The sequence below is a fragment of the Hypomesus transpacificus genome, chromosome 24 (genome assembly GCF_021917145.1).
Source record: "Hypomesus transpacificus isolate Combined female chromosome 24, fHypTra1, whole genome shotgun sequence".
Classification (NCBI taxonomy): domain Eukaryota; kingdom Metazoa; phylum Chordata; class Actinopteri; order Osmeriformes; family Osmeridae; genus Hypomesus; species Hypomesus transpacificus.
In genome coordinates, this window is record NC_061083.1 from 1,194,074 (window position 1) to 1,245,831 (window position 51,758).

The 51,758-nt window shown below is 40.9% G+C and overlaps 3 protein-coding genes across 4 annotated transcripts; 1 reads left to right on the forward strand and 2 right to left on the reverse strand.

Moving 5' to 3' along the window:
• Positions 1-22,641: 22,641 nt before the first annotated feature.
• On the reverse strand, positions 22,642-24,420 carry htr1aa (5-hydroxytryptamine (serotonin) receptor 1A a). Its single transcript, XM_047048477.1, has one exon. The coding sequence runs from the start codon at positions 24,228-24,230 to the stop codon at positions 22,950-22,952; it is 1,281 nt and encodes a 426-aa protein (XP_046904433.1). The 5' UTR covers positions 24,231-24,420; the 3' UTR covers positions 22,642-22,949.
• An 8,646-nt stretch (positions 24,421-33,066) lies between these two features.
• On the reverse strand, positions 33,067-36,550 carry LOC124486864 (trifunctional nucleotide phosphoesterase protein YfkN-like). The gene is made up of 9 exons (XM_047048742.1): positions 36,414-36,550; positions 35,914-36,065; positions 35,687-35,777; positions 35,014-35,506; positions 34,428-34,575; positions 34,090-34,255; positions 33,736-33,883; positions 33,399-33,582; positions 33,067-33,194 (listed from the first exon to the last, which is right to left on the reverse strand). The coding sequence occupies exons 1-9, from the start codon at positions 36,548-36,550 to the stop codon at positions 33,067-33,069; spliced, it is 1,647 nt and encodes a 548-aa protein (XP_046904698.1).
• On the forward strand, positions 36,420-43,494 carry rgs7bpa (regulator of G protein signaling 7 binding protein a). 2 transcript variants are annotated; one of them, XM_047048396.1, is made up of 6 exons: positions 36,420-36,482; positions 40,337-40,503; positions 41,814-41,944; positions 42,032-42,176; positions 42,288-42,358; positions 42,554-43,494. In XM_047048396.1, exons 2-6 carry the CDS (start codon positions 40,433-40,435, stop codon positions 42,643-42,645), a joined length of 510 nt encoding a protein of 169 aa, XP_046904352.1. In that variant the 5' UTR covers positions 36,420-36,482; positions 40,337-40,432; the 3' UTR covers positions 42,646-43,494. The 2 variants fall into 2 exon arrangements, with proteins under 2 accessions (XP_046904352.1, XP_046904350.1); XM_047048394.1 differs by lacking the exon at positions 36,420-36,482 and adding an exon at positions 38,474-39,432.
• Positions 43,495-51,758: the final 8,264 nt, after the last annotated feature.

Below are 51,758 nucleotides of genomic sequence, written 5' to 3' on the forward strand. Positions count from 1 at the left end.
TCCAGAGGGGTCCAGAACATCTGTGTTAACCCAGGACTGCTCTTCTCACTGGCAGCACACATCTAGTCCACCAGGTTATAGAGGGGCGGTGGCGGTGAGCAGAGAAGGGGCCCTGGAAGCACAGGGCTGTCCTCCCTTCAGGTGCAGAGGGGGAGGAGGAGATGCAGGACCAGGCGCAAGAGTAGAGGCCCTTCCAAATGAACCCTGCACTACAGGCTTTAACGGGATGACAGGGAACAAAGACGAGATCCAATAGACAATCGATCAGATGGTAAGTGACAGAAGTAATGTGTTTGACAATGGGAAAAGGGTCAATTTGTTGTGGACATTTTGGAAGCCCGAGGTTGATGTCCCTGCAGAAGAAGAACCGTTGTCAGTTAGTCCAGACCTTTTGGCAGTGAACCCACTCCTGGAGCCCAACATGGGCTACCATCTAAACCTCTTCACTGCACCGGAACCAATTGTAGACTGCTGGCACGTAATTCAGTAATCTCCCTGTCCACCGTAACAACAGGGGCTGGAATCCCCCTGAAGTAGTTGGTAAGCTAGTTCTGGTTTTATTCTGCCCAGGAGACGAAACCGGGTTCATTCACTTTGGGTCATGCTACAGGATGAGTGGAGAAACCTACGTATCTCCTATTTCAACTTTTCCTTTTGGCCTTTCGGGATGGTAGCCTGAAACAGAGTGACAGGGACGTTGTGTATACCCAAAGTGAACTGGGGGCCTCGTTCGACACTATCCTTTTCTTCTCTAGTCTCTTGTGCTAGATTAAGTCTGAAGTAATTCACTTTCGATGTAATTCACTTTCATTGTAATCCCCTCTCAATTCTGTCATTTTAAAACAAATACTATCTTATTCTTCTGTCCGTTTTGTCCATTGAAACGGAACACAAGGCATGTGCTTGCCTAAAGACAGGGATTATGATCGAGTAAAACAGTTAAAAAAATGTTGTTTTTCATTTCTTCATTTTGTTTGTGAATTTTGTTTTGGTTTTACCACATATTCTTGTGAAAATCAATCTCCTCATTTTAAGGTGTTAGTTATGTTCTTGAGTTTTGTATGTGTTTAGATATGGCTTTTCTTGCTTTGAGGCGGGAGATCAAAGCCTTTTGATTGCTGGAGAATGTTAATTCTTTGCTCATCCACCGCACACCCACTCCCTGGCTGTGTGATGTATGCTGAAGGATTACCAAACCTCCCACTGGGCGACACGGAGGAGAGCTAACTGTACACAAAATCACCTTTGAGCCCTTAGCCTGTTCAATTAGTGGGCGTACAAGTCACTGATTACACTGTCTATGGAACAATCAATCACACACTTTTCTGTCTCACCAACCCAAAATGGAGGAAAGAAGGGCGGGAGGGAGTTGTTTTGTCTACAAACCCTTGCGGGGGAAAACAAGACAACTTTGGAGATGTGAATTAAATGACAGTCATCTGGCTTCGATGGGAAGACAGAGGCGGAGTTGTCAGTTTGGGGAAATTAAGGAGAGAAACGCAAAGCTTAATACATCAAAAGTTTGAAACATTTGAAGTTCAACAAAAACATGATAATGAAGCATTATCATCAGCTTCTCAATGTTGTAAAACAGTAGAACTCTCAAATATCTGGATTGAAAATGACAAGAAAAGAGGGAGGGGGGGGGGGGGGTTGAGCAAAATCGATCCAAAGACTCGTACCCAGCAGATGAACGAATCATATACCTCCCAAACGTGTCTTCAGGTCAATGTTTCGTTCTTCTGCCAACCGAATCTTTGGATCAATGATTCTTTCATCTGCCGGGTATGAGTCTTTGGACCGTTTTTCACGTGACCTGCACAGGCTCAGTACTGCCTAGCTAGAGGAAACAGAAATGATTCGTTCATTTTGATTGGGTCTTTGGGTACGAGTCTTTGGATAATTTTTCACGTGACTTGCATAGGCTCAGAAGAGGAAACAAAGTATTTGTTTACTTCATTCACTTTCGCGTGACTAGGTTTAGTAAGATGTGAATGATATTCGTTCACGAGTGATGATTATAGGTTTTGTTAGTTATTTAACTTTTTTTTTCTCGGCCACGAGAAAATGAAAGAATCGCTCTCTGAGACTACTCGTTACTCCCGAGTCATACTAATGATACGTTCAAAATGAACAAATTGTTCACGAACGACACATTACTAATTTAAATATATTAGTAACTCATAGTAAATGGACATTTATTACGTTTACTTCTTGAAGTACTTACATTAATTGAAAGTACTTTAGGAATTATACTTTATGGACTGAAAGTGCACAACACAGGCTACTTTACTAGCCTGGTCCTAGCCAGACTATTGTACATTTCATTTGTACAGAGAGTCTGGGCTCGATTCATTGACAAGCGTTGACTTCCTTGGAGGCGGGTACTCTGTTGAAGTTAACTATTGGATCTGCCTAGAGCCACTCTGATTTGCCATAACCAATCGCTACGTTCGCCTTAGCCAATTCCTTCACCACTATTCCTTCACCACTACTGTAAGAGAGCTAGCTGCCATAGCTGGAAAATCAAACTGTTCCCGAACCCCGTGGGGAGGAGGGCCACAACATCATGGCCACCAACAAAACCAGCAAAACCTTAGCAGACGCTCTTATCCAGAGCGTCTGCTAAATGACGTATCCAAAACACGCAACAATGTTACTGTATTTGTTTATTTCATTTCTTATTTTCGTTTATTCATATAACAGGGAGATACAGTGTAAGGTGGACATAAAGAGCAGAAACACACACACTTCATACCATCTTACACAGCAGCCACAGATGCAAACAACTACTTTAGACACATGGAACCTAATCATTGTCATCAGCCAGATCCAGTCTTTTTACTGGAACACTCCAGGCCGACTACAAAGTCATCAGTCTGTTAAACCTGATTGATCCAAAGTAATCAGTGAAGAGGAGAGAAAGACAAAATAAGAGAGTGTGGTGAGAGCCAAAGTACAGAAAGACAAATGCAGGAAGTAGGTAGATGAAGTGAGTGCATGGAACAACCCAGTCCTGTATTGATTTCTGGAGCTGTGGTACATCAATACACTGATGAGAATAACTAAGGCCTGTGTTTCCCCAAATGGTGTGTCAGGAAATGCAGATGAGACGAGGAAAGTCATCTGATGGTCAGGCGTGGTCATTGTTACCTTCCTCTTCTCCCTTTCCCCCGGCAGGAAAAGAACACAGCAAGATGTTTAAGTAGAAGAGAACGATGAGGGACATGAACACCTTCCAGAAGGAGCCTCTACAAGCTAATCGTTCACAGAGCAGACGCTCGCTGACATCATCTGATACATGCAAAAGAAAGCAAAAGCGTTTCCTTGCAAACTCACGCGAAGGCACATGCATACAAAAACCACAGACACATGCACACGTGCAAAAATAGAGCATCACATACCACGCAGCATACTGTGCATTTGTGCAAGCATGCATGTGTGTGTATATCAGAGGAGCCAGTGATATTGTTCCCTAGAGGCTTGCTAGAAAAAATGTGTAGGGTTGATAACCTTAACCCATGACAGTCAGTGGGCTGGTTTGTAATATTTGCACACAAATCTGAACATAGACACGGAGCAAAAGAAGACACATCTAAATGAAATGATTTGAACGCGTAGATGTTAATACGAACGCTTATACTATTGTGCCCACAGGTTGTGGATTTTCTAACGTGGTAAGTGGTTAGGTCATTTGTGATTATCTACGCTATAATACATAACAACTCTTGCTCTATCTCAAATTGATGGGAGAGAGATCATTTGGAAATATAGAAAATCTAAGAGGTTGTGAGTAACTACCCTGAGGAACTCCACCCTGAAGCTCCTTGCCCTTGGATAGCTACCATTCATGAATACTCTTTAGCTTCTCCTGGACAGGTAACTCTCCATCCAGGACAAAGTAGTCACATTAAAACCATAGCATTTGAGTTTTTTAAGCAACAAACAATGATCAATAACATCAGAATCAGCGCTAAAATGCGACATCGCCACCCCCGCCGACCTCCTGTCATCCATGCTCTTCAGCCAATCATCATCATTTGTGCTAATGCTGTGCCTGCAGAAGTCCCTACTCTATAAGTGTGCTGGTAGCTCGTAATCAAACCGTTACCTAAAAAATTATCATGGATTTGAACATACATCATTTCCTTTAATAATTTACTCAGTTCTAGGAGAGTTCTAATTTGACCTGTGTGTGTGTGTGTGTGATGGAGTTGGGCTTGATGAATCTGACCGCACGCGAGCAAGAGAGTGAGAAGCACTTCTGCTGAGTGGAAAAGGGACACACACCACAAGCCACAGACCCGTCTTGAGAACACCATCCCACAACCAGCATGATCACCTGCACTTTGTCTCAACCCAGTGGTTTTCTCTCAAGCCACTCTAATACTCTTGTTCACATGCATGATGGATAGAACATGAGGGAGAACACTGAGAACAAGGGAGACAGAGAAAGAGGAAAAGAGAAACAAAGAGAAAGAATGATGCGCAGGAATACGCTATGCTTGAATGTGTGTCTCTCTGTCAGATATGAATTTGCATGTTTACTTGCCTGTGGCTTTTCCATGGACAGTGGTGACAGTATGTGTACAGTACATCTGCGTCACGACACTGAAACATATAGCCAGATGGAGATAGTGACATCTGCCCCATTCTCCGGAGAGACACAGTTTTCAGTTCACTGAACAAGTCACTAGCCTCTTCCTAGTCTTGCCCCCCTGGGTGATAGCTTGGACTCTGATTAAGAAGCTTCCATTATCTCACAGGATTAATTTGCTGCTCAATTTAGTTTAATATCAAATATGTGTAGGGTCATTTAATTTGCGAGGATCACATTGTTTAAATAGTTTACCCTGGGGGTGGGTAGGGGGTCGGAAAACCTTGGTTGACCCCAACCCCTCATAATGGACTGTGAACAGTTGTTTTCAAGCAGATATATCTTGCAGGCATACTGTTAATGGGTGTGCAGTTATTCACATACTGAGGGTATGTGGATATGTTTCAAAAGGTTATGTACCATTGAGAGCTGTGCGTTTGTGTGTGTTTGTCCATGCTGATGTGTGTTCACGTGTGCTTGCAGACACGTGCATGTCTCTTCCTGTGTTTTGAGCCACTGACTGACAGAGTATTGTGATGAAATTGCCTTTGACCACCTTCTTCAGGTCCACTTCCACTTTGTCCCCCTCATCAAAATCCTTCTATTGCTTCTCCTGCCTTTCCTCCTACACCAACTACAAATCATAACAAACAAACACTCCATCAGCCTCAGAAAAAGAATAGAAAATCCTGCTAGATGCTCTTTTTCAGATATTTTAATCCATAGCATTTACTGTTTGCTTTCATCACATTAGTGGAGAAACAGATGGTCACTGATGTAAGTGCAGAATGTCTAATATATTCAAACATAATTGCCAATGTTTGAGTACTGATTTTTTAAGAAATTATCATTAACACCAAAGTGATTCTTTATGTGTACTGGGCTCTGCAGTGCTAAATCACGCTTTATCTGCAGCCCTCAAGGTCAGAGCATTTTCTTGCCTTTCAAGCAGATTTAGGAGCTGGACAGTCCCCAAAAGTTGTTTATAAGATGAAGCATGTGTAAAAGTGCCCTGGCAGGTCGGCTAATCATTCAAGAAGTTTTATAAGCCTGCTGTACCACTCAAGGTAAATTCGATTTCTGATTGCCCATCAGCCGCAAAGCAATGTCTGCCACAATTTATGCTTTTCTGTCTAGCTTCCTCTCTCTCTGCTGGACACACATACACTGTTCCCTCTCTATTCATACCAGGGTCGGCCTGGCCGTCAGAAGAGTTGGGAGATTTCCCGAACGGCCGGTAAAATGGCAGCGGCATAATCCGAGAAAAAAAAGATATATAATAATATAAACGGTTGTGGGCCGGTCTGCGTTTCAACGTCCCGGGATGTTTTCTGTCCAAGTCCAGACTTGATTCATACTGTGCGACAGTACGAGCTTTGAACAAATCAAATGGGCAGGTACATATTGAGAAGAAGAAGACACACATGCTTTTTGTTAGTCTGATCATCTGAAAGGAAATTGGATTTGGCTAAGTGCTGAACATCATCCACACACTTCCTGCTGTATCAATGATAAGCATCATCCTCTTAGACATCTAAATGTTTTTCTTTGTGAATTGTACGCTTGCCTTTGAGAGGAGAGATACAGTGATGTAGAGACAGAAATACAATGGGCCTGGGCATTTTAAACCTGCTCCAAGTCTTAGTTCCTGGTTAAGGCAATGCAGCATGTTCACTTAATGTAGTATTATACAATTTCTTTTTTCCATCTCTTGTTCTATTTGATTTATGTTCTTGTAGTCATATAACTGCCCAGCCCACACTACACCACCATCCTTGTGGCCGAATGAACTCTACAAACAAAAGTAGGTAGGGTGTGCCGTCTGTCCATGTGACGTCAGACAGAAGAGTGCAGATGACCTACTTGGCGTGCAGGGACTGAGAGCAATGTAGAGGCCCAGTCCAGCCAGCACATTAGTGACGGGTTCAATGTAACTGCTATCAGGGATTACAGGGGAATGACATCAGGATCATTACAGATTATCAGATCAGAGGTTAATCCCCTGAGACCCGTTCTTCAGTGGAAAAACCTTTTCATATTACCATGGATCTTTCCTTGAGTAACATTTTGTCAATATAACCTATTACTTTCATTAGCTTATTAGTAAGTGTCAATAATGGATATGAAAATGGCCAATATAATTGGTGGCATCAGCACTTCTAAATAGACATAACAGTATCCTCAGACCGATGTAATTGCTGTGCACAGTAATTGTAGGTTGCAAATTAGTAAGGATAAGAATGGAATGGATTTAGCTGCATACATGTTAGAACCATTCAAGTGCTGCCTATGCTTTTTCTTTATGTAATATTATTTATTTATAACGCAATTAAATCTAAAAGTACACTTTGAATAAAAGCTCAAATTTGAGTTTTGTGAACTATACCTCACAGCCTATTATACATATCAAAACAAAAAAACGGTGACGTTTATTGCAGGAGAGTTTATAAATATAGCTTTTAATAAATGCTCTCAGGATTTGAGATTTTATCTGAAAAACAGAGAAAGAGAACTGTGAAAAAGGTATTTCCACCATGAATCCTTTGTGTTTGAGTGTCTGAGTATGTGTGCATTCATGTTTGTGTGCCTGACATTGATTGTCTCTTATTGATCACTGTCAGTAGCTCAGAAACAATACGGTATTCATCTGACGGAGAGATTGTCCTCGAGATCGTGAAGATGTTCAACTGGTGTTTTTAGCCCCTCAGCAATAATTGTTATTGATGTTACTGCAGAAAAACAAGGCCAAACAAGAATGACAGACGGGATATATTGAGCACTGATCTTCATACTGAAAGATTGCTTCCGTTAATTCATGCAAGCTAAATTAGCTCACATGGTCAAGATCAGCTTTGCTCATCATGGCTGATAATCACAGATTTATAGTAGATACCAGTAACAATGGATCTCATCATACTATAATACCAGGAATCTGTGGCTAAATTCTCTTGTGAACCAGGCATTGTGTGAAGTTGATATTTGGAAGGTGTATGGTTCTGGACCCAAAGACATGTTGTGCAGGTGGGCAGCATGAAAGGCACAGCTTTTCTAACAGGCATGTCAGCCCATAGCCTAAGGTAGATAAACTGCTGTATTAGCTTGCTAAGTTTGATGAACTTGCATGATTTCTGTAACATTCTTGAAGTTTAAATTGAAAGTCAAGGAAGGAAAAATAATATTTATTAAGTAACATGGGACTCAAATAACCTGCTAGCTGGCTGAAAAAAAGCATGTATTAATGTATTAATTTAGCTATATTTAATAACCATTCAACTTGGGCATCAAATGAACGGATATTCTGCTAGTCTACAAGAACTAGCAACCAGTCATTCAAATTGTAGTTTAAATTGTATCTGTACAGCGCTTTTTACAAGCAAGGTCTTCACATACTGTACATAAACATTTGCAAATGGATGTTGAAACACAGATGTCCAGGGTTCAACTCAGGGCTATAAGTTGGCGCATTTCAATGATAGCTTTAAGGCTGGGGGTGTAGGATCGGCACAGCAGGTAGATGGACAGTAAGGGACCAGGAACTGATGTCCACTTGGTGACTAAGTTTAATGTTGGCAGACCGCCCTAGACTGAATGCCCACTGGTGACCAACGTCGGCAGTCATAGTGTAATTGCATCAATGGTGTTGGGTTTAGAGAATGTTGTTACACATGTCTAAGTGATTAAGATTTTAATTCAGTGTTCATCTCTGTTGTCAATGATATATGAGAAATAAACTGTACAATAAATGCAACGCTCCTAAGGCCCTGATCGCAAGTTTTCAAACTGGGGTGTTTCTGTGCACATTAGCCAGCCCACTAACTGTGGTGATCATGGTATTGTAAAGAGAGCGAGATGAGCACTGTGCTATCATCGTCAACTAAGGTTAGCAACTAATATTTAATATGTCCATATTTTATGGACATTTTAAATGGCATTTGGTTATTTTCAAGCCCCCCCTTCAAATTGTAATCAGAACTCTGAGCCCTTAGTCTCAGAACTCATTAAAAAAAAAAACGTAAAATCCACTTACTATCTTCACCCCTCTTCTCCATTCTTTTTCTTCTCATTTCTTTTCCCTCTCATCCCCTTCCTTTACTCTCCTCTGCTCCTTTTCTCTCATCCTGCAGGAATGTTTTTCATGGTGGGAATCAGAGACAATCGGGAGATTGGTGCAATAGCATACCAAGAGACCAGACTGTGCCAAACCAGGCTTAAAATCCCTTTACTGTTCGTGGGAGACAAAAGCACCTCAGAATTTGAGTGATCACACAGATTTAAAGGCAAAGGGAAATTGCAAACTGCATTGCAAAATTAAACATAATTTTAGAATAGTACCGCTGTGTAAATAATTGAGGATACATTGTACTTTGTTGCTATGTGTTCACATTGGAAATCTATTTCAACTCTTTCTCTCTTCCCACCTGTCCCACGTCTTGAACCATAGATGTTTTTGCATTTTGCATTTGTTTTTCTACTGTGCATGCCTTATTATTTTATCTCTTCTATGTGTCTCTTTCATTTTTACTTTGCCCCTTATCTCTCTCTTAGAATGACCATTTTGAAGCTGGATGATGCTGTAGTTAAGGACTTCTAAGGTAATGGTAAGGTGTACTTAACCAGGTGCTGTTTGTTTCAACAGGAGAAGCATCCTATTCCCATTAACAAGTGTTCATTAACAGGTGTTCACAAAACATTACCCTGTGGTGACAGTGTATTTACTGTTATTTAATACATCCCTAAATATACACACAAAACATAAATGCAATAAATAAAACATTTTAATTGCAATAAATAGCCTCTTGGTCCCTCCCGGAATGTTGATACAGTATAGGTGTTCGTCCCCCCAGGGACCTTTTGGGCCAATACCTTGGAGCACACACAGGACAGCGTTCATCCAACAATTTACACAATGTTCGCCCAATAATACAGTTGCAGTCTCCCACAAAATACACAATACATCGATATCATTGGACAAACTCAACAGAACCTATTTTACTTGTTCGCCAATAATGAATAACTGTTGGAGCCTAATCTACTTTACCCGGAGCGTAATCTACTTTACCCGTTGTAATTATGAAATAGCGTACACACTAACAGCATTGTCAGGGCTTAATTTAACTCCTCTTTTAGAGGCAAAAACCAATACATCTCGGTCCAAAGCATGCACAACGTTAAGTCAACATGTATGTCAAAACATTAGACACAAAATAAGCAAATACACAATGTGCAAAATGTTCTGTGCAAATCTGGCTGCTAAAGGGCCTCTATTCAAGTGTAAAGTTACAGTAATTTGTTCAAATAAAATCAATACAAAACCCAATGTCATCAAACACCTTTAATGAAAGAAGACAAAGGAATAGGCATGAAGAAAAATTAGAGTAAGACACTTTAGCATTTTGTATGCATTTCCTTCATAATTGTTTATGATGTTCCGTCAAGGTGAACTGGACTGAGGACTGAGTGGGACTGAAAAACATAAGACTCCCTCTGTCATAACAACTGCATGTGATCTATATTTCATGGACATAATGGTCGGATGAAGTACTGAAGTTCTCAGTATTCATATGAGTATGGTATGCCTGTTCATATAATAAGGGTGCACGAATGTATGTTTGTGTGGGTGTCCACTTCTGTACAGCTTAATGAAGAGAATAGCACGACACTGGATTTTAGATTAATAACGTTCTTCTGCTTTTCCTCCAGGGGACAAGATAATGGGCCAGGATTAAGACTGTGTGTGGGCTGGTTCATGTTGGGTTGATACAGAGGGCACACAGTGGAGGGTAGTAGCAATAACAGATGGTTGTGTGCAACCAGTGTGTGTGTGCAACCAGTGTGTGTGTATGTGTGCGTGTGTGTGCGTGTGTGTGTGTGTGCGTGTGTGTGATGACAACCTTGACTGGTGTTAGGGACTGTATTGAGTTTGGCTTTGAATATTTTTTTTCCCCACAATACCTCCTATAAATGCACATACACACATACTGAAAGACACGGTTTACCACTTAGATACATCCATGTTTTTGGCAGGTTATGTCCATTATCCCCCTTTTAAGGCTTCCCTCATCTCCTCCCTCCACTGCACTTTTCTCTGACAATGTAAAGGCTAGGAGTTGGTACTCAACCCCGTGACACACCATGCCTCTGCCTATGTGAAATGGCGTTATCCTCTATCTTTGTTTAGTTGCTCACCCTTGCTTGTACAAATTGTTGCAAAATGTTCTATTTCCTACGCTGTGGGTAGCTATGTAGCTATGACAGTATGCTGGCAGGACCTTTACCTCATGGAAGCATGAACACACAGGAGCTGACAACTGGACTGCTGTTCATTTCAGGTCACTTTCTTAGACACACTTCTGTCTCTTTGCACAGTCTGTGTGGTTTCCAGGGTGAAAAAGAATCACAGGGCATGTACTGTGAAACACAAACGACGACACCTTCAAACATTTAAACAACCACTTACACAAAAACCAGGATAAGGATAACTGTAGGCAGGTATGACTAATGATTACAGTAACATGTTCTGCATGCGGAAATGATCTTTCATGTGATTTGGGATGTCTAGGCCTACATCGTTTGCATACAGTATGAATCTTTCTGTTTTCCTTATCTCTTTTCCACTTTATCTCTCTCACTCTCACCCTAACGCATACTCTCTGTGGACCCCCGAGACCCAGCTCTGGTCTAAAGTGTTTCCGCTTTCAAAAACAATAAACTGCTGCGTACAGCCGGGGCCCCCTCAAAGATGGTCACCATGGAAACTGCGCCTGTATTCCATCCTGCACACTGTCCAGTTCTAAAAGGGGGGCAATTATTGGATGAGATCAAAGACAGGCGACTACATGAATAGGCAGCAATAGAGTTGAAGCCCATTAATCAGACAGGTGGAGGAGGGTCACCTTATTTAGACATGTCGAATGGCCAATACTCTCTCACGAAAACAGGGATGGTTAGATGATTTACAGTCAGTATGACGTCCCGGTGTTGATCTTGTTGCCCTACCTCTACAACCACTGTCGTCACGCAGCTATTGTCAAATTACGTATGCTTGAAAGTGAGGAGATAATATATCCACTATTAACATCTGGCTCATTATGTATTGCGTGATATAATTATTCATTCGTTCTTGCTGAGAGACCACCATGCGCCAGTGGTATGCTATAATGATGTTAACAGGTCTGATAACTCTTAAGAAATAAGAAAAAGCAGTAGGGTACCAAAATGGACAGAAAGCATGATATAACACCATCTTGCAAAACTTGGCTCAACACATGTGCTGTACTACAGCCATCTAGCTTTCTACCCTGATAACTGGGCTTCACTGACAGTCCAGTCAATTTATGCAGTTATATAATGAGACCTTTTGATGATTCTAATTAACACCCTTTTGTTTACGGGGTATGTTTTAAAATATTTTTATTCATTTAGAAGACACTTTTATCACAGTTCCATGTCGGGAATGCGAGTCCCCATTTCTGCCTATTGTCTTCCCAACATTACTCTCACATAGCAGTATACTGAAATAATGTCTCCCTATTATCTGTCTTTCCTGTCTAATGTACTAAACCTGATGAGGATTCGGCCCAGACTCATTGTAAGACAATGAAGTTTGAATTACAGTCCTCTTCACACTCCAGCAGTCCAATGAAATTGACACATCTCAACCATCACATTACCATTGAGCAATACCAAAGTAATTACGGGAAAAAAGAATTGACTTTGTGCACAGTTGGACTTCCTTTGGAGAGCTTCATCAGTTTGTGAATACTGCATAATCTCCACACGTCATACTTAAATATTAATAGATGGCAACTTGTTGAATATGGCTGCCAAGTTGAGGTTTGCTTAATTTTGTCTTCTTCTACATGGATTTTCACCTGCATGGAATTGTTGTTTAACGCCTTATTACATTTACATTTAGTCATTTAGCAGACGTTCTTATCCAGAGTGACTTACAGTAAGTACAAGGAAATTCCCCCCTAGGAAAGTAGGGTGAAGTGCCTTGCCCAAGGACACAACGTCATTTTTCACAACCGGGAATCAAACCGGCAACCTTCTGATTAATAGCCCAATTCCCTAACCGCTCAGCCATCTGCCACTAAATACTACCAAACCTTTAACTCACTTTTTGGGGGCAGATTTACCATGTCTTCCAGGCCGTGATGGTGCCTTGTAAAGGTCGATCTTCGAGGATGGCAGTGGCACACTGTGGCAAAGGAGCTCAGTTTTCATGAAGTTCACAATATCTGCCAGCAATAAGCAGCCTTGTTCCACTACAGTGTCTCCATCAACACCCACATATTGAAAAGCAGAATGCATCATCCCTCCTTTTCTGAATAGGCTCAAAACCTTTTGGTATTGTGCCATTGCCTCTTCTGGTTTATGAACAACAGTTCAGAAAATATAAAATGAGTATTGGACACTTTATTGGAATGCTTTATCTCACCCACTCACTCACACACACAAACAAACACACACACACACACACACACACACACACACACAAACTGACAACATGGTTAATGTAAAAGTTTTAAAATGCTAAACAAGTTGTCTGTAAAGTATGACAATGCAGTTATCTTACACCTTATAAATGAACTTTTCTGTTCAAAAAACTAATATTTGTAACTGTCAATGCTTAACAAAGGGTTTATAATGATGTTTGGCTCAGCACAGCTTTACATGATAATAACATGATTTAATACTGTTTTGCTGATGTTTTATGAAGGATTAATTAACTAATATGTTGCAACTGCTTTAATGTTTAGTTATTAGAAAATGTTTTCCATCCTTTCAATAACTCCATCCCTTTAATCAGCAGATAAAGTTGACATGGCCCAAAATGATCAGAATATTACTATGGAAAAGATTAATCAAAGGCTGTAAAAACCCTAATAAACACCCAGGAGCTAAAGTTAGCAAACAACAACAGAATATAAGTAGCTTGATTGCTACACTAACAGCACTAGAACTGCACTCCTTGCATTCAGAACAGCACTTATTCATACCTTACATCCAATAATTAATTTCATATATTTCACCTCTTATTTCAAGAAATGCTTTGCTTTGAAACAAGATTCACAGATTGTGTATATTTACAGTATCTTATCGGTACCATGGACAAAAATATTGATGCTCTTATCAAATGTGAACAAGTTTGAAAGATTTATGAACAGCATAGATGCTTTTTTGTAGAGGAATGACTTTTCTCGTATTTTTTCATTTTTGTGATTTCAAGTCTCTCTCCACTTTATTGAACCCACTGGACCTTAATTTGTTGTTACAGTTGTGAAATATGATATTTATCTTAGTGAACCAATAACAAATAGTGATGGATTCAGTAAATATGTTATATAATATATGTTATAATATTTCCAGATTCATCAATCTGCTGTGGCCCTGTCTGGCTGTGTTGTAGATACATCTCACATGTCATGTTTAAACTAGCAAAGTGTAATGCTGAAGTTCTGGGGAAAATGTCGACTAACATAAACTGCAACATAAACTCCCGAAGGACAGAAAACATTTAAGAGAAAACAGGTTTATTAGGCATGAAGGTTTTAACATCACACATGTTGAGGTTGGTTTTGACGGTTTTCCTCACTACTCCAATGTCGTCTTCAAATGGAACACAAAGTTCCTCTCTCCCTCTTTCCTTTTCTATTATTCTCTCTGTTGGTCCCTCCCGCACCCACTCTGAATGAAATTAGATAAGCAGAGGGGGGCATCACATCTGAAATGCGAGAGGACTGTAGGATTATCATGAATTCCTTCTGAGTGGCTTCTGAAAGGCAAGATAATCAATACTACAGTGTTCCTCCCTTTGTTTCTTTATCTTTCTCTCTCTACTTCTTTCTCACTCTCTCTCTCTCTCTCTCTCTCTCTCTCGATTCATCTATCTCTGTCTCTATCCTGGGATCAGTATTAATGGCAAGAGAGGGACTGAGAGTGACACAGACAGAGACCCCAAAAAGGGACTTTACACTCACACGTGTAATGCACCCATGTGACACACACACGACACATGGGAAAGTGAACAAAAAGAGGGGTGTATAAACACCCTGTCTTTATCAGATCTTCTGACAAGTAGACATGCACATGCGATTCTGGAATAGCTTAACACTGTAAGCAAGGGTTTGGAACCAAAATGAGATGGGCTTGCGCCACAACTGAGATTTGAAATTCGTCACATAATTACATTAACCATGCGCACAAACACACACACTCACATTAAGACACTGCGACAACCCCAGAGCAGGAGGAGGAGACTTGCTTGGATGAGGTCATTAACAAACTGTACTTTCAGCTGCTCACTCTTGCCACATGACCTCTACCACATGACCTTTACCCCAGCTGCAGTCATTTAGAGGTGGATGGAACTCCCTATAAGAACGGAAAACTCATCTCACGCACGGAAGACACGGATGGGATGAGGTTTGGAGGGCAACAACGTCCGGAAAGACTCAATACTGGACCCTCTCTTAGGAGCAGGAATTCCTGTTCCCAAAGACAAAATCGGAAAGCGCTGACAGGGAAGTGTTTCCAGAGTACTCTCTCTCTTTTTCTCTCTCTTTTTCTCTCTCTCTCTCTCTCTCTCTCTCTGTGTCTCTCTCTTTCTCTCTCTTCCTCTCTCTCTCTTTCTCTCTCTCTTTCTCTCTCTCTTTCTCTCTCTCTTTCTCTCCCTCCTTTCCATCTCTCCTTCCTTTCTCTCGCTTTCTCTCTCCACTTATAAAGGTGGCCAGGGCGGCGGCATAGTTAAGGATAAACACAAGGGTCCCCTGTATTTGGAGGCATTTTATTTGATGTTCTCATTTTTCCCATTGTTCTCTTTTTCTTCTCATACTGCAAGTCTTTCTCTCTGGACATCTATTTCTGTTGCCACTCATTCTCCCTCCTACCCCCAAGTATGCCACAAAACAAATATTCAAAATATTAAATTAAAATAAAGTCTGAATTGGTTTCATACTTGAGTATTTTCCAATTGTGTGTTTGCTTGAGTGTCTGCATGCATGCGCATGTGTATGTGTGCATGTGTGTCCATGGGTGCAATGTTAATCTATCAATCCTGCTTCGGAGGCTCCTGTGAACAATAAGATGGATTAAGGGTCAGGCAGCCTAATGCAATAGATCAACAGATCTGGAGTCTGTCTGTGACAGAGACTAATGGCAGAGCTAGACTCTGCCTTGGGGTCGACACTAACAAGTCTACAGTACTGATTCAGCCCACCAATGACGTGTACCATACAGCACTATCCACACATTGTACACACTTGCACACACAGACATACAGATACACACAAACACACATACTATCACATTTGCACAAATGATGCGCACATACAGATGTAGCATACACGCACATGCACGTACGTACATGTATACATAAACACAGACGGTCAAGAGTGGAATTTGGATACATTTTATTTTGATGTTTACATGAAAAGACATATGAGCCCTAGAGACATACATTATACACACATATCTTAACTTCCTCCTCTGAGTCAATGTTCTTATACAACTCTCTATACACAGCATACATACGATTTTATGAGCTTAAATGCCATTAATGCTAAATTCATCCACGTTTACGTGTCTGTTTCATTTGACCTCATCCGTGGAAGCTGTGTCAAGTAATCTATCGCACCTCCTCTCCCATCCAACCCTCTCAAGGAAAGATACTTCTGATTGCTGACTTTGATGAAGGCCTGCTTATGTCTTATGTCCTGAAGACGTATTAGATAGTACCCAATAGCTGTGAAAGTACCAAGTCAATGAAGGGAATTGGCCACCAAAAGTTAAAGACAAAATCAACGTATTTATATAGATCTATAAGGTGCAGGGTCTGATACACTCAAGTTGAGCATCTTAGAATGGACAAAGAAAACAGGAATAAGGGCAGTTAAAAAGTATCACAACATGAGAGGTTTTCTCACAAGAAACATCAGGGGGAAGACAATCCACATAGCCTTTGCGAGCACAGAAAGAGGACGCCGCATGCTAGAAAGCTTACGTTTAGGTTTTCTAGGGCTCCTAGAAAATGGCCCTGACATTCCATGTTCTCATGAGCTAATATAGCAGGGTATAGTTCAAACATTATTTATTATATTCAGAGCGTTGCAAACTGTATCAAAGTAATACAGTAATCATTAGCTGTAATCTTTAATTATTGTTAACTGATCAGTGGTTAAGGTCAGACCTATTCAGTCCCAAGAGACATCAGACATTTTCTTGGAATGTATCTATCTGTACCTGTGTGTCTGTACATATACTTTGTATCGTTTTGCATATTGTCTAGATGGGATGATACGTTCCTTTTATTTATTATAAAAACAGTGACATTTGCTTTCATTCTACATCTGCCTGTGAATCACACTTTCCCTGTCTCCGACAACACATACATGTTGGATACTAATTATGATGGGGGTCAGAAAAGTGAACTGCACTCTCAAAAAGCAGACCAGAATCAATTATATTTTCACTGGTAGGCTTTCTCATCAGCAAGCCTGTGAAACTAATTAGAATATGTGGGTGCCCGAGTAAGAAAGATAATCCCAAATGGCTTCACAAGGTGATTTTCTTGGTTGCCAACGTCAAATCTTCACAGTCAGCACTAACCGTTACATGAGGTTTTCCCCTTTCCTTGTCACCTGCATCTTCCATTCCTCTTCGACTGTATATCATCCAGTCCTCCCTTTCTCTCTTTCTCTGTTTCTTTCTCCCACTGTCTCTGTCTCTCCTCACCCCCACATATATTAAGTGTGAGTTAGGCCAGCTAAGTGAAGAGCTGTATTGACTCCGTTTTGTAGGAGTGCCAGTGACACATGCGGCCCCTGGTGCACACATACACACATACACACATACACACATAAACACAACAGACCACATTTAGAGAGTCCCTTTACTAGTGCTTGGCTCTCAGCTCGACACTACTCTACTATCCACTCAATTCTCCTAGTTCTCACCTATTCTTCTCCACTATTTTCTCATTCCTCTCCCCTACCTATTATCACTTCTATATCCATACAGCATTCAGGACAGTTCAGAGGTGCCTTCTTAGTTTATGATTATTTTACCTCCTATGCCATCATGTAATGGTCATCATTTTGTATTCCACCTTCACTACATTGCTGAGATATTTCTTCTTTCATGTTTGGCTTTTTTTAGTATGAACTGATCAGCTGTGAATGGTATATTTTTAAGGGGAGATGATGCTCATTAACCGACTGGCCACCCTTCAGTTTACAAGTTGTAAACTGTCCGAATATTTTTCACTTTGAGACATCTTTTCATTGGTTGTAAATCTTATATACTGTGTATCTTTTAAAACCCTTTCTTAGCTTACCCATTGAAATGTTTCATAACATGAAACAGAAGACAGATTACAGAAAACACATGGTTGACTTGGTGTCCCTAGAGGTAGGACTTGTTGCCAACCTGCAGGGTGTTTTGAAATTAATGCTTCTGATAAACAAATACACCTGACATTGTTTATGTCAACAGGGTCAAAGAGAGACACACGTTAGAAGTATGCTGGCAGTATTATACGTGGCTGCTTGCTGCATGCACTGGGGCAATAAAAGAGCAAGACTGCTGGCTTAATGTTGCTACATAATGGCTCTGTCTTAGCTGTCACAAGCAGCTTGGCAGTGTGAAGACAATGTTTTACCAATTACTGTATGTAACATTTGTGAGCAGTCCCTTTATAGGGACATACAAAAAAGGGAAGATCTAAAGTGCTTAGTTATTGCAGTCTCTCAAGAAACAATCTGTACTATAACTGGCACAGTGCAACAAGAACATTATTATATCTTAAGGGCAATATCATAAACAATGTTGTGGGCGCGGTGTGTTTACGAGACAGTGCGACAGGTCCACAAGTACTTAAAAACAAAATGCAGAAGAACACATTTTTGCATGTACCACAATAAAACAATGTATTGTTAAGAGCAGCTTTGAGTGACCTTAGGCCAAACAAACAAGCAATTGGCTGGAGCTTGAGGTGAGTCTTCAGGCCTCGTTGGAAAGACTTTGGCGGGAGGGAGATAATTCCCCGTTGTGGAGAAGAAGGATGGCATGGTAAGGTGTGTGAGAACCCTTCTTTCTTTGTGCAAGGGTCACAAGATGACCCAAGAGTGAAGGGCTGGGGCACATGGCTGGATGATATCAATGAAGCCAAAATGAAGTCAGTCAGACATGCTGAGATCCTTTATTGACTTGGAGATCAGAGGGTGTGAAGGAATGAAACAGTTGAGTATTGTCAGCATGAGAGTGGTAAGAGTGAACTGAAAGAAATTATCTAAACCGTGTGTGTATGTAAGTGTGTGTGGAATTTAATTAATCTAAATGAACTCATTAAAACTGCACAATGCATGAAAGTTGCCGAATGTATTGAAAGTGCCAAAAGTACTTCTGAATGTACTGTGTCCATCGATTGACTGACAGGTTGAATGAAGTAAATGACTCATCTCTTTTTAAATGAAGTATGTCGACCTTTCCGACTGAAATGGGTTCGTCTACAGCAGCCACCTCTGTTGTTTCTCTATGTCAAAAGTTGTTTTCTGCTGCTCTTCCAATGTGTCTAATGTGTGGACAGTGAGCGCCTCTGGCAAGAGCTAAGTTGTGAGCATGCTCTATGACAAGCAGGAGGAAAGAGAAGAGGAGAGGCCTCAGGCAGAATGGCAAAGCTTGAACAGGACACACACTGAGTTTGCACTCGGTACTCTCTCACTGTCTTTTTCTTCCCTCTCCTTTCCCTATCTCATACCAGCTTCAAAAAGGAGTTGCAGATTGTTCTGTTCTCTTCTCCACTGATGATGACATCAAAAACAAGGTCGGATTTGAGGAAAAGGGGAAATTTAAATCTAAACGCACCAAAATAAGTTCGATATTGAGCATTATCCTAGCAGTGTTATGTGTGGATGCATCAATAACTTCCCTGCATGACCTTTAAGTCACTTGTGAATTGTCCCAACTCTATGCCAGAACCTGGTTACAGATCACTGCACAGAGAACTGTCCTGCATCCTAGATCTTGCCTAAATCTTCTTTTAATGAAAAACTTTCAGCTGATGGATAGGCAAGCCAACAACAGACTGATTATGTGTAGGATTGTGTATGAAGTCTTCAACTGATTAGAGTCATGCAATTAACTTTGAATCAACCCAAAACAATTATTAATTAATATAATCTCCCACACGCACTCCAGTCTCGAATAGAGCAGCAGAGCATTCAACTGCTCTTTTGACTGCAAATTTGTGCAGCACAAAAACCACATTCTACAAAAGAAGCACTGGATTTTGGATGACTGTATTGTAACCAAACACAATTTTCATGCACCCAAGTGTTATTTCCATTATATTTAGGGATTGTCAGTATGGCGTATGAGCCAGGTCTTTTATAGATAATCGCTGTCTCCGATCAACCAATCTGAAAAGACCTTTGCTCTGGTAGACCGTAGGAATTTAAGAATATGAAGAATCGTGTCATGAGCCAGGGTAATAGACATGAAGGATGTAACATCTAACAGCATGAACATGTTTGAAATACTAACCATTGCTGTTTACATAGATGACATGGCTTTGTGCTCTACAGATCAATGTGCTTGATTGATTGGCTGTCTTTATTCAAAATGTGGTCTCTGATCTAAATGAGATTGTGTATGCATATGAGGAGGTAGTTTGAGGGAGGACTGGCACAGTTTGCATGCCCAGCTCCTGCTCCCAAAACCTCCTACTGACACACCCAGACCCGCACCCCCCACATACCCCGCACCCCCACTCTGAGGTGGCGTGAAAATTGTCCTCCTTGCACAACTGTAAAAAAACAGCCATCCATCCTGGTTCGTGCATTATAGTAAGACCTTGTAATGTACCATGCAAGAAACCATTCCCTTACTGCGTTAGAGGAAAAACATCCAGTGTAATGCTGATGAAAAACATGTAGCCTCAACAAGACCGAATGGAGTGAAGACAGAGTATAATCGTTTTTGACATTGCTTGTCTTGGCAGTGTTTTCTTGGCTTAGCATTTTTTTCAATGTAAATGTCTTATTTATGTTAATGCACATCCATTTGTTTCTGGATATTCAAGTTCATTAATGGCATTCATTCTGCCTAATTCATCTCTGGTATACAATCATAGTACTATTAAGGGGTAGGTGTATTTTGGGGTTTTGAGAGTATATGTTCTAGTTTCTGGCTGCATGTGTGAATTCTGTTTGGGGGAGGGTGTTCAAGCAGTTGAGAAAACTGTCATATTAAAGTTGTGGTTGACGTAATTCCCTCTGGACAATGCCAGTTTTGGACCAATCTCTGAGCAGCAGTTTAGTTAGGGTAACAGGCTACAGGGAGATCCCTGCTGACAGGGTGAACACCACAGCCTGCGTCACAACTTCACAGACAGAACAGCCCTCTTTCCCTAAGCCTACTCCAGTCCACCAGTAATGATACATTTTGTTAGAGGGAACGATGTTCCCTTACGTTTTGTGCTTGTAGGTAGAATTTGCTTTTATGCAGTTGTTCTACATACAAAATAAAATGATCTGACTTTTTTTTTTCTTCTTCTCAAATATCAAGCTGATGTATTTTTTAAAACATTTAAGTTGGACGGATATCACACTGTAGTCTTCTTTTAATAATGCTGTGAGCCACAGCATGTCCACTCGTGATGGTCCTGATGACATTCAGTATCTGAGAAGGAGAGAAGTTAATTGTTGACCTTTCAGAGTTTCAGAATGAAGGATATGTTTTATATAGTGTTACTCCAACTACATGTGTCCCCGTCCCCGACTACAACAATATACTTTATAAAGACCTGGGTAGAAATTGTATTTGATTATGTCACACACTATACATCTGTATCTGTGCTTTATGGATTGTGTCTGGAACAATTTGAACCATTGAATTCATACCTAAACTTCAAACTCCGCCCACCTGACATCGCAGGTATACTCAGTCTCTTTTGGCAGCTTCTCCACTGTCTAATACAGAGAAAGAGTACTTTTAAGAAAGTACAGCACAGTGTTACATCGGCAACCATGTAACTACATAGCAATACGGAAAGTCACAACATTGTATGTAGTTACATCGGAACTGCTGCAATATGAAATCACAATAGAGGTTTAGGAGTACAAGTTTTCACACAAGTGAAACTTGACATGGCAGAGGTTGTACTTTCCAGGGTACTTACCAGAGTATTTTTAATGTGTGTGTATGTCAACTTCAACCTTCAAATCCCCTTTCGCAACCACCTTTTAAACTGCTCATACATACAGTGCCTTATTACACTCATGTAATGACATATACCCTGAACACTATTTTTATTTAGTACACAGCAATGAATAAATGCCCAACTCAGCTACGATGTCTTTACTATAGGTTTTGTCATGTCGTTACATGGTAGTTAATGTAACCTTAATGTTAACCTTACTGATCAAGGTACCAACATTTTATTTTGGTTTAGTTGATACATATACTTTGCAGGTTTATGTATTCATTTATACACAATTTTCTACAAAAAAAATAGTTTTGTTCATAGAGAGAGAGAGAGAGAGAGAGCGAGAGAGAAATGGAGAGAGTGTGTGTGTATTGTAAGTGTGTGTGTGTCTATTTGACTAAATTGTTCATTTGTACTGTCTAAAATATTATTGGTTGGATGTGGATTCCAGGAAGTGCTTCAATATACCTTGGAAATCTTTCGGATGCACAATACTAGTATCTAGCAACGTTCGATCACCTGCTGAGCATAGCCTACCGACCTACATGTAGGCTCTTGAAGGACACTCATGTCCTGATGTATTAAATGTAAAATGTACCTGTCTGCAAGCTTGCCATAATAAAGCCATCCAAAAGATGTCCAGTACATAATAAAAGGCCGGATCAGATTTGTCATCTGATTACCATTGACAAAAAGCGCCGCACAAACAGACAGATTTGATTGTGTTTTATTGTTTTCAGTGCTACAGAGATAATTATGTAAAACGGAAACCTTCGGCCGCGTGTTCCATAGAATGCATGACTTCGGCACATGTTATGACACATCTTGCATGGTGAAAGAACGATGCTTTGCATGTCAAGCAACAACATCGAATATACAAGAGCAGCTTGTTCAGTCAAGTAGGCTACAGGCCTAAACATACAACCTTTAAATGTGTGGCTCTCTTAGCGTAACTTACATCCGGCCATTAATGGCAGTCGGTTTATAGCCTACTTTATTTCAGAATCACTCTCCCTGAATTAAAGTATGTGGCTTTTTTTTTTTTGCGTTTCATTACCTCAAAAGACAGACGCATGTGTCCCCGTCACTTAATTGGGTTCATAATTCAAGGTAAGTAAACTTACGCACTCACACATATTATGAATGTCACGCTCTGTGGAATTTGCATTTGATGATTTTTTTGAAAGCACTTTGGAAGTCTTTGTTGAAGTAGGCATATATAATTGGGTTAAGGAGAGAGTTGGAGTAGCCCAGCCAGTTTATGACGTCCCCAAGCCAGCCCGGCATGTAACAACTCTCAGAGCAAAAAGGCAACACTAGTGCCACAATGAAAAACGGCAACCAGCAAAAGATAAAAGTTCCCATGATTATTCCTAGAGTTTTCACAGTTTTGCGCTCTCTAGCCAGAGCTATCTTCCTCTTCACGTCTGTGCTCTTTTCGTTTTTATTTTCCAGCACATGTGTTGATTGTGGTGTATTTGGTAGAGGCAGGTGATTCTTGGAATCCTTTTGAACTTCCATGATTTCTAACGACTCGCCGTCCACCCCGTGCTTTAAGGCGCCGTTTATGCATGGAGAGTTAGGATTGGGCTCCACGTTGCGCTTCCAGTTAATGCCCCCTGCCTCTCCGTTGGCTTTCTTGTGGAATACAGCTGGAGAAACTGACAAACACTGGTCAGACCCTTTTGCTTTCTCAGTTTTCTTCACTGTCTTTCGAATCCTGAACCTAGCTGCTTTAAATATCCGTCCGTATAATACCAGCATCAGAATGAGCGGAATGTAAAATGCCCCGAAAGTGGAGTAGATAGTGTAGCCCGGGTCCTGACTGATGGTGCAAGCGTCGGGGTTAGCCCTGTCCTCAGCTTTTCTCCAGCCTAACATAGGTGGAATGGAGATGGAGAAGCCAATCAACCAAGTCAAACTTATCAGGAGCGCAGCTCGCCTGGGTGTCCGTTTATTTACATAGTCAATCGGGTCAGTGATAGCCCAGTACCTGTCCAAGGCAATGGCGCACAAGTGCAGGATGGACGAAGTACAGCACAACACATCCAGCGAGATGAATATGTCACATATCTCTTGTCCCAGGGTCCATTTATTTAGGACTTGGTAGAGGGCCGCCATGGGGAGCACCAGAACGGATACCATCAGATCCGTGACGGCCAGGGAGCCGATAAGGTAGTTGGCCACGTTCTGGAGAGACCTCTCCAACGCAATGGCTGCGACGACGCACGCGTTCCCAAATATTGAGCAGAGGATAAGGGCCCCCAGGAGCATTGAAGTGATTACCTGATAACTGAGCTCCACGTCTGGTAGAGGTCTAGAAACCGCAGTGATGTTCTCACTTTCAGTCCAGTCTGCAACCACGTCCACGACATCTGGAAACGTGGAGGTGGAATCATTGTCGTTACTGTTGTTTGTAAAATCCATATTTCGTCCACCGGGCACCAAGAGGCGCGGACTGGCAGAAGAGACAACGGGGAAGTCAGGGCTCGGACAGTCAATACCTCGCTCTGACGCCGGTTAAGGTACTGCCAGGGTCTATCGGAGTTTCCGAGCCCGTTCCCTTGTTCTGAGGACGCATGACGCAGTCGTTGTGAGTGTTTGGGGTACTGGTGTTGGGCTGGGCGCTCACTGGTAGCCAACTGCGAATTATCTGAGTGTGGTGACGCCTTGAATTCATTTATACCAGCAGCGTTAGGTACGTCAGACTGCTTGGAGGTCGCCAACTAGTTTTGTTGCTCTGTTCTTTTGGACGGAGTGTCTTTTGCTGCAGACCACAGACGGTGAGCGGAGCTTTCTCTGGCTTTTATCCAAGTTGTGTCACGTTTTTTCTTGAAGGTTAGGATACCTTTCTTCCGTTTTCAAATACAATATACCACAGTATATGCTAGATATAGATTACTTCAGGGGATTTATGTTCCTTTACTTTTAATATAATTGAGTAGAATACAGGGTCCATAAACAACTCCATAAATTGTAAACAAACAACAACAAAAACGAAAGGGTCTGAGTAAATTACAGTTGATAATTGCGAATAGAACATGGCTTCAGTGGACGCGGAACCAGTGTGCTCACAAGTGATGTTTCAGCACCACGGAAAGCACCACGCGAGAATCCTGTGCAGGGATTTGCTGTCCTCTGCTGTACATAGCAAGAAGCAGCGCAGAGCGGCGGGCACGTCCAAGCCTCCTGTGAATCAAGTGTGGTGCTGATCAGACAGTGGTCACTGACCTGTTAAATCCAGACTATTAAAATGTTTATAAAAGAACGCATGCGTTCACTTAACCAATAATGCCAAATCAGATTGTATCTGAAGGAAAGGCGATATCGAGTCAGCATGTTCGAAAACTCTGCAGGCCACGATCTTAAAACAGTGTGACGGTGGTAGAAACCCATGAAACAGACAAGGTAGTTTGGGGATTTTTTATTCATTTTTTTAGATTTTTTTTTTTTTTTTTTTATCATTTCACATCAGAACCCCAGAATAATGTCTAATAAAAACAAAAAATTGGAGGGGATATTGATGAAGAATGTGATTGCATTTAGCTGAATCGCATTTAGCATTTTTTTGGGGGGGGAGGGGGGGGGGGGTATAGAAAGATTTTCTTGAAAACATTTTATTGAGAAAGATTGTAATGGTGTCTGTAAAATGTCAAGGCATTTAGAAGGCCAAATGTTACACTTTTAGAATGTGAAAATATTCCTGTAAAAGTCAACTTTGTAAAAGGTCTTCCATTGAGAAAACCTATTTGTAATTTAAATAATAAATCAAACTAATGCTAATTAAAAGAAAATTGTGCATTCAATTGCAGTCTACATATACCCATTTGGTGTTTTTGCTTGTGAGGTAATTCATTGACATACACACACACACGCATACACACCCACACCCTGCTGATGAATCAGAACATAAAAGGGCTGACACCACATTAGTTGGAAAAAAAGTGGCTCTAGATATTTCGCCTTATTTCTGTTCTGTGTGTTCAGTAGCTGCATTGTTGTGGCATGTAGCTGCTGTGTTTCTATAGGCCCCCCAGGACAATGGACAGGCTGTGAACTTGCACCTATTGTGGTGGGGTTTGCCAGGGGGGCTTTAGCTTTGTCAACAGTGCAGAATGTCCCAGGGGCCCCCACAGGCAGGCTGGGGCAAGGCAGGGCTGGGTGCTCAACGCACACCTCTGTCAACGCCTGGGGGGTCAACGGTCTACTGGAATGCTCCCCACAGTCCTCAGAGAGCTCTATCCTGGCATCCAGAACCACCAGGGAGTCCAGAGCTAAAGAAAAAGGATTAGTGGGAAAGGTAGAGAGAGGGCCTGAAGAGAAGACAAGAAGAAGAAATAAGAAAATGAGCAGGGAGGTTAAGGAAGCAAAGAGGAGCACATAACGGAGAGGAAGAGGAAAGACATTGGTAGCAAAAACAGTCCCTAGTGTGGAGGGTGTGGACCTATCCTCCTGGGTAGAGTGAGAACCAGGTCATGTGTTCACATGTGGGCGCATCTGGTCTACGTGGTTCTGGTTGGACTCCTCGTGGGACTGAATCAGGAGCCAGGGCTGAACTGGAAAGTGACAATGAACTGGGGCTAGTGGCTGAAACTTTGGGCCTAGAAGGGAGAACTCGGTCACGGCACATTGACATAGTTGCAGCAGGGAGAGATATTAACTTGGCTGGGGTGGAGTTACTGCTACGGTCTGCACTACCTGGAAGAAAAACCCACAGGAAGCCACACAGCGTGGATTACAGTGAGAGTGTGGGAGAGAACACTGGTGACAGGGACAGGGACTCAGAGAGAGAGACTGTGAGTGTGAGAGGTTTAAGTAGAAGGGAAAGAGACAGAGAGGCCCACAGAAACAGAGAGAGGGACAGAGAGAGAAACAGAGTAAGTGACAAAGAGAGAGAGAGGAACAAGACAGTGAGAGAGGGGATAAGGAGCAGGACTCCAAGTCTTTCGAACAGCTCCAGCACATTCCAAGCCTACAACATGGAGGATCCTGAGGGAACAGAGAGTCGGCAGAGTGGAGCACCCTCCCCCAGGACACCCTCCATCAGCCACAAGGGCAACACCATAACCCTCCACTGCTGCCCCCCTCACCTTGCCTCTGGGTCTGCCTCTCCTGCCCTTCCCCGACCCTCCATCCGAATCAGGACCACCACCATGTCGCCACAGAGATCTGTTGTCGAAGAGCGCTATGGCAGGCCCTCATGCACAAACAGAGAACGCGATGTATTCTGGGTACAGTCATGGACAAGGATGGGCCAACCCGTGCAGACCCAAAGGACTCAGCAACGCCTCCCTTCCCATAGCAGCTCAGAGCTGGGTGAGGAAGAGGAAGAGGAAGGGGTGGAGGGGGAAGAAGAGGCAGACGGAGTGGAGGAAGGTGGAGAGGCAGGGGTCAGTGGTGTGTCTCAGGTGGTGACCCAGACTCTCGCGCCGGCTGTGCCTTCACCCCTTGCTCGGGGGGGCGAGAAAAGGATGAGTAAAAGAGAGAAAAACAGGTTAAAGAGCCTAAGGAAGAGGCAGAGGAGGAGGGAGAGATGGAGACAAAACCAGCTACAGGAGAACATGCAGGTAAGGCCCACTGAATGGTGTGTGGATGCTCTTAATGTTGTTCAGTACTGCTTTTATAACTCTGGGTCTCCCTCAGATAATTTCTGCTTCTGATTTCTGATCCAAAATCCTCAACACACCATTTTCCACAATACAGGGTTGCCCAACACTCCTGCTGATTAGCTTGTTCTAAAATGTAACAGGTTGATAGCAATAGTATTGGAACACAAACTGGGCTTGTAATGCCCTGTGCTTGTGAAGTAATGTATCCCTGGGTACTGTACACATCTGTATGTGTGTCTCAGTTGTCATATGGAGTCAATATTGTGTTATGTCATTCCTTTGGGAACAATGTACCTGTATAAACAGTCAAGTCAGAAACTGAACAGTGTAATGTGGAAGAAAAGTCACGGGTATGCAGCATCAGTTGCTCGCTTAAGCCAGCATGGATTTGATCCATAGAGTCGAAGCTTTGTAACAGGCTGATTTAAGACAGACCTTCCAAGAAATATGTGTATGTGTATCTACAGGAGGGCATGCAGAGTACACGTCCTTGTGCATGTTCTTGTGTGTGTGTGTGTGTGTGTATGTGTGTGTGTTTGTGTTCATTGTCCATCCATCATCAGCCAGCACATCTAAAAAGCTATTATCTCTGCAGTGAAAGTGGGGTTACATCTGAATTGGCTGCATCATGAGGCTTGTCCAGAGAGCTCTTCACTCCCACCCAAACAAAGAACATATTCCAGTTTGTACTGTAGCAAATCCACAGTCACGTTGATTTGCTGGAATAATTTAGATGAGAGAATTAATGTAACAGAGTGTTGCTTTAAAAGGGAATATGTCTCTATTGTATTCTAATTCAAGATTTAGAAGTCAAGCTCTCTTCAGGACATTCTAGACACAGTTGTAATAAATAACAACGGCTACAAAAGAAAGAATATCACATTACCAGTGTTCCGCGCCATACAGCCTCTGCAAAAAATCAGCCCCTAGGTTAGACAGCTTCCACAAACATTTATTAAGACGTTGTGTGTGTCTAGGAGATAATTGTGTGTGTGTGTGTGTGTGTTCAAGGGAGTTGAAAAGAAGAGGAAATAATTCAGGAAGCCGCAGAACAGTCAAGATAGGGAATACATTCACCCTCTCTGATAAATATGTATTTTCAAATGTCCCTCTGGAAAACATTTTGGTCATCCATGGGTGCATGTATGATTGTGTACATGTGTGTCTGTGCATTAGAAAGAGCTGTTGTGTTTTTTGAGTGTAGCCACCACCTGGAGACAGTGGTGTCTATTATGAGAAGAGCATTCTGTTTTCTGAGTTCCACGCTAATGACACACCTTGGGAGGAGACGATGGTGTGTCTGGGAGGTCCCTAGAGCTCCACCTGGGTGTGATAGCGGTAATTACGCTGGGAGAAGTCCCACGTTCCAGTGGGCTGGACTGTCTTTAATGTGTTAGAGACTCCACAGAACTGGAAGTTTGAAGGAGGAGTAGGTTAGGAAGCTGAAGAATGACATTGATTGGACTGCTGTGTAAATTAGAAGGTAAATGTTTATGATCCAGTTACACAGGTTCCTTATAGTTTTAAATACTATGTACGTACCATGCACATTTGGATATGATGGGTCTCAAACCCATACCTCTCATTTTACTTTGTCTAGTACAGTCCCTTTACATGTTCGTTCTGATGTGGGTGGATGTAGAAATACTTCACACTTATCAAATGGAAAAGTGTGAAGTACAATGGAACAGAATGACAGTGGAACACATTTAACAGAATCTCCAGAGAACAGATAGATGTGTGCTATGCAGCCAAATCAGATCTTTCATTCATCTAAGCCTTATATGACACTTGTGAGACAAACATTCATATTATAATTTAGAGAACAGTAAGAGCAATAAAGATCAATGATATCCTTCTTGAGAGTTGTTTTCCATTAGGTAGTAAAATAGTATTGATTTACCATTAACAATATGAAGAACAATGCCATTTCCCTTTTTCAAACTTACTTCTAGAGCTCAACAGGGAACCCATCCAGCAGTAGTGAAGATGAGTATATGAGCCCCCGGGACAGGGACAGCTACATCTGCGCCGTGTGTCTGGATGTGTACTTTAGTCCCTACATGTGCACTCCCTGCCACCACATCTTCTGTGAACCTTGTCTGAGGACCCTGGCAAAGAACAACCCCACCAATACCCCCTGTCCACTCTGCAGGACCATCATCACACATGTTTACTTCCAGAAAGGTAAGGTCTGGTTGTCTGTGTGATGGGGTGGTTGAGAGGTTTGGATTTGAGTTCAGTGTATCAGGTATTAGTATGTTTATATAATATGTATTCATTTATTTATTCCAAGATGTGCATATTACATGCCATCTGGCCACAATACACGTTTGAAGGTACAAGTTTAAACTTGTTGACCTTTTTTACCATAGAGCACTTTTAGATGACAAAAGCAACCTTCCTTCTCCTGTTTGTGTAAGCACATCTGAATGTGTGGCTATGAGACTTGTAGTTCTAATGTAGTTAGGCAGCAGAAACCCAAGCTGCTGATAGTGGACGAGCCCCAGCTGCAGAAGTCCCTCTGGGGGCTGAAACCTGGGACCAGATGTGTCAGTCCTGCTTCCTGTCTCCAAATGAACATCTGATGATATTATACACTTCCATGTCAATAGATTATGTAGACAAAATATGTTTGTGAGTGCGTTTGTGCGTTTTCAAGTACATAGTGAATACAGCAGTGTGCACCTACTGACTGACTATCATTAAGGTTAAGGTTGGAAAACTATCATAGTATGTGATGGAGTTGTTTTAGATACTGTACAGTCGTGGTACAAACTCACATTTTCCCCTAACATAAGTGAAAGATTTATCTATTTAGTTTCCAAAATCTTTTTTCTCACGGTTACTACAGTAGGTCTCCAAGAATCGAAGGGTACCTCCTTCAACTTTAACTGCTGTTTTTAGATCTCTCCACAAGTTTTCAATAGAATTCAGATTTGGAGTCGGAGTTTGGTAAAGCACAGATGGTGTGCTTTACCTAAAAGTCTTTATTTGGTTTCATCTGTCCACAGAATATTCTCCCAGAAGGATTTTTGCATGTAAAGATGTGTTTTGGCAAATTGCAGTCAGGCTTCTTAAGGTCCTTCTCTCAGCAGTGGGGTCTACTTGGGTCTTTTTACCTTTGGATGGTGTGAGTTGAAACTGTTGCATCCCACGTCTAAAGGTCATTTAAATCTGTGTGGCAATCGCTTTCTCCACCATTCGAACAATCCTTTTCTGAAATCTTCCATGACCATTTTTTCTTACGTCCACATCCATTGAGATAGGCTGCCATGGCATGAGCCTTAAACTTCTTGAAAACATTACACATGATGAAAACAGAATGATCAAAGTCTCTGGAGAAGGATTTGAGATCTACACACACAAGACAATCTTGTGTGTGACCTCCTCAGATAATTATCTGGTTGTCTTTCTTTTGTCCATGAACATGGCAAAACAAAACATGAGCATGAGGATTCCCTTGTGGTATTAGCTCAGATGTTGTAAATGATTCAGATTCAACTGCTCATCAAAGACATGTGAACACCAAAACATTTTTAAAAGTAAAAGAAAACCTGGAAGAAATGTTGCATTATTTGAAAAAAAGCACATGGGTGCAAATATTTTTGGCCACGACTGTAAAACTATGAATACACAATGAGATTATATAACACTGTCATTTGTTGTTGTGAAAAAGAGAAACGGAGGGGGCATAGCTTGGTAGAGAGAGATGGAGAGGATATGTTGTTGGTGTTATAGAAGGCATTCTATAACTCCAACAACCTCTCATTTCAGTCTCTCTAAGAGGCGGTGCTTATGAGGACATTGAACATATCAAGGGTTCTTGAGAGTGATTGGGTAGCCAAGGATTTTAGATGTGAGTCTTTTGTTGATTATTACAGCCATGGTGACTCTGAGGACAACAGCAAGAACTGGGTGTTGGGGTGGGGGTTCTGGTTTTGTATTAACTGGGCCATGATGGTGCTTTACTTTGTTTTTATACTGCATGTCAACGCCTTAATTAAAAGGAGTGATATGTCCATGTATTTAGGAAATAATAAAAACAATCAAACCAAATCTGCCAATATATGGGGATGTAATTGGGTAATAATTATTTTTTTTATGTATGGCTGTTGCAGAGTTGAACCACACAACTCGAGCATTCTTCCCAAAAGAGTATATTTCCCGAAAGCAAAACTTCCAGAAAGCCAGCTGTGCAAAATGGCCTCTTCCAAGTTGTAGGAAACTATTTCGTATTTTTGGGGGTGAGTACAACAATTCATTTACATGTTTTATTTCACAATGTCATGATAGCATGGCCTATTACACAAGTAATATGAGGAACAGTAGCAAACGATGAAATATAGATCCATGGGTAAAAGAGATGGGTTTCAAATAGCATTATATCAACTTATAGCACAAGAAAAAGATAACACACAATCCATATGATTTCTTAAACAGGTTTCCAAAGACCTGCTAACCCCATTGCCAGGCGTCAATTTCCCCATGGAGGTTACCGCCTAGACGCCATGGACTTTGAGGACGATTCTCGGGGCTGGCGCTTCGACATGGACATGGTGATCATTTACATCTATTCAGTGAACTGGGTCATCGGCTTCTTTATATTTTGCTTCCTCTGCTACTTCTTCTTCCCCTCATTTTGAAGACATTGGCAGGATGGATGGATAACTGGATCGATTAATGAATGGATAGATGAATGGAAAGATGGGTGGATTAAAAGATACATAGCCTGGTTCTAATAAACGATTTCTATTTTCTGGAAATGTCCAGGACTGCCATCTCTGTTAGTCATAAACTGTACTTATTTAGGTTATGTGATGGATGATTTGTTAATATTTTACAAACTCTAAACCCTTCATTTCCTACAGCATTGAATTTCAACAGTGAATCTTTTTGCAATCTAAATATCTTACTCAAAAGAAAAGTTATTTCCTCAAATGCCTTATTAACTAAATACAGTTCTAATTAGTTTCTCAGTAGTGCATCTTTGATGTTGATCGTTGATCCAAATCATGCTCTTTGATGCTTGACTAGCTCTTCTGTTTATGTTGTGTAGTTTGATTACAGTCTACATGTGTAGTCTTTAAAATAAGACAGCTTGAAATACTCTTCAAATTGTATTACTACATTATTGTATTTACAGATACACGTCATGTACAAATAAATACCCCAAAAACTTGAAAGACAATGTTGAGATTTTACATCGTAACGAACCTGGGTGATTAAATTTTCTATTTCTGAGGAAGATTTTAAAAACATAGCCAAACCAGTGTGCTTCACAGATGATGGTACTGTATTCACAACAACACATAATATGAGTGTTCATAGTAATTTGGGGTTCAATACCAGTATGTTTAAGGATTTCAGCTGAAACTCACAATAAAGCAAAATAATGGGCTCTTTTCTCTTGTGCACTCTGTCCTTCTTACATCTTTGCTGAGGTAGTATTTACCATAAACTCAATTAATAATACCAATACAATCAAAAAACATTAGAATTATAATGTTATCGACAGTCCTCTGTGTTTAAAGACCAGCATCCCAAACCCCATGTGAGATGTTACCCAGGCCGAGAACATTTGATGTGCTGTTCCTGGGTGATTTTTAAATAGTTCCAATTTGGTCCAGCAACAAGCAGAAACCTTCTTTGTTTTAGCCCTCAGCTTCAGTTTCTGATTGGCTCTCAGTGAAGATGTGGTAGATTCTACCCTCCACTCCAGGTACCACAGCCACAGACACTGCTTCTCCCGGGAGCTTCTCGTTCACACTTTTCTCAATGGCTGCAAAAACCAACAGTTCCACATTGCCTCAAGCAAAAATGGAAACAAACCAAGATATGATAACAAAGTATTTCAACCATGCAAATGTTTTAAAATAAATAAATAATTTTCTTTAAAGGAATATATAAACATATAATAATGCATGCATGAATTAACAAATAAGTAATATCAACCAATGGATGAATGAATGACACGTCTGCTTACCGGACACTGAAGGGCTGTCAGAGACTTTAATGAGACCCATTCTATGACCAGACCTGCAGGTCTTCAGTCCTCTGACTATCATGCCTGACTCAAAGTGGTTGACTAGGATGGTGGAGAGGATTTGGGCATTCTCAATATCAAAGCTCAGAGGGCAGCCTTGGAACATCGTATAGCCATCTTTGCCCTGAAGACCATTTGCAGTATCAATTGATTCACTAAATTATTCAATACAACCACTTTTAGTGTATTTGAAAGCCTGCTTCTTTTTTGCTTGTTTATTCCACTAAGGTGGCACTGATTTGCCAAATAAAAGCAGAGGAAATGTATGGAGAAATACCTTTGTTAGGTATTCTTTCATTGCCACCAAGTACCTCCTCGCTTTATCCAAAATCTTCCCTTGAACTTTTACTGTTTTAGCAATGACCCTCGCTCCAGGTTTTTTATTTGGATCAAAGCCAAATTGTATCCCTGCAACCTGTGGAAATCTGATGTCACAATACCAATACATGTTTTTCATATGCACATACACATGTGAAGATAACGACATATGATTATTTGCTGGCTAGATCAAAAGAACATCATGAATCATGGTCAGGAAAGCGTGTTGTGCCAACCAACACATACACTCCAACACACAAATTGAAAATGATCGAGCCTCTTTGCTTGGTATGGCTGTGCACAAGCTAGCTACCTGCCATCCAGTTCTGGGTAGTTCCTAACCCCGTTTTCCAAGCCCTCATACAACTGCTGTCCGGTGGCCTCCACCACCAACACTAGGTCGTTGATGGGTAGGATCTGCAGCAGGTCACGCATGGTCAGGGGCCCAGTTGGGTGGATACGGTCTGACCGCAGAGTACCTGCAACACATGGCCATGAGACAACCTGCACAAAACATTCCCCATTTGATTCCTTAGTATGAAGACAGTTATGGATGAAACAGGAGTGTAATAGTCCCTACATAAACCTTTCACTACATACTGTATGTGAATTCAACCTAAATCTAAAGGGTTGAGAATGTACAGTAACAACCTGAGTTGAGAAGAGCCACCTCGGCATGGGTGGCCTCCAGCATAGCATTGGTGATGAGGTTTCCTATGTTGCACTCCCCTCGCCTCACTGTGGCACAGCGTCCATCTAGTTCAATGTCCATGTGACAGATGACCTCTCCTAGCACATGCTGACCGAGTGAGAGAGTGTGTGAGAGAGAGAGAGAGAGAGAGAGAGAGAGAGGGAGAGAGAGAGAGAGAGAGAGAGAGAGAGAGAGAGAGAGAGAGAGAGAGAGAGAGAGAGAGAAAGAGAGAGAGAGAGAGAGAGAGAGAGAGAGAGAGAGAGAGAGAGAGAGAGGGAGAGAGAGAGGGAGAGAGAGGGAGAGAGAGAGAGAAAGAACAAAAGAAAGGGGGATTTTGATTTCGCTCCTTTCACTTTTCAATGCTTCTGTATCCTCATATCACTACAATTCATACTACATAAAGCTTTTTTTTTGCATGTGGGTGTTACAGTAACATCTGTGCAATATGAAGTGGGAAATCGATTACAAATACAAAATATTCTGAGAGAGTAGAATATTATAAACAATATCTTCTACACAGTATAGACCTACTGCACCTATACTTACCTGAATGTTGTTGGTGTATCCATTCACAATCTGCTTGATCTCATTGTCTTCCTCCAGGTGTTTCATGGTTGAGATCTTATGGCAACTATATTTAAAAGTCATGTCATGGTCCCTGACAACATCAATTTTTGACATATATCTAAACTCAGAACCACTTTTTACTATCAGTATCCCATTCACCTCCAGAACTCCATACTCATGATCATGGCCCCCGAGAATGAGATCCAGACCCCTGGATTCTGACGCCAACCTGATGTCATTATGCCATCTCATGTGTGTAAGTGCAATGACCAGTTTGGCTCCCTGCTCTCTGAGTTCTGCAGAAAGTGAATTGGCAGTCTCTACGTAGTCAACATAGATGATGTTGTTTCTGTCTACAGTTCCCAGAGTGTCCAGCCAATCCTCCTCCACTAGACCCATCAGGCCAATTTTCTGACCATTCCACTCCAGGATATTGCTCACCAAACCGTGCCCCAGGGTTTTATTGGTAAACCTGTTTGCCAAGAAATTACAGAAATGATTTGTATCTACAAGGGCATCCCTAAAATAGCATAGTTACGGTATTAATTCCTCACAACAATTATTGATCATGGCTGATGGACTGTCATTCCACCGAACAGCATTTTCTATACATCTATAAAAACAGTAGGTAAAGACAGGGGTAAAAAAGTACCTGTCATAGACATTGCTGAGAAACCAGGGGAAGGTCATCTGTGGAGTCAGCTCCTCCAAGACATCCACTCCAAAATCAAACTCATGGTTGCCTTTAATTGATTCAAACATGAAGATCCATCAACAACAAGAAATTAGAGGTGGGGAGGGGAGTAATGCACAACTGACTTACCAAGGCTTCCTTGGTCTGTACAATATTAATGGATGACTGGAAGGAACAGCACTTACCATACACAGCGCAATGGACTCCTAATTTATTGAGAATATCAACCATGTGCTTTCCTTTTGTGATTGTACTAAGTACGGAAGGGTTCAGACAGTCACCACTGAAAACCACAAATGGATTCAATGCCTGGAATTCTTTCATAGCAGTGGCAAACCTAGAGTTTAAGACAAGTTAGTGTGATTAATACTGCTCAGACCTGACAAAAGCCCAGCTCTGTCCTTTTACATTGGCGACATAGTTGAAGGCTATAACTTAGCCCAGGTTTAAAAGCCACGAATAGGTTACATGAAACATATTCTAAAGGTGTATATTTTTTTCAAGATAATACTTGGTTAGCTTATTTGGTTAGACAGAAACTGGGGGGGTGTATAGGTACTGTATAACCTAACCGTTATACAGTACCTAACCGTACTGTATAACGGTTAGGTGTACAGCCATATTGTTAGCTAGCCTAGCTAGAGCTAGAGCTAGCCATGTTGGTCCGCAACGTTAGCTAGGCTACCTCGCAGCGCCGCCAACAGGTTCCTCGGATCTAGCCTCTATTTCGTATGCATCGTTGAAATGTAAAATTGTAAGTACTACTTCTAGTTCTTTACAACTAGGTACAGCTGGACTACTTTCACTTGATATATTCGACATTGGATTGCTGTTGGAAGTTAAGAGACATTTATCCTTTGTCCCGTCGATGAATCTCCTTGGAGACTATAGCCTATGCGCTTTTGGTTGTGATGAGAAGTGAGCGCGTGAAAGGCAACGCTATAAATTAACACCTCTGGCATGACTGTTACCTAGATGGAATATAGAATCAGTGCCCCACCTGTTATCAACAGAAAGAACTGCAACAAAATTATGTTATTTTTTATTTCTCAAACATTTTTATTTTCGTTTACTTCGAATAATTTATTATCTATGAATATAGCGTCTTCCTAAATTGTTTCGTTTCATTCGTTTGTGTTAAGATTTAATTTCATGTTCATTGGTCCCTGCCTTGCTGCTTCAGACTGCGTTCTGCCAATTCGAGTTAGCATAGGCCAGAGCCATAGAAAAAGATTTTCTATTCTCTATCTTTTTCTATGGCTCTGGCATAGGCTAATCGTGAAAGTGGGGCTCTGGTGGGGCTAGCCCTTCTCTCACAATGCAATGTACATTGGACGTGGGAAAGTTTTAATACGCATGCTCAGAATGTAATGTAATGTAAGTAGATCACACAAATTTGATGCCAAGTGGGGCTGAGAGCCAGTTGCCCCACCACAGCGTCATTTCGTATTTCAGACCTGATTGGCTATCTGTCTTTCTGGCGCCAACATTAGTCGGCAAAAAGGAGACCGTGGTGGGGCTAGCCCCTCTCTCACAATGCAATGTACATTGGACGTGGGAAAGTGTTAATACGCATGCTCAGAATTTAATGTAATGTAAAGTAGATCACACAAATGTTATGCCAAGTGGGGCTGAGAGCCGGTTGCCCCAATACAGCGTCATTTTGTATTTCAGCCCTGATTGGCTGCTTGTCGCCAACATTAGTCGGCAAGAAGAGCGAGGATATGTAGCTAGATTGCCTTAGCTAGCTTGTTAGCTTCACAAACGCCAGATAACTTGAGAAAATGAATAAAGTGGATTTCATACTTGAGCACCGGTTATATACCCTATAAACCCTTAATTTGGAGGAGAAAGTTGAAGTAAAGCAGCTTAAATGGTGCCCATCAGCCACAATATTGTCATCGCTCAAACTGCTGGTAAAAGTAACTGTAGGTTTAAAGTGGAGTGGTTTTTGAAGGAAAGGAGGCTAACGGTTAGTCTAGTTAGCATACAAAAGAAGGCACCTCTCTCTTCAAGTGAGCTCTCAGCCTTGGTGAGTGAAAGCATATTTTATCATCCTGCCTTTGTGGTGCTGGTCCATGCATTGGTCATATTTTGGGGCTGGATCGATAGATAAAGATGGTGACGTGTCAGTGTGTCCATGCTTATCTGGTTGTTGTCATAGAATGGATCTGTATCCCTAAAAAGTTGTATTTCTGCTTCGTTGTGGCCTTCCGTTGTGTTGCGCTCATTGCTGTTTGCGCATGGCCCTGTAGGCACATTGGTTCTAAGCTTGGTTGCATTCCTAATTTAGGTTTGTAAATATGAAAGTGGTAATTTTACATGTGTGTGTGTGAGAGAGAGAGAAGGAGAGCAATTACACGAGAAGGTCTCCCTCTCTCCAATTTGTGTACTACAACACCTGGTAGAAGCAAGCCGCTTTGTCGTTAAAAGTGTTGTGTGGAGCCACGCTGTTTGTTGACGTGTTAAATAAACACATCAGTAGCAAGAGGGACTTTTGTAGCTTACTGGTATCCTATATTTTGAAATGTTTTTTGCCCCACCAATTTTTTACATATAAAAACGCCACTGTATAGAATAGACCAGCAGCACTAACATAAAAATAGCCTGTAAACCACGTAGAAATGCATAACATTTAGGCTACTTATATAAATAGCACTAACTTTTAGATGAAATGTTCTTAGCTCAATACATTTAGGCTACATATAGGCATAATTGGCCACAAGGCTATAGAGTTTCAGAAAACTTGGGGGTCTGGCTTGGCGGGTCGTTTTAGTATTCCTGTCCTATGGGTGTGCAGCTTTGCAAGCCACGTCAGGCCTGTAGCAACTGCTCGTCTTGCTCTCCAAGGTTAGATACACTCGACTGAGACACTGGAAGAATAAGACCTTGGGAACTAAATCACAATTTTGGCACTGTTTTTGTGCGTTTATTTTCACCCGAAGCCTATGAAACACGCGTGACGGATATACAGTGACATTTTCTATTCTATTTCTATTAAAGCGACGTTTTGTGCATTGTCGGGACAATACTTTGTTTTTGTCAAGTGATTCATGGAAACGCAAAATTATAAGAAATGGTTGTATTTGGTGAAAAGTCGTGAAAGCAATTGTATCCTCCGACAACGACAGCGGTGCTTAAGGAAAGAGAGCTCCACCGGTCCCGGAGTTGGTGGGTATTGTCAAGGCTGTATCGTGTAGGCTACCGTCTGCTGGAGTGAAGGTGACTCGCGTCCCCTTTGCAGTCGAGGCAATGCGGAGAGGATTCGCGAGCGCTCATCCGATTCTTCAGTGCACCGAGTGTTGCCTTCAAAAAGACTTATATATGTTGCAGCTATAAAGAGAATAGGAAGAGACATAGAAGGAAAGAGAACAATAATACTAAGTAGGCTATATCCCTTATAGCATATCCCAGTAGGGATTCGCTGCGTTGTATCTTTCCCAAATTGCCTGGTAACGGAGGAGACTATATAGGACACAAGAGCCAAATACTGGAGTTTTGGGAAGATAAACAACGTTCTGTATTAGCGCTGTTTTATTAGTGGATGTGTATGCATGAGTTCTGCACCGAATGGGCGCAAGAACCGCCCCAGATCCGCCGGGAACATCTTTCAGATCGGCAAACCTCCCCACCGAGACCAAGAGAGGAGAGAGAGCACCGAAAGTACCCGCAAAGCCCAACGCGCCGTCGCCGACTGCAGAATGGTGGGTTTGCGACAAGATAGTATGCTACTGGGTTTCTCTGATGTGCACCTCAAGTGCACCTAACCCACCCTTTCTTTGTTCTAGGCTTGAATTGAAGCATCGCACACGACTAGGATAATTTAACTGCAACTACACTGTGTCGAAATAAGCACCTGCCTGCTGCAGAGTGCCCCTCATGTTTTCGCACTTCTAGGACTGGACATGATTGTTACATATATCATTTTGCATATGGTGCACCACGTCGGCTATTAAAAGCTTAGTAACTGATTATGTGGGATGATCTCCTCCTGTGAATCTGACTCGATTCACAGGTTCTAGCAGAACCGTCTATATAAATTCTTCATCCCTCTCATCCATCTCTGAACGTCACTGAATCGCAGCCCACAGGGCAATAGCAAAATCGGTATCACAAAGGAAATAGCTTTGTCTTAATCAGTTTATTTGAAGTTGTTGATTGATTAGTCCAACTTAGCATCATGTGCTTTTGACAATACACTATAGTGTACATATATGTATATTGTTTAGGTGCAGTTTATTTTTAACTTAATCCTAATATTAAGACATCAATAATGATTACGGTTGGCAAATAATGATTAGGCCACAAACACAGATCTAAATAAAATTTAGTTTCAGGCTGGCTGTACCCAACAGCAAATACAAAGCTATGCTCAGGTTTTGTTTTGCCTTGCAGTCAAGTCGTCCTCGCTGCTGAATCTGCCTATGCTCGGCATTTAGCCTATCTTGTTCTCGACTTGGAAGTCTGCAAGTCTAGCCTCTAAACTCTTATCTCACATTTGAATGTGTTCTCCTTTGAAATTGAATGGTCTTGAGTATCTGCAAAGTCGGAAAATGCTGGTTGGTTATTCAATATAATTCTGATAACAAGCTCACTTTTATTCTGCAGATCGTTCAGGAGTTTAACATCCTCGTGGCCCTGTACCGTGAACTGGTAATCTCAATAGGCGAAATCTCCGTCGACTGCCCCTTGTTACGTGCCGAGATGCTAAAGACCCGAACGAAAGGTTGTGAGATGGCCAGAGCAGCCCACCAGAGCCTGACATTGATATCTGGGTGAGTCCGTGCTGTCCGTAGTCCTGAAAGAGAAACCGCATCGCCGCCCTTTTTAGTTCCCGCTATACTTTTCCGTTATTTTACGTGATTTTTCCCCCCCGAAGGTTTGGAAATCATTTGTTGTTTGTCTCCGCTTCCTCCCGTTAGCAGTTGTCAATGGATGTCGACTGATTTTCCTAATTCGTAAAAGTTTTTGTTAACATGCAAAATATGTTTGTACAATTATAGTGAGTGATTAAAAAACTGTAACCTGCTCAAAGAGCTTTTCAGATTGTGTCCAGTCCAATATGGTAACATTTCAAACACTCACCGTTAAATAGCCTCCTTATAACCATTATAAACGTAAAATAGGGTGCTTGTTTTAGTCTCATCTGCCTACAAATATTACATAGTGACAATGTGTGGTTAAATGTGGAGCCCTTTGCTTTAACCTATCTAGCTTTTAAACAATACATTTCCTACCATTTCCTTTAGGTGATTTCATTATGTGTATCCTTTACTGTCTGTTACACATATGACAAAATCAGAGCATCTCCTTCCTGTGTCACATGGCCTGCTATCCCGGTGTCATGCATCTTTCTCAGTCCTGTATTGCCGTGACTCACATTGTGATCAAAGTCCTGACACCATCTTCACAGCCCAGGCAGGATGTCCTAGGAATCCTCAGATATATCTTAATACTCTTAAGTAAGCTAGAAGAGTCCTAATGGAATACCTGTCTCTGCATAAGAAGCCACACTTAAGCCTCAACCACGGCAACACAATATTGCAGAGAAAACATTAATAAACTATTACTCATTTGAGTTACTAGTATCACAGTTACAGTACCACCGCATTTCAATAACTTATATGTACTATAATACCAGGAATTACTTCCTTACTATACATCTCTCTGGATTGGAGTGCATACTATGGTTATGTTAGCAAAGTTTCACTTACAGTCAAAAAAGCAATCCTAACCCTAACCCTTTACACATGACTGTCCTAATCATCACCCCCACCTGCATCTAAACTCAGTTCAGTATGAAGAAAATTATAAGGAAACATCTTCTTTGTCTTGACTTGTCCCAGCACTCTGATAATGCACACCAACATACATCAATATTAACTTATAGGATGCATACTGCATTGATCATGTATGCAAATATGTCGTAAAGGTAAATTATCCAGTTTTGGGTATGACGATTTAGTAAGTTAGTTCTCCTGTTTGTGCGTGTTTGTATTGTTGTATACATTATTATTATTATTATTATAAAACTCTGACTGAGTGGAAGGTGAACTTGCTCTGACTTTTTCTGTACCTCTATAAGACCTGAGGATGGAGAGATCCATCCAGAGATCTGCAGGCTCTTCATCCAGCTGCAGTGCTGCTTGGAGATGTACATCACTGAGATGCTCAAGTCTGTGTGTCTGTTGGGCTCCCTGCAACTCCACAGAAAAGGTAGGACACTGTAGATCAAACCTTTATACTAGTTCAACTCTTTGCTTTTGTCTTAGGCCCAGGAACACTTGCATGTGTTTGCTTCAGGTAAAGAGTCGTGCGGACCCCACAGAATTCACAGTAAGGTGGAGGAAAGCTCGGACATTCCCATCCTGGAGGACACCTCTTCTTCACCCATGGACTGTCCTCAGCTCTGCTGGCTAGTGGCCACAGATATAGACAACATAGAGAGGTGGGTCAGTGCCTGTGAGTGAGTAAGTGTGGACAGTGAGTTTGACATTGTTGTCTGTTCTTTTCCTTGATACATAATGATAGATAGGAGCCATAAACTGTGATTTGACAGGGACATGAGAGAAATGAAGAATCTTCTTAGCAAACTCAGGGAGACAATGCCTTTACCACTGAAGAACCAAGGTAGGACATCCCATGACACACAGCACTGTTGTATTTCCTCCGAAATAACCTACGTACATTTATTTGTAATTTAAACACATATGAGGAACATTAACAATAATGTTTGATCATTCAAGGTATACCGCTCATTGTCAAGACAATCTAGTGTCTGGATAATGTACTTCACTTTTCATCCGTCTGTGTGTTTTCCAACAGATGACAGCAGTTTGCTGAACCTGACTCCCTACCCTCTGGTCCGGCAGAGAAAGAGGCGTTTCTTTGGGCTCTGTTGCCTGGTAACCAGCTAAGGGCCCCACCCAGGAGACTGCATATAAAATAAAATAAATGTTGCTCCAGTCTTCACCACTTGTGTCTGGCACACCAATCTATTACTGCCATTTTCAAGATAGCTTGCTCACTCTTTCTTTGGTTGAAAAGGCTACCCATTTTATTTTGTAATACAAAGATGTAACAAAACCAATTGCCACCAACATATATTTTGAGATATTTTGCCACCAAATTGCAAACTTTTGAGTCCAATATCTTGTTTGTCCAATCTACATGGAAAACAGATTGTGACATAATGTCAACATTGGATTTTTTTTTTATGTGATGGATTACTGGGTGAATTTAAAATGACATCTGACACCAGTGTGTTACTGTAGAAATACATACAATACAGCACACTTACAGTATAGCGGGTATGAAGTTTGTTAGCATTGAACTGAGTGTGCAGCATTAGGTCTGCAGGGTACTGTATGTTTTGTATGTGTCTTGTTCTGTTGTTTTGTTTCTTGCTGTTTACTACTACACGTAACATTTATTTAGTCTTCCATGAACCAGAAAACTGTACCCAACTTTACTTTCCAGCTTCAAGCGTAAAACAATACAATATATTACAAAAAAAAAACTTATTTGCACATATATTACATCTATAACTGGACACTTTAGACCTGCATATAATCATACTGTGGAAGTGATGCGCACTAAATTATTTTCCAAGTTGGATTTATTTAGCAAAGTCCTGGAAATTTGGCATAAGCAGGTAGAGTCCCCCTGTGTGCCTGGAACAGTCAATGCAAGTAACAGGGTGGCTTAGCATGGGTCTTGTTTATTACTGATAGTAATGTATGTGTAGGGCATGGAGAAGGTTGTAGATCAAGCTGGTAAAAGCTCAAACTCATTTTACATTGTAATAAAACTTTTTTATTTAAAATAAGTGCCCTGTCTGTTGTCATTTGACATAGAATATGCAATTTTCTATTACCTCCACAGGGTGGTGACGTAATTGGAATAATGAGTCAAAAAATCAAATCAGTAGCTTCCAGTGACCTTGTACTATGTTGTTTAGTCAACTATGCATTTCAATGACGTCACCAACACTCATGTTGCCAAAAAAAGCAACACCAACACCTCAATGAAACAGCGGTGTGATAGAATGTGCCACTGTGAACTCAGTGTACAGACAACATTTTCAAAGGCAGATTTCAAACACGAAGTGTGCTAATGAAGTCTTGTAGTTGACCAGGCCGTGAACGCGTATGAGTGGGCCTAGGTGGTGAAACATCAGGCCGGGGCTGAGGCCTTGCATCCTGTTTGGAGGCCGACTGACGTACAGGAGTATCCAGCCACACTGACGGTATTGTTTGGTATGTAGTTTTGTCTATGAATAAGGGAACTGGCACCCTTCTCAGTCGGCTAGCGTGCCACCAAGTACCATCGATGAGGATGAACAAGGCCATTCCCACTGCTGGATGACTTATAGAGGGGAAGGCACCATTTTTTATTATTTTTTTACGCACTTTTATTATCATGGTGGGGCCTACGGACTCTGATCCAGTCTCGAAGACAGGAAGGTAAAGGTGCTAGCATCAAAGAAAGTGTGGAAGCAGGTGTTTCCTTGACCAAATGTAGACCAGATGTGGGAGAAAGTGTTGGTGAATCCAATAGTTAAGAATGCACACAATTACATTTTCACCAAAGTGGTGCTCCATCAGATAGACAGGCTTGTCTTTCAGATGTGCAATGTATGTGGGGTCATAGATGAGAATCTGATCCAAACGATGTGTGAGTGTGTGGTATTAAAGGAGTTCAAAGTCAAATTAAGCGGTACGCACTACCACCGTTAGGGAGGGGAGGCTACACTTCGCTGCTCAAGGACCCCCAGCAGTCAGACAAAGAGGCATGGAGTCGTGGGTGCAAGCAAGAGCACAGACAAAGTTACTGCTTCAAAAGGGGCATTTATTCGCCACGGTAAAAGTAGGGAGAAGGGGCTGGACGGGACCAAAGCAAAAAATAATAATATATACAGCCCACCCCTTTACCTGTCCTAACTACCTAACAAACAATACCTGTTAAACTGGCGCTCGAGCAGAGCGCCCAAACCAAAATACAGGGGGTGGTCCGCCCAGATCTAACCTAATGTGCTTAGACAAGAAAGTTACCCTACAGGTGATGTAAGCCCAGGGCGTCTTGCCTAACACACAAGGTGCTTCCCCTTCTCCCTGGGAAGACAAAAGAAATAAGATTAACAAATGGGAATATCAAACAATAGTTAATAACAGTACAACACAAAACAATTAACAGGTCTCTCAGGGTTCCACAACGGTGCACCGAGCAACCAAACGCACAAAAGAGAGAGACATCAGAAAGAGAGCACCAAAAGACAAAAAGAAGACAAAAACCCTCGAATGAATAAACAGTGGCACAGATATACGGCTGAGGGGATGATGGGATTGGATGGTGGAAAACAGGAACCAGCTAAACATGTTAACGGCAGGGAGCCATTGATTGGTGCCACCTGAAAAGAGGGCGCAATACAAATACACACACGACAGGACTGGGGACGTAACATTAAGGAACTTAGTACAGTATATAGGTACTGGGGACAGAAATGAATAAGTGGGTTTGAGTAGAGGTGTGGATTACATAAAATGAGTTAGAAATTAGTAGATTTGTTTTCTTCGTTATTTATGTTCAGTTTTACTGTAGACCTGTGTTTTCTGAATCCGACACAAATTGACACTGATAGATGGCAAGAGGCCAAAAGGAGGTGTGGGTGTCAACCCGCTAGACCTCGCAGGAAGGTGGGAGTGGAACGACTTTGGTTCTTAGGAAGGGCTGACTGTAACTGGTGTTGGAAAACACATGTGGTAGGGCAGAATAGAGGAACCACGTACCACAAGATTGCTCAATTTCTGAGTTTTGATGCAATTGTTTCAACTGTGAGGCCACTTATCACCATGACCTCTTGCACCAAGGAAAATTACAGTGTAAGTTACAGCCTTTCATAAGAGACCCTGAGCACAAATGGACACCCACAAGATGCCATGCCCCCCACTTCCACCTAGTCCATGCCAGGCTCTCTCCTGTCTGGAAGCGTGGGCATAGGACAACTCTCCGTGGAGATTGTACTGGTTTTTTTCTTGTGTGTAATAATGAATAATTTGTCGCCAAATGTTATTTTCTGTTTGACTGTGTCCTCTGAGCCCGACACAAATTGACACTGACAGACAGGTCAAAGGTCAAGTGGCCCAAAGGAGGTGTGGGACATAGAACGACTCTCTGTGGAGACTGCATCGACGCTCACCTTACCATAGGAACCAATACTTTTAATCTCACAAATAAATACAACTTTTATTGCTCAATCGTTTTTAGTCTGCTTTAGTCTGATATCCCACACACTGCTCCTCCATCTCAGAACAAACCTTTCTTAGTTCCTAGGTGCTTTTAATCTTAAGTGGTGTAGTCAGACTACATACACCCCCATGCCTCACATGCACCTTATATACCTCACATACTGGACATACTGTACATCATACTCCTCATACACCACACACACACTACATCACTTTACACTGCAAGCACTCCACACATACCATTCCTCCAACAACAACACACAGCCCCTCTCCAAAACAGCATGTTTACAGCCTGGAGTAGGATCCTTCCCACCCTAAATACCTTCCCTCCCAATTTCTCTCCCTCGTATCCTTTATCCCAATGATCCCATGCAAATGTATTAAAACATATACTTTAATTTAGTGCAGATACTGATACATATCAGTATATACTATATATATACTGCTTTATGTAATATCAGTATATACTATATATACTGCTTTATGTAATATCAGTATATACTATATACAGTGCCCTCCAAAAGTATTGGAACAGTGAGGCGAATTCCTTTATTTTTGCTGTAGACTGAAAACATTTGGGCTTGACATCAAATAATGAACGTGAGACCAGAGATCAACGTTTCAGCTTTTATTTCCAGGTATTTACATCAGGATCTGATGCACAACTAAGAAAATATCACATTTTGTTTGAATCCACCCATTTGTCATGTGATCAAAAGTATTGGAACAGATATACTTAAAACATATTTAAGTGAATAAGACTTAATATTTAGTTGCAAATCCTTTGCTTTCAATAACTGCAGCAAGTCTGTGACCCATTGACGTCACCAAACTTTTGCATTCTTCCTTTTTGATGCTTTCCCAGGCTTTCACTGCAGCCTCTTTCAGTTGTTGTTTGTTTTGTGGGGTTCCTCCCTTCAGTCTCCTCTTAAGCAGGTAAAATGCATGCTCTATAGGGTTTAAGTCTGGAGATTGACTTGGCCAGTCTAATACCTTCCATTTCTTGCCCCTGATGAACTCCTTTGTTGTTTTGGCAGTGTGTTTTGGGTCGTTATCTTGCTGCATGATGAAGGCTCTGCCAATCAGTTTGGTTGCATCTTTCCTTAAATTGGCAGACAAAATGTTTCTGTAGACTTCCGAGTTCATTTTGCTGCTGCCATCATGTGTTACATCCTCAATGAAGATTAATGAGCCCGTCCCAGAAGAAGCCATGCAAGCCCAAGCCATGACATTACCTCCACCGTGTTTCACAGATGAGCTTGTGTGTTTGGGATCATGAGCAGTTCCTTTCTTTCTCCAAACTTTAGCCTTTCCATCACTTTGGTAAAAGTTAATCTTTGTCTCATCAGTCCATAAAACTTTGTCCCAGAATTTTTGAGGTTCATCTCTGTACTTTTTGGCAAATTCCAGCCTGGCCTTCCTATTCTTCTTGCTAATGAGTGGTTTGCATCTTCTGGTGTAGCCCTTGTACTTTTGTTCATGAAGTCTTCTGCGAACAGTAGATAGTGATACCTTCACTCCTGCCATCTGGAGGTTGTTGCTGATCTCACTAACAGTTGTTTTAGGGTCTTTCTTTACAGCTCTCACAATGTTTCTGTCATCACCTGCTGATGTTTTCCTTGGTCTACCTGTTCGACGTCTGTTACTTAGTACACCAGTAGTTTTCTTCTTCTTCAGGACATTCCAAATGGTTGTACTGGCTATGGCCAATGTTTCTGCAATGGCTCTGATTGATTTTCCATCTTCTCTAAGACTCACAATTGCTTGTTTTTCACCCAAAGACAGCGCTCCGGTTTTCATGTTGTTTTCACCTCTGAATACAGTCTGCATAGACAAAACCTATCTTACCCAATCTGAACCTGAGTGTAGACATTCAGTGGTATTTATTGATTGAATAATGTATGTAATAGGACACACCTGGGCAACAAAACACACCTGTCAGTCATATGTTCCAATACTTTTGCTCACGTGACAAATGGGTGGGTTCGAACAAAAAGGTGATATTTTCTAATTTGTGCATCAGATCCTGATGTAAATACCTGGAAATAAAAGCTGAAACGTTGATCTCTGGTTTCACATTCATCGTTTGATGTCAAGCCCAAATGTTTTCAGTCTACAGCAAAAATAAAGGAATTGGCCTCACTGTTCCAATACTTTTGGAGGGCACTGTATATACTGATACATATCAGTATATACTATATATATACTGCTTTATGTAATATCAGTATATACTATATATATATACTGCTTTATGTAATATCAGTATATACTATATATATACTGATACATATCAGTATATACTATATATACTGCTTTATGTAATATCAGTATATACTATATATATACTGCTTTATGTAATATCAGTATATACTATATATATACTGCTTTATGTAATATCAGTATATACTATATATATACTGATACATATCAGTATATACTATATATATACTGCTTTATGTAATATCAGTATATACTATATATATATACTGCTTTATGTAATATCAGTATATACTATATATATACTGATACATATCAGTATATACTATATATATACTGCTTTATGTAATATCAGTATATACTGTATATATATACTGCTTTATGTAATATCAGTATATACTATATATATACTGATACATATCAGTATATACTATATATATACTGCTTTATGTAATATCAGTATATACTATATATATATACTGCTTTATGTAATATCAGTATATACTATATATATACTGATACATATCAGTATATACTATATATATACTGCTTTATGTAATATCAGTATATACTATATATATATACTGCTTTATGTAATATCAGTATATACTATATATATACTGATACATATCAGTATATACTATATATATACTGCTTTATGTAATATCAGTATATACTATATATATATACTGCTTTATGTAATATCAGTATATACTATATATATACTGATACATATCAGTATATACTATATATATACTGCTTTATGTAATATCAGTATATACTATATATATATACTGCTTTATGTAATATCAGTATATACTATATATATACTGATACATATCAGTATATACTATATATATACTGCTTTATGTAATATCAGTATATACTATATATATACTGCTTTATGTAATATCAGTATATACTATATATATACTCTGATACATATCAGTATATACTATATATATACTGCTTTATGTAATATCAGTATATACTATATATATACTGCTTTATGTAATATCAGTATATACTATATATATACTGCTTTATGTAATATCAGTATATACTATATATATACTGATACATATCAGTATATACTATATATATATACTGCTTTATGTAATATCAGTATATACTATATATATATACTGCTTTATGTAATATCAGTATATACTATATATACTCTGCTACATATCAGTATATACTATATATATATACTGCTTTATGTAATATCAGTATATACTATATATATATACTGCTTTATGTAATATCAGTATATACTATATATACTCTGCTACATATCAGTATATACTATATATATACTGCTTTATGTAATATCAGTATATACTATATATATACTGCTTTATGTAATATCAGTATATACTATATATATACTGATACATATCAGTATATACTATATATATACTGCTTTATGTAATATCAGTATATACTATATATATACTGATACATATCAGTATATACTATATATATACTGCTTTATGTAATATCAGTATATACTATATATATACTGATACATATCAGTATATACTATATATATACTGCTTTATGTAATATAAGGGTTCCATTTTACTCTCTAATTTTTGGAGGGGAAAATTCGTGTTTCCGTGGCTTTAATACTGAATTATATGCTCTTGATGCTCTTATATGCTTGAGACAAAGCATTGCACCTTTAAAATGGCCTTGGCACTCCAAATTTGGTCAGAACTAGTTTTAGAACAAAAACTAAAACTAGGCTTTAAATAAAATATTGATGCAAAAAAAAAAAAAAAAAAATCAGATTATCACAATGATTTGGCGGGACAGACGTTATTGCTCAGGAGCCAGTTTTGGCCCACGGTCCGCATTAATCTCCTCCCTGACCCCAACTCTATCATGGATCCTGCTCCAGAACTTTACTCCACTGATCCTGGTCTGAACCTCTCTGCCAAGGTGTGATGACTGCTCTACCTTGGTGATCTAAGGTTACAAAAATGAACAGACTGTACGGATAGGGGATTACAAAGGGTTGGATTACCAGGGTGTGTCTTTGTAAATGTATTATAAACATGTATATATATTTGGGTGTGTTTTTGTGTCTGCCTTTTTGTGGAATACTCACATTATACAGAAAATCATGGCTCCAAAGCATGTTGGGATAGCCAGCACTTCTGCTACGTCAGCACTTCTTTACCCCTTTGTCTTCCCCTTACCTTATGAATTACCTTTTTGCTTATGTATAAAATGAATTATTTACCCATGGATAACTTAGCTCCCAGATTTCCCATTATTTTTGAGTTAGGAAAGAGGGTGGGGTTGAAAGGAGGGTTAGATTTAGATCTGGGACTGGGAGGGAGTTTAAGGTAAGTGTCCGGTGTGCATGGCACAGTGGCTCATTATCTGGACCCAAGAAAAAAAGGAAGGAGAAAGATTTAAGGCAAAAGCATGAATAGGAGTTTATTTTCCTTTTTTACAGGAAGACCTAAATAAGTGCAAAGAAAGGGGAGGGGTGAAAGGAGGTTTAAGATCAGGGTTGTAGAGCAGAGGAGGGGTTATATTTGATAATTTGGCGGGGTGGGTGGGGGGGGGTAGGAAGAGAGAAGGACGATATTTGGAATCAGGCTTGGGGGGAACCTCTACTAAAAGGGAGAACATACATAGGGTTACCATAATCCCCCCCCCCGACCTCTAATCCTAAACCTAACCTCTCTATCATTCCCTTTCCTCTATCATTCCCTTTCCTCTGCCCACAAATCACAGAAACAGGACTCCAACCACAACTCCCTCCCCAGACCAGCAGAGGGCAATGATCTCCCTAGTAACCACCTAAAAATAATCAGGCCCCTACACCATGGACTCCACAACACACATTAAAACATGCAAATACATACATACAAACCAAATTCAGTAACTCAACTGCCAAACCAACCACTCAAAATTGATTAGAAACCCCCGCAGCCAGACCTCGATAACCTAGCCAACCATACACACGTCCAACCCAGCGGAGCCATGTAGAAAGGAAGTGGGTCACTCTTTTAAACACAATCAAACCAACGGGACTAAATTTAAAAAACTAAACAACACTTTTTCACAAAGGAACAGAGCCGATATACAAGATGAACAAAATATCGCATCACTCCAGCTGTTTGTATGTTTTTGACATACATACCCATGCTGTGGCAATCCTGGTGATCGAGTGATCCAGGGGAGGTACTACAGATTCCCGCACCCCGGCCAGCTAACAAGGACCACGGTTGTGCCTCGTCAGCCAATCAGGGCGAGGCACAGCATAAAAGCTGGCCAGTAAAGGGGATCAAGATGGAGCAATTGAGGTGAAAGCCGCATTGAAACTAACACGCCTTCTTGTTATCTTTTGTGTCCAGCTTAGAGAGACACCTGGGGCCTGTTCCATAAAGGCCGCTCAAAAAAGCTAGACTTAAAGTCCTAAACCAGACTTGAATAAGTTCAATTAGTCAAGCAGGGCTTAAGCGGTTCCATAAAGGCCAATTTCAGCTCACGCAGTCCTACTAATTCAAGTCAGATTTAAGTAGTCAAGCTAATTGCGCGTGCAC

Bases quoted from the DNA above. Each gene is read 5' to 3' on its own strand.
- htr1aa (XM_047048477.1), bottom strand. From the start codon at position 24,230: ATGGATTTTACAAACAACAGTAACGACAATGATTCCACCTCCACGTTT.
- LOC124486864 (XM_047048742.1), bottom strand. From the start codon at position 36,550: ATGTCGAATATATCAAGTGAAAGTAGTCCAGCTGTACCTAGTTGTAAA. The intron at 34,256-34,427 runs GTTGTTACTGTA...CATGTGTTGCAG, and splicing joins GGTGGCTCTTCTCAACTCAG to GTACTCTGCGGTCAGACCGT. The intron at 33,884-34,089 runs GTAGCTAGCTTG...TTGTGACATCAG, and splicing joins TACCCAGAACTGGATGGCAG to ATTTCCACAGGTTGCAGGGA.
- rgs7bpa (XM_047048394.1), top strand. From the start codon at position 39,283: ATGAGTTCTGCACCGAATGGGCGCAAGAACCGCCCCAGATCCGCCGGG. The intron at 39,433-40,336 runs GTGGGTTTGCGA...TTTATTCTGCAG, and splicing joins CCGTCGCCGACTGCAGAATG to ATCGTTCAGGAGTTTAACAT. The intron at 42,359-42,553 runs GTAGGACATCCC...GTTTTCCAACAG, and splicing joins TTTACCACTGAAGAACCAAG to ATGACAGCAGTTTGCTGAAC.